General features: G+C 34.0%; 4 protein-coding genes across 4 annotated transcripts; 3 read left to right on the top strand and 1 right to left on the bottom strand.

Moving 5' to 3' along the window:
- The first annotated feature begins 8718 nt into the window (after nucleotides 1-8718).
- On the top strand, nucleotides 8719-11440 carry LOC145101762 (non-specific phospholipase C3-like). Its single transcript, XM_079039041.1, has 5 exons — nucleotides 8719-9241; nucleotides 9472-9630; nucleotides 10192-10601; nucleotides 10686-10856; nucleotides 10965-11440. The coding sequence occupies exons 1-5, from the start codon at nucleotides 8796-8798 to the stop codon at nucleotides 11309-11311; spliced, it is 1533 nt and encodes a 510-aa protein (XP_078895167.1). The 5' UTR covers nucleotides 8719-8795; the 3' UTR covers nucleotides 11312-11440.
- Nucleotides 11441-35197: 23757 nt separating this feature from the next.
- Nucleotides 35198-37553, top strand: LIS (WD-40 repeat family protein / small nuclear ribonucleoprotein Prp4p-like protein). Its single transcript, XM_079039042.1, has 5 exons — nucleotides 35198-36150; nucleotides 36331-36784; nucleotides 36845-37042; nucleotides 37137-37218; nucleotides 37332-37553. Exons 1-5 carry the CDS (start codon nucleotides 35291-35293, stop codon nucleotides 37424-37426), a joined length of 1689 nt encoding a protein of 562 aa, XP_078895168.1. The 5' UTR covers nucleotides 35198-35290; the 3' UTR covers nucleotides 37427-37553.
- Nucleotides 37554-55765: 18212 nt separating this feature from the next.
- LOC145098464 (uncharacterized) lies at nucleotides 55766-57246 on the bottom strand. The gene is made up of 4 exons (XM_079036097.1): nucleotides 56791-57246; nucleotides 56624-56699; nucleotides 56418-56503; nucleotides 55766-56257 (listed from the first exon to the last, which is right to left on the bottom strand). The coding sequence occupies exons 1-4, from the start codon at nucleotides 57244-57246 to the stop codon at nucleotides 55766-55768; spliced, it is 1110 nt and encodes a 369-aa protein (XP_078892223.1).
- A 5416-nt stretch (nucleotides 57247-62662) lies between these two features.
- Nucleotides 62663-66951, top strand: LOC145101764 (non-specific phospholipase C3-like). Its single transcript, XM_079039043.1, has 4 exons — nucleotides 62663-63416; nucleotides 63915-64324; nucleotides 66111-66281; nucleotides 66520-66951. Exons 1-4 carry the CDS (start codon nucleotides 62785-62787, stop codon nucleotides 66855-66857), a joined length of 1551 nt encoding a protein of 516 aa, XP_078895169.1. The 5' UTR covers nucleotides 62663-62784; the 3' UTR covers nucleotides 66858-66951.
- The last annotated feature ends 5138 nt before the right edge of the window (nucleotides 66952-72089 follow it).

Consider the following 72089-nt stretch of genomic DNA (forward strand, 5'->3'; position numbering starts at 1 on the left):
TTGTGAGGCTTCACGGTGTCCCGCTAATGATTGTGTCAGATCGTGACAGCCGTTTCACATCGCGATTTTGGAGAAGTCTACAAGAGGAATTGGGTACCAAGTTGTGTTTAAGTACAGCTTACCATCCACAGACTGATGGTCAGAGTGAAAGAACAATACAAACACTTGAAGATATGCTGAGAGCATGTACCCTGGAATTCCTAGGTAATTGGGATGAACATTTACCTTTGGTAGAATTTTCCTACAATAATAGTTTCCACTAGAGCATAAAGATGGCACCTTATCAAGCTATGTATGGACAAAAATGCCGTATGTCATCTTGTTGGCTTGAGGCTGGGGAAAAGTAGTTTATGGGACCGGAGATAGTCCATCAAACTGCTGAAAAGTTGAAAATAATTAGGGAGAGAATGTTAGCAGCTCAGGATCGTCAAAAGAGCTATGCTGACAACAAGTAAAGACCGATGACTTTTGAAGTTGGAGATTCGGTTTTGCTTAAAGTCTCGCCATGGAAGGGACTTATAAGATTTGGTAAAATAGGAAAGTTAAGTCCAAGATTTATTGGACCGTTTAAAGTTCTTCAGAGGGTTAGGAACCAAGCTTACAAGCTCGAATTACCCGAAGAACTGAATGGGATTCATAACACTTTCCATGTGTGTTATTTGAGGAAGTTCACGGGAGAAGTTCCCGATATAATTCCAATTTCTGAATTAAGATTTTATGAGAACAAAAGGTTGATTGAAGAACCAGAGGCAATCGTTGACCGAAAAACAAAGAAATTGCGACACAAGATGGTCGAGTTAGTGCTTGTCCGTTGGAAACATACTAATGGGCCAAATCTTACTTGGGAGACGGAGAGTGACATGATGAGTCGCTATCTGCATTTGTTTGTTGATGTGTGATTTCAGGGACGGAATCATTCTAAGGTGGAGAGAATTGTAACGCCCGTGTTTCCAAGCTAGGCATTAATGATGATATGATAGTCTAGGTTGACCTTTGTAACCCATTTTGAAATAATAATGTATTATTTGAGTATTATGTGTTTTATGCTTAATTGCTTAATTAGTGGTCGTGACAAGGTTTCCAAATATATAAAGAATGCCAAAATCCAAGTTATAACGAAGAAGTTATGATTTGTCGAAGTTTCGCGATAGAACCGGCACGACACTCTATGATGTAAAATACGAATTTAAGATAGATCGATATCTAGCCTTAGTAATCTAAACGAAAGTCGTATACTATGTTAAACCAAGAGCGTACATAAAAAGAACGTCTAAATCTGACTTCGTATGAGGAAGTTATGATTTTTCAAAGTTTCGACTTAGTAGTGTATAACCCGAAGTTCAAATATGGGATCGAGCGATATTTAGCCAAAACTTTCTAAATGAGAATAGAAGATCTCATCGATAGTAGTGCAACGACGGAAAGATAGACGAAAACGGACGTCGGATGAAGGAGTTATGAATTTCTAATGGAGTTTTCCTGTCCTGGCCTACTAAAAATAATATAACAATAATGTAATAAAAATAAATTCAAAATTAGCCGACGGAGTCTAAATGAAAGTTTTAGATCTTGTTTTTACCTACGCGTTGATATAAAGAACGTCAAAAACGGAGTTCGTATGCGAAAGTTATAAATTTCTGAAGTTCGAGGCGCGAAACCCCAAAACTGTCAGAGACCACGATGTGGAAATAGTGGTCACGACGTGGCATGGCTTCTGACGCCTTCTGGAGCCTGACAGAGCAAGTGGACGATGACGCATGCAATGACAATCAAGCCCACGACGTGGAAACACTGTCCACGACGTGGAAAATGAAAATTTTGCCCTATAAATAGATTTGAAGGGGCAGCCGGACAAGCTTGCTAATTCACCCTTCTCTCACCCATTTTACCTCGATTTACATGCAAAGAAGTACCCCTGAAGCCCTGGGATCATCCCGAGACCCGAAGCAAGTCCCGAAGCCCGAAGATCCCGAGAAGAAAAGAGTTTCTGAGCCGAAGCTCTGCCCGCGAGAAGCCCGATGTACGAAGTTATCCCGGTTTCACCGAAGAATACTACTTTTAAAGCCATAGTGTTGTCCAGTCATCTTTTGATCAAGTGAGTGTGTAGTTACTTTCTTCTAACACATAGATATGAAGTATCTCTATAAGAATACATGCTATGTGTTGCATATTATCTGTTATCTGGTTTGAATATTGAATGGAAATATTATACATGATTTAAAGTTATATATGTATGTTTATATATATTTTTATCTACTAAAATGTTTTGGTAAAGCATGGGTAGATAGTTGATGTGTGATAAAATGATGAGAGGCATCGTTGTTGTTGTTGTTAATCTAGTCATCTAGCGGAGTATGAATGACGACCACGGACTCTTTCTAGATTGTCATGTGGAATGCTGGCAGGTTCATAACCTGTAGGTGTTGTGGGCTTGATGTTCACTGGTGTACTCTATCCCCCTCATGGTTTCCTTTAGGACATCCATTTTTGAGTAAACCCCTTACAGTAATGTCCGTCCCGATGAAAAAAATCCTAGATTAGGTCCCTTGAGATAGATGTTGTTTTAGGGACACAAAGTGAGGATAACGGGAATGGGTAATCGGGTTATTGTTGGTTGGTGAAATTAAATATAATTATTTATTGTGGGTTGAAAACCCTATATGTCACCAGGCTCCCAAGCCTGACCCAGTCAGTTTTGTTTATATTACACGTAGTGGTGCGAGAGCATAAGTTGGATGACTTATCAAGATGTTTTGATTTTAGACCTGTTGTTATATGTAACTGTTGTAAGGTCTATCTTGTGTTGTTTAAGCTTTTGGTCTATTTATCGGAACATGACATCCCGAATATTGTTATATAATGAAAAGGCATCTCTCGATGAAATGCTTTGATAAATTCTATTTTATCATGTTTTGTTTTGGGAACAAATTCTGCAACCCTTTTTAATCAATGGATTACTCTGAAAATATTTTAAAAAGCATACATAAAATCGGTCTTTTCTGGCCGTGATTTTGGGGATGTCACATACCTACGTTTGGCTGAGTTTTCTTACAACAACAGCCACCATTCCAGTATCGGCATGCCTCCTTTTGAGCTTCTTTATGGGAGGAGGTGTCGGACCCCCATTTGTTGGGGAGAGGTAGGGCAGCGAGTGATGGGGGCACTGAGATAGTGCTCAAGACGACCGAGCAGATTCAGCAGGTCAGAAAGAGATTATTGACGGCTCAAAATCTCCATAAGAGTTATGCGGATAGGCGACAATCTGAGCTTGAGTTTCAGGTTGGGGATTTCGTTCTCCTGAGGGTATCCCCATGGAAAGGTGTGACACCCAATTTTTTTTGCAAAAATTTTAAACTTTTAAAACCCATCTTAAATTAAATTAAAACAACTGAAATAGTCATAACATAATCCATCAACTTAATAATCATATAAAATAAGTGCGGAAGTAATAATAATAATAAGGTCCCAACAAAATAACTAGTAGCGATGTCCCGATGCTCCATGTCAAGCCTTAGCCTCTTTAATCTTAACACCTGAAAAGTTATAAGGGAAAAATGTAAGCACGAAGCTTAGTGAATTTAAACAAAAACATTGTACTAACATTCATATTTACTAGCCCTAATCCATTTTCCAATTATAATGATAAAGGCAAAGAACGAATCAATGTCTATATTACGAGAAGGACTTGTAGGTTTGAACCGTACCGGGAAGATCCCGTATCATTTGTCCCTAATCACCGCATTTCACAAAGAGTATTACGTTGGTGATCTTACCTACCCACCGCACCGGTAAATCCGTATCCTTTGGTGGTGTCCCCATATCCATAATTAGTTACATACAGTGCACATGTACGAATTAAAACAATACTTATATAGCATGCTTTTATAATAAATTCAAATAATCACACACGAGCTAACTAGCAAACACAATCATCAATACAACGGTGTGAGAGAACTCACCTTGAGTGAGTATTAAGGATGGCTAAAAATCAAATAATGCTACCAAGATTGAGCAAACTTCAAAACCTCACCTAAGAAGGACTAAAGGTTAGAAAGGAGAAGTAATGAAGCTATGAGTTGAGAAAAGAGTAATCACAGCAAGGTCTCTAAAACAGACCTGCTGTTCAAAACGGATTTACTCCAAAATCTAAAACAGAAACATAGCTTTAACTAAATTTTATAGGAAACTATGATTGCTCAGGATTCCACAACTATAAAGAACTCATTCTAACTCCAAAAGATGAATTAAATATGAATTTTACAAAATGGTGTATCACTTCTGTCTCCAACAATACAGTCAAGTGATGTTGGCCAATTCTACCCAATTTGTGAGTAGAATTAGTCCAAAAGGAAATTAAGAGAAGTAAAGGACATACAAGTGAAAGTCTCAGAGTTGGAATTGAATGAAAAGCATCTCTCAAACTCCAGATGTAAAATTCACATTGTGGACAATCACAGCACTAGCAAAAGCTGGTGACTGCCCACTGACCTGGAGTGTGGATCCATTCTAACCAATTTATAATTGGAAATAACACCCCATATTCTCCAGATCTTAAATTCAGAATATAAGGAACATATAGAAACTTGGAATCACTCTGGATCCTTTTCCAAGCCTTAGAAATGATGAAAACAAAATGACATGTCAGAACAGACCCGGATCAGACCTAACAGCAAAGATGCCATTCTTTCACATAGATAAAGCCCTTATCAGTGAGGTTGGCCTTCTTAAGAAATTTAGCCAACTCAATTTGTGAACTTTTGGAACTGGTTTGGGGTCCGTTTGAGTTCTAGAACTCCAGATATGATTTTTACAAAATTACTACAGATCTGATGGAAAACAGAATCGTAGCCACCCGTGATTCCTTTTTGGCTTATCCATCCTTCTCCTTTTGAAACACATTTTAAGATGTGTTCATCATCCCAATTCAGTCCCCATGATAATGGTGGTACTAAAAAGGGTTAGGGATCATTAGGATTTCATTTAGCCACAAGGATGTAATAATAATCAACATGAAAATAAACATAAGCACATAAAATCATCATTCTCCCTTTTAGGGTTTCCATGATCTTTTGCCACATGTAATCCCCTAGATCCATCATCCACCATATATGGGGTGAAGATAGGATCTTGAGATAATGTATAAAATACAATTACAAATAAAATAAGAAGGAGAAGAGGTGAAGATGAAATCATAAAACTAGAACAAGGTTATGAATCAAGTTGTAAGAAAGGATAAGGAGGTTCATACCAATACAAATCAAGGCTGGAAATGAACAAGAATTAAGCTCCAAACAGCCCCTTGGCTGCTCTTGATCCCAAAGAGAGAGAGAGGGACGATTTGTGAGAGAGAGGGAGGGTTTAGAGTGTTTTCCTTGTGTGTGTTCCAAATGATTCAATTTACACATTAAGTACTATTAACTAGATGGACTTTGCAAATAGGCCCATAGCCCATGGACTTCAATAAAAGGAGTTTACAAGATGATCAAAAGAGTCCAATAACATAAGAAATCAGACATTGGTTAAATAAATTAACCCAAGGTTACAAGGATAATTAAATTAAAATAACCAAACGTACCAAGAAAACCCGGGGCGTTACAAAAGGGGTGATACGGTTCAGGAAGAGGGGCAAGTTGGGGCCCCGACACATCGGTCCCTTCAGGGTAACCGCTAGAGTGGGTAAGGTAGCATACCGTTTAGAGCTACCTGTGGAGTTGAGCCAAATCTATGATACTTTTCACATGTCCTAGTTAAGAAAGTGTGTAGTCGATGAGATGGCAGATGTACCGTTAGAGGACATTCAGGTGGATGCGAGTCTGAATTATATTGAGAGACCGATCACGATTATGGATCGAAAGGTGGAGGTTTTGAGGAACAAAGAGGTGCCCCTGATTCAGGTTCAGTGGAAACATCGGAAAGGGTCCGAGATGCGAGAGCAACATCCGGAGCTATTTGAGTAGCAACTTCAGGGGCGAAGTCTGATTCTAGTAGGGGAGAATTGTAACATCCGGATTTCCAGGTATAATATTTTAAATATTTATTTTGATATATGAGGAGTGACTCAACGAGTTGGTGCCTCAACTCGTCGAGTAGAGTCGCGACTGGTGACGCGGATTAATGAGGGGACTCGACTAGTCCGTGAGCTGACTCGCCGAGTCAGCGCTGTTGAGGGAAACCCTAATTTCTCGGGCTTGTGGCCTATTGAATGGCCCTTATGGCCTCCCTTTACAGCCACCTTCCCCAGATAGAAACCCTAACATGCCCTTTTCTTTGTAGAGAGAGAGAGAGTCCATCTTGAGCATTTTGGAGGAGTTTGGTGGATCCATCTAAGAGGAGGTTGTGGATCTTGCATTCTTCCTATTTGTTTCCATTTAGAGGTAAAAAGCTCTCATCTTGACCTCTTGTTCGATAAATCTCATTTTTGGGGGAGCTTTTAGGGTTTTCTCTCAAACATGTTGTGTTCTTGATCTTTTTAAGTATGGTTTGAGGTTAGAACCTCATATATGGACTAGAGGGTACCTTGAGGGTCCAAAGTTTTGAGCTTTATCGAGTTAGAGGTGGGTCCCCCTGCTTGTGACCTTTCTCGGTGCTTGTGATGACATTTTGGGGCATTGATGCCATGCATGGTCATCAAGATCGGACCTTTACGTGACTTTTGGGTATTAGGAGGCAAGATCTAGAGGTTTGAGTTGCAGATCTGACCTTAGACGTCCATATAAGACATCCAGATGAGTCAACTCGTTGAGTCTATAAGATGACTCGACGAGTCAAATTGGGTTGCCCCGCGATTCATGACCCAGTGATAACCCGTCGAGTTGGTAGGTTTACTCGACGAGACGTGTGAGACCCTTAGAAGAATTCAGAGGATACGAGTGGACTCAGTGAGTCACCCGAGTGCACTCGGCGAGTCGGGTCAACTTTGGCAGTAGACTCATATTGACTTTCGTGTCTTGAGAGTTAAGGAAGTTAGGAACATTGAGACCATGGAGGGGTGAAATGGTCTTTTACCCTTCTGTGAATATAGAATGGTTAATCTAGCTTCTTGAGGGCCAATATTAATTAGGGATAATTAATATCTGTTAGGCGGAGGCTAGACCGGTGGGCAGAGTTCGAGATTTCCGAGTATGAGGTTTTTACTTGCTAGCTTACGAGGTGAGTCTTCTCACTATACTTACCTTGAGTGGTAACTTATGTATGACCGGGAGGTCTTATGTGTACGTGTTGTGTTTAGAGATATCCTGTTATTTGTTTTGTGATATTCATATTGTGTATTATATTGAGTTGCTGAGTTGAGGGACTAGTAGGTTCAACTGAGTTGTGGGACCGGAGGGTCCCATTGAGACACATTGACCGGAGGGTCTTATTGAGTTATAGCCTCGAGTGGCTAATGTGATGTGTGTGGTATTTTGGGGAACTCACTAAGCTTTATGTTTATCATGTTATGTGTTATGTGTTTCAGGTAGTTCTGAGGATCGCGGCAAGGCACCAGCATAATTGTACACACCGGCGGGAGATGTTCTATGATTCTGGGACTGTGATTTACATTGTGAAATGATTGACAATTTAGACACTTGTGTTTTTTTGAGATTGTGGAATGAGAATTTAATGTGTTTGAAAATGAAAATTTTGTTTGAAAATTTATGTTGTTACATGCATAAGTTATATCATGAGAACCAAACTAACCATAAATTTCGAATAAGATGTAAAAATTTCACGAGTTACAAACCTGACCACTGTGTTGTGATCGACTACACGCCTCAAACCTCCAAACTCATTTTAAAGTTGTGTATTTAATATAAAATACGGTTTTTTATATAACTAATACATATTTATACATAAAATTATGTTTTAAAAAAACTTGTATTCATATAAAAATATGAGTTTTAAATGAAAAATATATATTTATACGGTTTAAAATGTATTAAAACATATTTATACTGTTTCAAATAGAAAGTGGTTAATATTGAACAAAATTGGAAAAAATGATGTTCGGTTTGGAAAAAAAAAACAGAATGCCAAAATTGAAAAAAAAAAAAAAAAAGTAAACTTAGTGTCAAAATCGAAAAAAAAAATAAACTTAGTGTCAAAATCGGAAAAAAAAAATGAAAATCTTAGTGTCTTTTGTAACAAAAAAATTGAATTTTAACACATAATCATGTCACGTCAGCAGGTAACCGAGTTGATCGATCAAATTGTCATAATTATAAAAAAATAGAAAATATAGTAACAAATTTGATAATTAAAAAATACATAATGTCAAATTAGAATTTTAATGTAAAGTAAGTGTTTTTATTTACCGACAATTAATCTACAAAATAAATTGTAATAGTTGAACTATGGTTCCTACCATTGGTACTTGAAGTTTAACAACTTATGTCTTGATGTGAATAAAACTAGGTCATTCACAATGGGAGTTGAGTGAGGGTTTAATAGAATAAATATGAATATAATAAAGAAGAGAGAGAATGTGGGGTTGAATGCGCATGCAACGGTTCAATAGATTTGTAATGAAAATTTATCAGTTTTTTAAGAATTTAAATGAATGTATACATTCTCTTTCCTACTTGGCATTTCATACAACTCTCCGGTTTAATCCATTGGAGATGGCCTACTATAGATAAAGAAAACGAGGGGTATGTTATATAAAATTTAATCCTAATATAATAGTTGAGATTAAAGTTATATATATTAAGCCGCCATCTTTGTTTAACGAAATAAAAAAGCCCGCTCCATCCTATAACAAGTGTTCCTCTCCACCACAGCACACCAAAGCCTACAACTCGTTAATTTCCCCTCAAATGGCATCCCCAATAAAAACAGTGGTTGTTCTTGTTCAAGAAAATCGATCTTTTGATCACATGCTTGGATGGATGAAATCCATGAACCCTGAAATTGATGGAGTCACCGGAAAAGAATCCAACCTTTTGTCCACCACCAACCACCATTCCCAACGCCTCTACCACACCAACAAGGCCGGGTTCATCCAACCTGACCCTGGTCACTCTTTCGAAGCTACATATGAACAAATCTTTGGTGTTGAATGGTCCGAATCATCAACTCCTGGTCTAACCCCGACAATGGATGGGTTCGCTCAACAAGCTGAAAAGGTCCAACCAGGCTTGTCCGAAGTGGTCATGACTGGGTTCGACCCGGATTCCTTACCTGTTTACAAAGAGTTGGTTTCAGAGTTCGCTGTTTGTGACAGATGGTTTTCATCGATTCCCACTTTGACACAACCTAACAGGTTTGTGCTATTATTTAATTTCTCTACAACTTTTTACTTAAAATGATAATTTACTTACTTAACGGATCAATATTTTAATTGCTTAATACAATTAAACTTTTGTTCTTACGTAAAGAATTAGAAATGAATATGTTCTATAAATGAGAAACAACTTTAAAACGTGACATGATAGCGACTTTCATTTTTTATTTTATTTGAACATATCAATATTTTGGCATGCGATGATACAGATTGTATGTTCATTCTGCAACGTCATATGGTGCGACTATAAATGACACCGAGATGATGATCAAAGGGTACCCACAAAAGACCATATTTGAGTCTGTGGAGGATGGTGGTCATTCTTTTGGAATTTACTATCAGTTACCCCCGTCAACTCTTTTTTACAGGTACTCCTTTTCGTAATTTCAAATTTAAATAAATTTGATTAGTGAGTAAATTATGATATAATCAAATCACGTAGATTAGTAAGCCTGTATACGTAAGACCATGTGTATCTTTTCATATTTGCAACCTGTCATAATTTTGACTCTAGTGGCTTTATTTTCTTTCTAAATAACATAAAATAATACTTATAACCTATTAAGATTCACATATGGCATAAAGACACATGGCCACGTTATCTTTTAAGTAAATATATAATATAAAATAAACAATGTAAATCAATAACAAAACTAAGAAATTTCTTTATAATAATTCCAAAATTTAGCAGTTTAGTCGATTACCTACTCCAGTAAATAACCATTGACATTTTTGATATCCCAACAACTCTATACCAACTCTATCTATTAAACAAAATAAATCTTGAAATGATTAACGTATTTAAATTTCCAATCAAGTTGCTTAATATATAATGCAACGTAACTTAGGGAATTCAAATTTAAATATTTGGTTTCACTAGCAGCTAGGTTCTCATTTTAACGTTAATTACCTTATGTACAATGCATCAGAAACTTAAGAAAACTGAAATACATAGACAACTTCCATCAATTTGATCTACACTTCAAGCGACATTGCAAGGAAGGAAAGCTACCAAATTATGTCGTTGTTGAACAAAGGTATTTTGGGATCAAAGGTTTGCCTGGAAACGATGATCACCCATCACATGACGTGTCCGATGGTCAAAAGTTTGTGAAAGAAGTCTACGAAGCTTTGAGATCAAGCCCACAATGGAACGAAATCTTATTTGTAATTGTGTACGATGAACATGGAGGTTTTTATGATCATGTTCCAACACCAAATGTAGGGATTCCAAATCCTGATGGTTTGATCGGCCCTTCGCCTTATAATTTCCAGTTTGATCGACTTGGTGTTAGGGTTCCAGCCATTCTTGTTTCTCCATGGATAGAACGTGGGACAGGTATATAAGTAAAGTTTTTGACAAGTATACTTAATTAATTATACTAATTTCATAATAAGATCTTAATCACTTTATATATTGCAGTGTTACATAAGCCAACAGGGCCATATCCTACGTCGGAGTTTGAACATTCATCTATTCCGGCAACTGTTAAAAAGATTTTTGGTCTGAAATCACATCTAACGAAAAGGGACGAGTGGGCGGGTACTTTTGAAGGTGTTGCACGCAGAACTACCCCAAGAACCGATTGTCCAGGTACATGCATTCATGTTTAAGTCAATATACTTAGTTTTCTCAAGTTAAAATCAAGTAAAATTGTTGTAAATATCAACCAAATTAAAGATGCATTTGTTTGTGTTAAAGTTACTTTGCCGGATCCCATGAAAATGCGAGAGTTTGAGCCAGATGAAAACGAAAAACTTAGCGAGTTTCAGCAAGAGTTGGTCCAACTAGGTGCTGTTTTAAATGGAGACCATAAACGAGACATATTTCCTAGCAAATTAGTCGAGAACATGACTGTAACAGAAGGTGCAAAGTATCTGGAAGATGCATACAAGAAGTTCTGCGAGGATTGTGAACAAGCCAAAAGAGATGGTAAAGATGAGTCTCACATCGTTTGTTTAGAGGAGGAACCAACTCCTGAGTCTCCAAAGAAATCATCGAGGTCATTTTCTCAAAAGTTGTTTTCTTGTTTAGTTTGTGAACATTAGTGATGTTAATAATGTATATTTTGCTTTGTTTCTTATTGTTTGAATATAATTTTTAATCATGTAAAGCATGTATTTGTTTATGTTTGTCTGCCATTAATAAAAACATATCTTTTGTTTTGTTTTTTTTTACTCGGTTGTTGTTTCTATAACATAAACCAAGATATTCGGGTGTTATATATACATATAGGATATTCGTTTTGATGGACCAGTTTGATTTGATCTGATCAAATGAATCTAAATTGATTTTGATTTTTAAAATATGAATCTAAATAGTTCAAATTAAATTTAAATCCGAACTAATCCAACCAAATTATAATTTTGTTGGAACGATTTTTACAATTTGGTTTTGAAAAGCAAAACATTAACTAAATTAAACTACTAATGTTGTTTATAACAAAGTTTTTAAAAATTTATAAATAATTACTATATCTCATAGCATATTTTATTATTATTGTTAACAAGACTTTATTCTTAATTTTAATTTGTAATTTGTTATTTTTTTTAATATATGTTTATTTGAACAACTTAATTATCTGATTTGTATATCAATTTTGATTTACTTCACTAATTGTGTTTGTTTTATTTTTATAATAAATTTATTATTTTATTGTATTATATTGTTATTTTTTTTTCTTTTGATTTACAAATAAAAACTGTTTAATATATGTTGAAAATTAATTTCACATTTTTATTTTAATCAACGATTATAATTTTACATAAATAAATAAAATATCTCTTAGTTAATAATTTATTTAAATTAATTGATTAATAATTATGAGTTTCTATTATGAAAGTGTAATTAATTTTGTAACCGTGATTCTTACGGTTTATAAACTAGTTTACTAAATATATAACTAGAGTATTAGTCCATTATATAAAAAAAACTAAAGAAAACTATTTATTTAGTTAAATAAAAATTTATAAACAATTGCTAAGAAAAATATATTTTAATTTAATATTTTATAGACAAATCATTTTTTGATAAGAGTACTTTATATGAAACTATGAAACTTTATAATCTGTTCAAAATATAATTTAGTAGATTTATAAATTTATAAATATATATTATAAATAAATAATAAATTATTATTCAGTTTTTTTTACTATTCTGTTTTTATTTTATAAATTGCAACCTCTAAAATCCAAAATAATAAATTGATTTTGCTGAAAATCAATACAAAAATCTAAATATTAGAATCAAATTATACAATTGAACAATTCGATTTTATCCAACTAATGAACCGTCTTTTATATATATATATATATATATATATATATATATATATATATATATATATATATATATATATATATATATATATATATGTTGCTTTTTATGTAATTGATGATTATAATCTAAGTTTTTAAAAATTAATACTCAAGTTTAAAAAAAACGCATATTAAAAATGGTTAATCGAAGGGCAACTGCTTATTTACAGTTAACTTATTATCAAAAATTATTTTTATAAGACAATTTGGATAAAATAAAAGTTTTAAAAACTTTTTTTAAATTTATTCATTGAAATGAAAATCAATGGAAGCCACATATGTTAAGATAAGACAAAACTGCAAGATTGGTCCTTATGGTATTCAAAAAACTTTGGATGGGGTCTAAAAACTTTATGGTTTGCATAGAAGGTCCAAAATCAAGGTTTTTCCGTGCTTTTTGGTCCAAAAAAACTTGAAAAGACGGTTATGCCCTTTTACTTTCTTTTTTGTATTTTTTATAATTTTTCAAATACTAATTTAATTTAAAAATAAAAAAGAAAAGAAAACAATTATCCCCCAACAACCCCCCTCTCCTCTCTCTCTCTCTCTCTCTCTCTCTCTCTCTCTCTCTCTCGTTTTAATTCCCAGAACACAATCCATCACCATCATCTTCTTCACAACCCAACTCCACCCTTCTTCCTTTCTTACGCATCGGTCCTCTCCATCATCTAGTCGAGCACCATGCTCACATATTAGATGGAAGAAAAGGAAACCCATCAATCAACACAACAACCATCATTGTCAAAAAAAAATCAATCCAAACACCTTTGTGGAGCTCCACCATCCACGAGAACAGAGCGCCGAAAAAAAATAGATCGGTGGTCTAACTACCACCAAGATCTTCATCCTTAGATACACTAAAAATCCAAGTTTTAAGCCCCGTTTTTGTGTTGTGGTTTTCATCTTAAAGGTTAATCTCCATATTCACATTGACTGGTGGTTTTTTATTTTGGGGGTTAGCAAAATCGACGTCATCGCCATCAAATTCTCGTACTCCTCCATTACAACCACCAGCGATCACCACCGATGTAACCAACAGCGACCACTATCGCTGCAATCTCATATGGGTTTTCTAACCTGCAATATAACCCATATATGATGGGTAGAAATCAGAAGTATAGAATTAATCCTCACCGATGACTTACCTAATAAAATTTGGGGGTTAAAGAGTCTTGAAGTGATTGACATTAAAGGGAATTTGGTTACTGGATGCTTATCCATGATCGATCTCTCCAATTTAAAGAAGTTACAGGTTCTTTGACTGGAACCCTAAGATTCTTTTGACAAACAGTTTTTGGATTTTGAATTGGGTAAGATAATAGAGTAGTGTGCTGTTGAAGGGGAAAGGGGGTTTCATTGTATGTTTATGTGACCGATGGTGGGGTTTGATCAGCAGCAGCCTGAACAAAGTGAGGGGTATGCCGATGGAGTTGTCGAAGATTCTTAACGATGAATATGAATGAATCTGGGTTAGGTTAGGAGAGAGAGAGAGAGAGAGAGGGAGAGAGAGAGGGAGAGAGAGAGAGAGAGAGAGAAAGAAAGAAAGAGAAAGAGAGAGAGAGAGAGAGAGAGAGAGAGAGAGAGAGAAGGAGGTGGGATGGACCCGTCCTTCTATTTTTCTTTTCTTTTGGTTTTTTTGTTAATTATAAAACAATTAAAACAGATAAAGAAAATGTGAAAAATAAATAATAAGGGCAAAATAGTCCTTTCAAATTTTCAAGGACCAAAACCAAAGAAAATTCTTGATTTTGGACCTTCCATGCAAGTTGAAAACTTTTTGGACCCCATCCAAAGTTTTTTGCAAACCACAAGGACCAATTTGGCAGTTTTGTCGTCAAGATAATCATCTACAGCTCAACTATATCGCAAAATTACTACTTATTTCGAAAAATGAGTTGATTCGTACACAACAATTAGTGTTCTCAAATGTTGTGTTGTATAACTCTATAAATCATAAATTGTTCTATATGGAGAAAAATTATTGTATACAGATCACTTCCCTTCGAAAAATAGACACATGATACTACTTTTTATGACAGAAGTGATTTTTCAAAACCCTGACGAATTTATTAATGTGAAATTAATTTATGCAAATTTTCAAAACCGGTAATCTCTAGGATTTCACAAAGTGCTTGTCAAATTTATTTAATTCACGAACATTAGTGAAATATGAGCCCTCAATTTTCTTATAACTCATTTCAAAAGTTGTATGCTCGATGTTTCCATTTTAGAAAGAAAAAAAATCACCATCCAATAGTGTCAACAAAGGTAAAAGAGTTGTAAGCTATTCCAATTTATCATACAATAAATTGCAAGTATGCTTACAGTAGCAAGTTTTAAGCCTAGCCAAACCATTTTCCTTTGGTTGGCTAGTTTTATGTTTGGCTTTTATTTAACTAATGTGTTGTCTTTCGCCCTTTAAACCACGTGTCTAGAAACACACTGATTTCCTACTCGAAGATGGTGTCCTCCACCGTTTCTATTTCCCAATAGCATTACTCCAGCATACCACCAACTTACAGACCTGATGAAGTGAACAACATACCTCAGTCACATCTCTTCTCCACTGCATTATCAAATCGACCAAGTACTCAACAAAGGAATTACACACATGCAATCGATTGTGTGTTTGTTTTGAGGCACTCGAGAAGAATGACCTACAAAGCCGATTTCGACAAGGAAGCAACAACAACCAACAACATATACATGCATTGATGCTGGTGGTTATATTTCATATTTCACACCTTTTACCAAATATTATTTTCACGACGACTCAGTTTGCGTCTTTTAGTTTGATTACATTCCCTAATCGTCACTCTATATCTCGATTTGGCATTGCGACTACTCAAATTTGCGTCTTCCAGATTGAATTCATGCCCTAATTCTCACTTTATATCTCGATTTCAATTTGCTTTGTGGCCAGTCGGTATGTATATAATATGCGATTCTTAATCAAGAAAATCGGATATGATTTCGATTATTAACTAATCTATTCTCTATGGTGATTTATTTCTTTGTTATAACAGTTCTATGTGTCGATAGCAGGTCTATTGTCAGGAGGACGAGATGCGGAAGCACCAATCGCATCAATTTCGTCTCTGAACCCTAAATTCCACGTTTGTTTATTCAATTTCCTTCCAAGTTTGTTGATTCAATAAGTTTGGAGGGAGTGGATCACTCTTAGCATGTTGTCACATAGAATTTTTTTTAGTTTTTTTGATGTCACATAAGCTTAGCATGTCTAGCACAAAAAAGGTAAAGAATGGACGTGTGAAAATTTAATTGATTTAATTTTGGAGAAAAAAAATTAAAATATATAAAGAAATACAAATCAACCAATCACAACACCCCTTCATACTTTCTCTTTCCTCTCTCCTCTCGTTACACCCATAGCAACTCCTTCTTAGCACCCTCCTTAGCAAAAGGTAGGGAGTGGCGTAGCATCCTTAACACCTTCCTTAACACCTCCCACTCCCTATAGCCTAATATTCGATGACACCTTCACTTTTTTTTGATTTATTTCAGATCATCGTCAACATTCCTCCCACCAGCCACGAGCTCTGTCTTTTAGAAGACAGGAGGCAAGTCTTACCTTTGCCCCATCGGGACAACTACTAGTGTGAAAGGCGTTAGCGGCATCCGCTAACCAACGCCTACTCATGATCGGGTCCTTTTCCTCATAGTAATCCAGAGCCCCACATTCCCGGAACTCCTTGAAGGTCAATGTGTGTGCCCCAATCAAAGCCACCATCTCAAAACGGAAAGAGCCTAAGCGCTCCTCCAACACCTCCATAATACCCTCATTCATCATACTAAAGATCACATGAGTCTGCTCAAGTATGTTGCGGGTAATCTCAGATGAAATGAACTCCCACATTTGATCATCCAACTGCCCGACTTTAGAACATGAGCCTGAGCCCTCACCAGCACCAGAACTACCAACCAGTCTGCCTCGAAAAGTCACCATACTGAAAATAGACCATATAAACCATCAGAATACACATCAATATATACATATCGAGAAGTCTCATACTCTATGAGCATCCTGGTTTCATCGCAGTTCTCCTTGACTCTAGTACGGATCCTCTGCTTCCAATAGTATGGGCCTATACTACCTTCCACATCTATCCGTACTTTCCTCAAGGATCGCTTTGAATCCTCCAATTCACTCCTTATCCAACAAATAATCCTCCACAAGATAAGGCTACCATCACTTAATCTCTTCGTAGTTTCTCCTAGGATAATCACTACACCACTCCCTGCTATCAGCTATATAAGCAACTCCTACCAGCACCCTCTAACTAGCTTACAAATACAATTACATATCACCGACACCAGATAATTTTTCGAATGAAAGGTCTCACACTACAACGGTTGGAATCAGACAAGAGTTACGCAATAGAGTTAAAACCTAACCTTCTAAAATTATTTAGTTTCCGTAATATGTAACTTAGCATATTTACTTTCTAGTTAGCTGAAGTTAGTGAGAACTCCTAAAAAGCACAAAGCAAGCAACATACGAGCATTGAGTAATCGGAATAGAGCAAAACCTAATCAGGTAATCCTATCACTAACTGATCAGTACTAGCATGCAAGTCTACAAGCTCATACAGTAGGCATATAAAGGCATCTCTCCTAGCATTCTATCATGCAAAATCTAAGAAGATCCTTAGCCCTAACTAGCATGCGATTCACATATTCATAAATCAAAGCATATCATAAATCATGTATAGGTATTTTGGGAAAACTTACTTGAGCTTGATCGATTGCATGCACCACACCCTTTTCTTTTATTAGAAACCCATTTTTATAAAACATTTCTTTTTGAAAAAATCTACCAAACCCTTATTTTGAGTTCAGACACACCCGAGAGTATGTCTGAATCCCTCAAACCAAGGCTCTGATACCAACTTGTAACGTCCCAAAATTACGAACAAAAATTTTCATTTTTAAATTAATAAAAATGTAACCTATAACATCATCAGAAAACCATGGTGGAACAAAGTGTATAAAATTCATCATAAAAAATCAGAGTAATCATAAAATGCGGAATGAGGTGGTGTGTGCACTGCAATCAACCCGGGTTCTTCCCTTTCAAACTAGAAGTAACTAAAACATAAACGGAAAACCATAAGCACAAAGCTTAGTGAGTTCCCCAAAATACCACATACCATACATAATAAACATATAGTAGGCCCCGCCCGTATACATATAATTATATAACGGATAAACACATAAGCATATGCAATAATCACAATGATAAATAGCATATAGGATGGTCATCGGGCCTCGCCCGGCATCGGGCCCTACCTGGTAAGCATACAAGTACATAACACATGCAAGAGTCATGAAAACATCTAGCATCCTAACATAACAATCCATGGGCCGGAATTGGTGCCTTTGACCCGCTAAACACAGTGAGGAAACTCACCTCTAGCTGCCAAATCACTCAAATGGATCTTTGTTTGTTGGTCCATAAAATCCTTTCTCTATCAACAACAAATAACATCCAATTAGTAATTGGATTTCGACCCATAACCAAGAATCTAAGCTACTTATCCCATAAACAAGGTAAAAGGCCATTTTACCCTTTATCTAACTTGGCCCAAAGCCAAGGCCCAACTCAACTACTCAAAAGGCCCAAATCCTAAATGGCACCCAAAGCCCAATTTATGGCCAAAGTATTCCAATTTGGGCCCAAAACCCATCATGGACCTAAACCCAAGGAAGCCCAACATACTAGTCCAAAGTCCAAAACAAAAGTCTAATGGCCCAATAAATACCAAACTTACCAACCCAAACTATAACCCAATACCGAAGATTGTCGAGCCCAAAAGCCCATCTGATGAGTACGTGGGGCGTACTCAGCTCGTACGCCCAGCATACTCCCCTGATCACTAGTCTTCTTCATTAAGCACTTAAACGGTTAAGACATTTTGCCAAACTCTCGGATCTGGTTCCTAAGGGTGACTTATCACGTAAAGTTGGCAACTTTACAGTCATGCATGGCTTAATGGGACTCAAAACTCCAAAAAGAGCTTAATAAAGGGCTTAATACTTGCATGAACCAAAAACATCCATAAAGTTTGCATTTTTATGAATATAGGGCCTAAATGGAGCATAGATCTAGCATCCATTACTTCTGGAGTATATCAAAAGCTCATCTTTACTTCAAAAGATTCAAAAATGCCCAAGAAACACTATAAAGTAGATCTAACACAAATGATCATCAAGGTGAGAGCTTTTTATCTCAAAAAGCTTGCAAATGAGAAGGTGATCCTATATCTACAAGCCCAAGCTACTCCTCCAAGTGTTCCTCTTCTTCTTTTTCACCACAAAACACCAAAAAATAATATTCAAGCTTAAAAACCCACCAAATGCTCTTAGGGCTTTGTTTTCAGGGTAAGGGAAGATGGAGGCTGATCAAAAGTGTCCAAAAGATGTAATAATGAGGTTTAAATAGGGTGCAAACCCTAAAAATTAGGGTTTTCCCAACAATATGTACGTTATGCGTGTTCCACGTACGCCCAACGTACGTGGGTGAAACCCGTGATCATCAAAAGGGCTAGTATGCTAAGCGTACTCATAGAGTACGCCCCGCGTACTAACCAGGGGACCAAAATGTTAATAATTTTTGCATTAGGGCTAAAAGAGAAACTTACCAAAAATTGAATGTTACAGTGTATTTCTAATGGTTATACTTAACAATTATTTATTTTGGCATGTAGTCATTATTGATGTGTTTTAGACAAAGATCATATGTCAAAATGATATTATATGTTGGTGAATTTTACAATGAGACTAATGTGTGTATAAAGGTTATCATATTATGTCTTATATTTGAACTTTTTTTGCTTTTCATCTTGTGGTATTGGCATAGTGTGCTTATTGTAGGTTGTTGTATTCCTATGGATGCAAAATTTCCATCATAAAAGAAGGTCACATGCAGACCATGTAATTCATGGAGCAAGAAAAGGAAAAGTAAACGTGTATTTAAACAAAACTTCACTTTTTTCACTTTTGACGTAAATGTTTTCATGTACAATTATGTTTATGATCATATTATACGTAGATAACAAAATTATCTTGCTATATTTTGCAATTGTTGATGAAACTTAAACTATAGGCAAGTCTATTGGTCACCGGTGTCGGACTGGCAGTTCAACGACAAAATTAGATATCCTTAGGGCACAAGTTTGAGAATTTACAGGGTCTTGCTATTATCAAATCAACTAATTCGGTTTTGAGGGTAATTTATGCCTTTGCAAATCGTTTGTTGTAGGTAAATTCCAAAATTTACACCTGGCCCTTTTGATCCCTATGGTTTTTCACATGCACATAATTATAATCTACAATGACAGGTTTCTTCACAGCAGCTACCTCAATATGCTTGTGCATGCATCTTTCTTCTTTATGAAATCCTTAAATCAAAGGTACCTTTTATGGTGAGGCTGCTTTTTTTTTATCACATCATGGTCTTTAGATAAAAAAAAACATGATAGTTTCTCATCTAATTGTATTTGTGTAGGGACATGGTACTTCAGAATGAGTTGGCTGATGAACAACTTAAACATTTTCAAGACACATATAAAGAGCAAGTTAAACCAGGTGGTTCTCGTGAAGTTGTTCTTAGCAGTAATGGTGTTCATGATGATAATGACTTGCCAGAGGATGAAGGTGGGTCTCATGTACCCATTTCTGATGATGATCTGGATAAAGATAATGACTTGCAAGCAAGTGCTTTTTTATGGAGCCGACAAATGAATTAAGACTACTGTCTAAAAAGCACATGGGAAAGGAAAGAAAAACAATTACAAAATGTTTAACGAGCAACAACACCAATTAGCGCAATTACAATTTCCAAATTTACCCCTAACATTCACCCAACTAAACATCAAAGTAACCACATTCTCAATCAACTTAGCAGGGGAGATGCAGATCCAATTAAACACCATGTCATTTCTCACCTTTCATAAGCAGCAAAGGAATCCGTACCAGATAGCAAGAACGAGCTTTCTCTTTTTGCGGCAGTGATCCTATGTGTAACGTCCCATTCTTAAAAGAATTTTTTTTATTTTTAAATAAGGTAAAATCATCATTTACAAAAAAAAATCCAAGTTATAAAAACACATTTGTTCCAAAATACAGTTGTTTGAAAATCAGAGTAATATAAATAATGTAGGATCTTCATTGATGTTGATGTGTGTGTACACTCACGCCTTCGCCTTTCCATGATCACCAATGGTACCTAAAAAACATTTAACCCGCAACTATAAGTCAAAGCTTAGTGGGACAATTTAAGCCACATTGTAAGGTTATCCACCAAAGTAGTCAACTTGTTATTGATAAACGCCCTGAAATCTTGCATGTGAAACCTGCTGTCTCCAGCAATTTTAGAATTCCATCGATTTGTGCCATCTGTTAAGGAAGTCTGAAAGAGTAAACTATTAGCCTCCTCCAACTCTGATACTTCCTGACTGCTGAAGGGAAGTCGTTTCCAATCCCACTTAATGCAATTAGGGCCAAACCTCTCAACCACATAAGCAGATTTTTTCTTGTCCGACTCAAAGATGGTGGGGAAGCAAGAGGCAAGCATATGTATCTCATCCAGTCTTCGATCCAGAAAAGGGTATTACTTGTGGAACTAATTTTAACCTCCAATAGTGAAGCCATTTCGATACCAATGGAGCGAAGAGAAGCGAATGATTTCATGATGAATTACCAGAGTTAATAAAAGAAACTAAAATGATGAAAAAAATACTACTGCCAATATGGACCATCTTGATATCTTCAAATCTTCTACCCTCTTGAAAAGTTATTCAAATTACATATAAATTTATTGATGTCGAAAAATCACTATATTTTTATCATTTCCAAAATTATGGAAATACAATTAGCTAGAGAAATATTAATTTTAGTTTTAGTTTTATTTTGTTTTTGTTAATTAACTAGGTGTGTGTAACAATTGGTAAGAATTAATCAGAGTTCGGTTGTCAAACCACAGTGAACCATTACGTATTAAGGACCAATTGTGTGTGATTTTATGGTTATAACATATATTAAAGATATTATATTCATAGTTACTCTCAGAACGTCTCAATCTGCTCAACAAACATTTTATCGTTGAGGATCGAATCAAAAATCACCAAAACATAATTCTATTTGTGACGCTAAAAATAATTTTATGAATTAAGTATACTTGAGAGCTATGGATAAGAAATTTGAATATATTATGTCTCTTGATTCCGTGGATATAAAGAACGTTCAAAGCGAAGATCATATGAGAAAGTTGTGCCTCTTTAAAGTTATAAAAAACAGTATTTATTTGATTTTCCTGAAACGAACTGTGCACTCCTTCGCTTGGAACAACTACCAATCTTCTAAATTGATTTTGAGCATGTTTTTGAACTCAAAATACGGTCTACCGTTTTATTTCATTTTTATCATATTTTTAATCTGGACCAAAATCAGATTCGTAAAATCTGTCGAATCTGATCCAATTAATTGCAAAATTTTAAACGCCATTTCACAGAGTTTCGTATATCCAAATAGAATTCTGTCTGTAGTATTGGAATCACTACGACCGGGAAAATGAGCATGCACTTTCAGAAAATTTTATAAGGCGATTTGATAGCACAAAAATTGAGAAAACAAGATTGGAAATTTATTCACTGAAGTTTGAAAGTATTTGTTAAGTGTGTTGTAACGACCCAAATTCTCAAATAAATTTTTCATTTTTGATTAACCAAATTACTTTCCACAAACCATGAAATCTCAAATATAGTTGTTTTCAAAATTCATGTTAAGTACAAGTTTTATTTAAAATCATCAGAGTGTCCCACAAAATGCCATAGAAAGAGTGCACGACGCACCATCAAGCCTTGCCCTTTCCCTTGGGTTCAAATGTACCTGAACAAATTATAGAGAGAGTGCACGTCCCCCAGAGCATACCCCACACATAATCCACATAACACATATCATATTAGCTATAAAGCTACATATACCACATAAGCAATGCATATAGACATATAGGGATGTCGTGGAAACCTTCCAAGGTCTTACACCAAGTGCCATGGGAAACCTCCACGTGGTCTTTACTAGCCGCCACTGGAACCCCCACGTGGGCTTGGCTAATTGCCGTGGGAACCCCCACACGGTCTACACAAGTAATGAAAATATCATACGAGCTAAACAAGTAAACATACTAAGAATCCATGGAAACCCTCCAAGGACTTATACTAGATGCCATGGGAACCTCCTCATGGTCTTAATATACTGATACGGGAACCTCCCAGGGTCTTTTATACAAATTTCCTAGTGACATATCACATAACCAACTATCAATCCATATAACATTAAATGGGTCGGCCTTGGTGCCTTAGACCCATTGATATGGTGAGAAGACTCACCTCTCGAATGTTGAACTGATAAGCAAAGATCAAATAAATCCCATGCACTTAACCAACTCAACCACCTATAATCATGATGTGATTAACTTGTCACGAACCCGAAATACCATAAATACCTTCAAGGTCAACGGTCAAGGTCAACAGCCCATGTTGACCTCAACTCATCGAGTGCATCCAGTAACTCTTCAACTCACCGAGTCACTTATGTTACTCATCGAGTTCCTCAATATCCAGAAGACCGAAACCCCATGCAGACCGAAAACTCTAATCATTCACCAAAATCACCTGAATCTCAAAAACGAGTAAACCCTACCCGACTCGTCGTGTCGACTCATGGACTTGACGAGTTCCTTCAGTCTTTTGTGTCCAGTCCTTTCTAGTGGTATCTAAGGTCCCAAACTTTAGATCCAACCTCTCCTAGTGCAAATACCACGTAAAGTTGAAAACTTTTCGTGCATACAAGGCCTCACGAGGCTATAACATCAAAACCAAGCTTCCTACAAGGTTTTGGTGCATGCAAAGGGGCTAAGCTGAATAAAGTGAGCAACTTTATGTCTTTTAAGACCAAGAGATGTCAAGATCTGGAACCATCTCCTTGTGACAAGTCCAAATCCGAGTATGACATCCTTTTTGACACCAAAAGTGACCATTTACTTCAAGGAAAAGGGATCTAAGCAACTTAGGATCAAGATAGTGACTTTATACCTCAAGATGGTTGCCAATACAGAGTAAATGTCAGATCTACTATTCATCTCCTTGCTCCTTCCACTTCAAGCTCTAAAATCCTTCACAAAGGCACAAGTTTCACTCTCTAAGGCTCATACACACTCATGGAGGCTCAACTATGCGGCCAGGGTTTCTTGTTGGGTTGCAAGGACGATGAGGGAAGCTACAAATGAACCAAAAGTCCTTTAAATAGGGTGAAAACCCCTGCAAATTAGGGTTTCTCTCTACAGCGCCTACTCATCGAGTCGGGGCCTTCTGACTCGTCGAGTAGCATCTAAATCACGCGTCCTCATAATAGTCTCTACTCGACGAATTGGACCACCGAACTCGCCGAGTCCATGCACAAAACCCCAAAAAAATAGATAATACATGGAACATGTGTTACATGTGTGAAGCCCAACAAATAAAGTGGTATAAAATGACTCCAAAAACACTGCTACTTTGCACTAAAAATGTAATACAAGGTAATCAGGGTCGATCCACAGAGACACGGGAAAAATGCTTATACATTTTTCGCAAGGTACACTAATGGTCATAGAAGCCGGGGGTAATATGCAATGATTTAAACAAGAGAATAAATCAATAAGTAAATGATCGATTAAATGAAACAATTCAAGATATATGAGAACTCCAACTCTATGTATGACAATTTAGCAATGTGATTCCAAGGGTGATATGAAATCTACTTAATTCTACCTAAGTTGGTACTTGAAAGTGTTAACAAGCTCTAATACTTCCCATTCACCAAGTTGTCAAATTCCAAACAAGCTCTTAGAAAATAACCTAGCCTTTTAATTTAAGTCTAAACAAGCTCCTAGATAGAAATCAAAGGGTTGCAATAAGATTTATGTGAATGTTCCCAACAACACCCAATACTCCTCACAAGCTTTGGAGCTTAAGAGAATATGAATAAGATTTACATTAAATTCATTCAGTGGAAATCAGTTTAGTGTTTGTTACTTAGTCCAATTTACAAAACAATTACAAATTTTGCAATTAGATAACTGGAATGACCTAATCCTAATTCAAATGGCCAACAAGAATCATAATTAGAATCAAACATTCAATTGAAACAAAATCAAATGTAGTAGATAGAAATTGGAAGCAAACATCAAGCCACATGATTGAAATCACAACTAAAAAGTCAAGACATGAAGTTGGAGAAACTAGGGCTCTAGCCACACATGACTAGAACAAGTTCACAAATCTAGAAAATGAAAATAAGTTCTTACAAAATGAAATCAAATGTTCCTAAGTGTTAATAAACTCCAAAATTCTCCATAAAACCACCTTCTCTTCTCTAAAAGTCGAGAGATGAAAAAATGAATTTGGTTGCCTCTTTTTAGGAAAGATGTGAAACTGCCACTAAACCCACGTCCATGTTTACACGACCTATGTAAGTTTACATTGACGTTTTACACAGCCTGTGTAAATGCAATAAGTAGACTGATCAAAATGGTTGGGCCTTCAAAGTGCGTTGTTGAAATGTGCTCGATTACACAGTCGGTGTAAACTCGTGGCTATAATTTACATGGCTGTGGAAGTCCCTGAATGGCTACATTCCTCAAAATTTCCATATCTTCCTTCCCGATGCTCCGAAAGTCATGAAATTTTATCTGCATCTTCTAGTCACATCCCTAAGCGAGATCCCACCTCCAAGAGTCCCTGAAATATCACAAAAGTGTGCGAGTGAAATAATATCATGGAATATCCCGAAAAACATGTAAATTGAACAGACTTAAGGCTAAATGCACTGCAATGATATTAAATAAAAGTGCAAAATGGGTGCATAAAATGCACCTAACAAATCTCCCTAAGATTAAACCTTTCTTGTCCCCAAGAAAGAACAAAAATAAAAGTACAATCTGGGGAAAGAAAAGAAGGAAGCAAAAAATCAAAATCAAAATTTTTGAAGGTTAATGCAATAACCAAGAAAAACATTAAAGAGATCCAACCTAATTAACCTTATTTATTTATTTACATCATAGTTGAAAATATACATGTCGTGCCTTGAGCTAACTTGGCATTAGTCCCACAAAGATATGTATAATAGTGAAAAAGAGAATTTTGGCCACTTCCTAATGCAACTCAACAGAATCAAAAGTCACAACACTTGTTTACTCTTACTTGTATTGGGTTAGCACATGTGTGACACCCAGTTTCATCAGGTAAAACCCCTTGCATTAAACTCCTTTTACCCTTAGACTAGACTGTAGTACGCTGGGCATACACAATGTACGCTCAACGTACTCCCATGCATGCACGAATTGGGGTGTCACATGCGTACGTTGGGCGTACCCATGCGTACGCGAGCCAAGGACAAACCCTAATTTTTAGGGTTTTCACCCTATTTAAACAGATTAATCCCTTCACCCTCTTTATCTTATCATCCCCCATTGCCTTTGTGTTAATCTCGAAACCCTATCCACCTTGAAGAGCATTCTTGAGCTTACTAAGAGTTTTGGGTGTTTTTTGTGACATTGAAGAAGATGGAGGCTTAAGGAGAAACAAATGACAAGAAGAAGCTTGTAGATCCAAAGGTTGTGCATCATTTCTAGCCCATTGGAGGTATAAAGTTTGAAACTTGCTCATTCTAATTCTAGATCTAGGTTTAGGGAAGAACTTATCATCTTTTCATAACTTGGTCTTTTGGAGTATGGGTTACTCCGGACCATTTGAGTTGTCCTTTTGGACTCTTGGGGGTGCATGAAGTCATAAAAATCGGATGTTGGAGGTTAGAACTCAACCATGCATGATTTGGTGACTACTTAAGGGAGATAAAAGGCTTAATCCATGGTTTGAGTCCCATTAAGTCATGCCAAAGCATAAAGTTTGAAACTTTATGGCTTAAGACACTTTTATGAGCTTGGATATGAATTTTGGACATTAAAGTTTAATGGTTTAAGATACTGTAACATTTTTGGGCTGACTAACCAGTACGTTGCACATACCGGGCCACTGCCCCGATTTCGGATCAACATCGTCGGGCGTAGGAGCCATGTACGTCGCACGTATGTAATCTATGGGCTTAAGGGATTTTGGGCTCGAGTTTTGTTGGAATTTTTGCCCATTTTAGGGTTGGGCCTCATGCCTTTATGTAGTAGCAATACATTTATAGGCTTTAGGCCATTTTGGAGCTATTGGGTCAATAATCCAATCCAACGCGTGAAATCCTCTCTCTTATCCTTTTCCTATAACTTCAAGATTTAGGGTTTGGACCCTCAGATTGGATTATTGACCTAATTCTAATTAGGGTTTTATACTTGTGATTAAGAGAGAGGATTTCATGCGTCAGCCGCTCGAGTGTGATTTGATACCTTCAGTTTGAGGTGAGTTTCCTTCACTGTACTCATGGGTCGAAGGCACCAAATTCGGCCCACTCGATTATGTTTGTAGTATGATGGTTGTCTTCGTGACAATTGTCCGTTATGCCTATATTTGCATGATGTCTTTGTGACTCTTTTGTTATGATATTATGTGGTAGGGGTAGGGGTGAAATAGACTCGATACCGGTTGAAAGAAACCAAAGGGGTTGAAATATACCCGGTACTGGTTGAAAGATACTGAAGGGGTTGAAATATACCCAATACCGATTGAAAGAGACCGAAGGGGTTGAAATATAGCCAGTACCGGTTGAAAGAGACCGAAGGGGTTGTGAGCACCCAGACATGCTTGACTGTTATGTATGTATGGTATGGGGTACTTTGGGGGAACTCACTAAGTTTTGTGCTTACGGTTTTCAGTTTATGTTTCAAGCACTTCCAGCTCGAAAGCGAAGGGCTCGGCCTGATTGCACCACATCCACCTATGATCCACATTACGTGATTTTGGGATTTTGTACTCTAATAATATGTTATTATGATAAACACTCAACCATTTTTAAGATTACCGTATGGTTAACATGAATTTAAAAGTGAAAATTTTATTTTAATTTTTGAGATGTTACAACATGGAACAAATTATGGTCTTACTTTCGTGAAAACATATGTGATGAAAAAAATATGCACAATCATCTTCATTTTACAAAAATGACAATGTCCGACTCAAGGTATTTGTTGATTAACAACAATTTTTTCTGAAAATTCCCTAATATTTACCCAGATTGGTAAAATGTTTCAAACCACTTACACTAATCAAAGTAGTTAATGCCCAGTCCAATGTCAGGAGTTCAAGTCCAAGTCCAAGGGGATCTTTTGGCAGCCAAGCATATTTCCTAACTTGAGTGCATACAGTGATACACATTATTCAATTAGACTATGAAGAATACAAACATAAATATATATATATATATATATATATATATATATATATATATATACATACCATCTAAATATATTTTTCCTATAAATAAAGCTCATGACTTTCTATGAAATCCATGTAATGGACTTCCGACCAACACATCCAGACCAGATGACCTTAGTGTACTAGATTTAGAAAAATCCATCGGGTTTACTTGTCTGAACTTCAAAAGCCACAGAGTAGCTTTATTTAAATACACACACACACACACACACACATATATATATATATATATATATATATATATATATATATATATATTGTTATTATTAAGTTCATGACTTTCGATGGAACCCGTGTAGCGAACTTTCAACCCAAACAAGTCGACTTAAGGCGATTAAGTGTAGAACACCCCTCGAGGTTTACTGATTCGAGTTCCAAAGGCCACAAAATTAACTTAATAATACTTTTTTTTTACATATAATAGCTAATATAATACATAAAACACTTTTTAATTTATTTGCTAACTTATTTATTTATATTTTCGTCCTTGACTTTTTTCTATTGTTGGGACGTCTCATGGTCTATAACCATGAGAGGCTTCTAAGACATTGTTCGATGGACCGATGTTAACACGCAAACCCGTAAGTATAGTTAGAAACAATGTCCCCAATCAGGGTACTTAGAAGAGAATAGACAAAAAATGACTTTTTAGAATGTTTGAAGGTTCGAGCCACTAAAATTTTATATTCATTTTATATTATTTCTTGAATTTGAGGTTTGGTTATGATTAAGCATTACAAACAGTAAGATTGGTCGTGCGTTCATAAGGCTATCATATACCTGTTATTATGCTTCAGTGTTGATAACCTTGTCATTTTTTGTTTTGCACAAGTAGCTTCGGCAGACGTGCTCGTATGTGATTGGACCGCTTTAAGATTTTCAATAAAAATTAACAAGTCTAATCTCAAGGAATACAACTTACCTACCAACTAAATTGATTTTAGAAGATTATGTTGCCTTGAATTGTATAAAAAACAAACATAGAATAAAATATTTTTTTTAATTTTCTAAGTTTGATGCAAATGAGAAAAAATTGTATAATTTTTGAATGCCATGTAGAAATGAGATGCAAAAAATTTAAAATTAGGATAGAAAGAAATTCTTTTTGGCTTTATAAATTCTAAAATGCAAAATGCAAGTGGAAAATGAAAATGAGAAAGTTTAAATCTTCTTGGGTTTTTTAAGTTTCTTAAAAGGAAAGATATGCAAAAGAAAATTCAAAAGAAGAAAATGAAAATATGCAACTAAACAAAACAACAACCTACATGCAATGGAGTCCATTTGCATGTATGGATGGATGCCCCTCCATGGGAACGACGCCAATTTGTTACGTCTGTAAAGCCCAACAAATAAAGGAGTACAAATGACTCCAAAAACACTGTTACTTTGCACTAAAGATGTAATACAAGGTAAGCAGGGTCGATCCACAGAGACACAAGATAAATGCTTATACCTTTTTGCGCAAGGTATAATAATGGTCATAGAAACCGGAGGGGGAGGGGGTTGATATGCAATGGTTTAAACAAGAGAATAAAGCAATAAGTAAATGATCAATTAAATGAAATAATTCAGGATTTGTGAGAACTCCAACTCTATGTATGGAAATTTAGCAATGTGATTCCAAGGGTGATATGATATCTACTCAATTCTACCTAAGTTGTTACTTGAAAGTGTTAACAAGCTCTAACACTTCCCATTCACCAAGTTGTCAAATTCAAAACAAGCTCTTTGAAAATAACATGACCTTCTAATTTAAGTCTAAACAAGCTCTTAGATAGAAATCAAAAGGTTGCAATAAGATTTATATGAATGTTCCCAACAACACCCAATACTCCTCACAAGTTCCGGAGCATAATAGTATGTGAATAAGATTTACACTAAATTTATTCAATGCAAATCAGTTTAGTGTTTGTTACTTATTCCAATTTACAAAACAATTACGAATTTTGCAATTAGATAACTGGAATAACCTAACCCTAATTCAAATGGCCAATAAGAATCACAATACGAATCAAACATTCAATTGAAACAAAACCAAATTCACTAGATAGAAATTGGAAGCAAACATCAAGTCACATGATTGAAATCACAACTAACAATCAAGACATGAAGTTGGAGAAACTAGGGTTCTAGCCACACATGACTAGAACAAGATCATGAATCTAGAAAATGAAGTTAAAGTGCATACAAAATGAAATCAAATGTTCCCAAGGGTTAATCAACTCCAAAATTCTCCAGAAAAGTGCTCCAAAAGTCGATAGAAGAAAAAATGAATTTGGTTGCCTTTTTTTAGGAAAGATGAGAAACTACCACTAAACCCACGTCCATGTTTACACGACTCGTGTAAATTTACATTGACATTTACACGCCCCATGTAAATGCAATAAGTCGACTTCTCAAAATGGTTGGGACTTCAAAGTGTGTTGTTGAAATGTGCTCGATTACATAGCCCGTCTAAACTCATGGCTATAATTTACACGGTTGTGGAAGTCCCTGAATGGCTGTGTTCCTCAAATTTTCCATATCTTCCTCCCTGATGCTCCAAAAGTCGTGAAATCTTGTCTGTATCTTCTAGTCACCTCCCTAAGAGAGATCACACCTCCAAGAGTCCCTGAAATATCACAAAAGTGTGTGAGTGAAATAATATCATGGAATATCCCAAAAAACATGTAAACTGAATAGGATTATGGTTAAATGCAATGCAATGATATGAAATACAAGTGCAAAATGGGTACATAAAATGCACCTAACAGTATTATATAAATGTTATAATTCCAAAAATATCTATAAAAAAAGAGTCAACACAGACTCAATGATACAACTTCAGATGGAAGCTACCCAATGGTTTCCCCAAAATCGATCACCCCTCCATTAGTCTAGTCTCCCTCTCGTCTAACTTTCTCACTCTCTCGTTCCTTGATTGCACCGAAAAAGAAAGTTGTCGGCGACCTTCCCACCAGTTGTGGCAGCCCCTCTTTGCCTCCTATAAATCGTGTAGCACCACCACTCCACCATCGATCTGCTTCATCCTTCCCCTCTCTTTGTGTATATGCTACCATAGCAGAAAAAAGAACCAATGAGGAGGTTGTCGGAGCAGCCCCTCGCCACCACTGTTGTTGACAACATCCACCACTAGCCACCATACTGTTTTTGTTTTCCTTCTTCCTTCTCCATCCAACTCAAGCACCGGTAGTACCCTCCATGGGACCGAAGATTGTTGTTGCGTTCGTTCATGCTTTCGTGTCTCGTTAGATAAAGATTGAACGGATGAGGGTCGCCGAAGATCGACGCCCTATGCCTCCCTCACCTTACGATTTTTCAACCACCATCGATCCACCACCATTGTTTCCTCCGATCATGTTCCTCTTCTTTGATCTGCCATTGATTCATTCCTTCTTCCCATTGAATTGTGACCATCGATGACGAGAAAGGAACCACGAAGGGTCGTCGGAGATAGGTAGCGACCCCTCCTTACAGCTTTCATTTCTTCACTTGCTTCCGTTCGATCATGAATTCTCGATCAGAAAATGAGGAAGACCTTTCCCCATCTTGTATCATGTTGACAAGACCAACCCCTTATTTTTATTAAACGATCAAATCATCCTCTGCTTTGATAATTTGTTACAAACCAGCTACACGGTTTGTATTTGGACCAAATATGTCCCTATGATTTTTAAAAATGGTACAACAGTCCCTTTGTGAGTTAAATTGTTACAAATATGGCCCCAGTAGTTTGTTTTAACTCAAAAGGGTGTTGATTTCGGTTTCTCACACGAAGCTTCACACGAATGAACCAACTCCAAACAAATCGGACTCACGCTTCAAGGGTGAGTTCCTATGGCCCCTATTTTACAGTTTTAATATTTGGAGGAGAATACATGAGTGTTAAAGTTTTGATGATTTTCAAGTTTTATACACAAAATAGCATCATACTTTATTACTGGTCAATTTTTTATGAAATAGCAATCTAAAATGTATAAATAGTCAATAAATCACATAAGTTATAGTAGGATGCTATAAATGATATAATTACACCTTATTGTGATATATTAATTAATATTAAATTCTCAAGATTTTAAGTAGATTGCTATAAAGATATAAGTATACTTGACGAATCATAAATTGAAAGCCTTGTCATATATATGCACAACTATGTTGAGAGAGCATGAAAAGACATTATACATATAACCAAATATGTTATTCAACATAATTATGTACAAAAGAAATGTACATTACCTTAAATGGTTGATAAATGAAGATTGAAGAAATATATAATAATTAATTGAAAATATACCAAAAATCAATTATTTATATTATACTATTGATCACCACGTTGAAATGAGTTTAAATAAACGATATATTTTACTCTTTGTAGTTATTATAAAAATAAAAATCATTTTTACTGTAATATGAAATATGTCATATATGATAACATAATTGATTAACGGATTTTAAGAAACATTAGTTATAGATCGATGACATTGATCTATACGTGTGAGATTCGTAAACATTGTAATGAGATTAACATTGTAGCAAATGTCTTGAGCTGAAAAGAGCGTACCAAACCCCACTGAGTACGAGTATTAACTAAGAATATCCATCAACAACCTACAACTCAAATTCGAGAAGTTTTACTTGAGACTCTGAGAGAGGAAAGCTTTGTGAGTGAAGCCCTATGAAGAATGGATAAACATGTCAAACTTAGGGATGAAAATATGTGATACCTTAGGAGAAAATTTCGTACACCTAAGTGTAGTGAACACGAGAACATAGTCATGGACAAAGCTCATAGATTAAAGTGTCCCATCCATGCAGTCTTTGACCAGATGTACTTAGATTTAAAGAAAATGGAAATGGTGAACATGCATGAAAGCAGAGATTATCATTTGAGTGAACATATAAGAAACTTGTACCAAAGGCAGAACATCAGAAAACACTCGGGATTAGGGTAAAGATAAGGATTAACCGAATAAAATTGGGAACCAACATCAATGGACTTCATACCAAAGCTACTCAAGAAACCTAGTGGTTTTGATTTTATTGAGGTAATGTTCCACATATTGACTAAATTTTCCACTTCTAGCTAATCAAAGAAACGGACGAAATAGAGAAGCTGATAAGGATGTATGCCAAGGAATTAGTCAGAATGCACATGGTGTCGATTTCTATCATCTTCCACTAAGATAGTATGTTCACCTTGCAATTTTGGCAATCATCATAATCCTTGATTGTGTGCCTGAGAATAGTACAACTTACCACTCTCAATGTCCGAGGTTGTCCAAACCCTAGGAGGAATGCTTCGAGTCTACGTAATAGACTCTAGATATTACAAGGAATACTTATTACCATTGATAGAGTTTTTCCTGCAACGATAGTTATCACACCAGCATCAAGGCCACACCGTTTTAGGCTTTATGTGGATGCAACTGTCAATACTCGATATGCCGAACAATGATTGGAGATGCAAAAGTGAACAAATAACATGTAAGTGATACGCTGCATTTTGATCCGAGAATCACTCATGAGATCACATAAATGATCATGTGAACCTGAGCACGATTACATACTCAAACCCTAAACTGTTTAGGGTTCTTCCGAAGGGGCACGTCATGTCAATGAAGCTGACGCGTCGTGTCGTCAAAGAAATCTGGGAGAAGAGATACTAAGAGCTGTGACGAATTTTTGGTTGCTTCTAGCAACCCCAAAAGTCAGCTATATACCCTTATACATAGCGATGAGATCAGGATTTCCTTAAAAAAGTTGCTTGGTCACTAAGCAACTATCTTTCACTTTAAACCCGTAAGGATTTACAAGTTTTTATTAATTTAATAATGACTAATAAGTTAACAAACTAAATCCTCATTAGTTCACTCTAGTTAAACATTACTTAAATATTTCTTACGTGTAACCCAAAAGGACATTATCATAAATAGTAATATTACTAACTTGTAGTGATTGTGAACACTATTTCCAACAGTAGACATGATAATATAGTATTTTTTTCTGTTGTTTTTAAGATTACCATTTACTAGAGATGAATTGTTTAAAGGATATTTTGATTCAATAGTTCAAGTAAACAACTAAGACAAGAAGTTGGTTAATCACAAGGGACATTCCTTCTATTTAACTTCGACTCTATTTGGGTTTCTTTATTTATGATTAAATTCACCAAAAAGTAATTGATTTAAAAAGAAATTATTTTTTTTACTAAAAATCAATACAAACCTTTGGTTTGGTAGTATTTGATTTGTTTTTAAGGTGTTTTCCCTAAATGGTTGACAGTTTAAATCATGTAATGGACAAAAACGTAATTAATCCTCAAAAAATCAAACTTAAACATGGCAACTCTAGTTTATTTTTTTAATAATTTTTTGGTTGTTATATATAAAAGACACCATCGATGTTTGCTGATGACTTTTTGAACTCAAAATATATTTTTAGATAAAAATGTTTATTAATTTACTAGCTGTAAAACCCATGTATTACATGGGTTCATTTAAAAGAAAAAAATTATATATGAAGTTCTAAACATTTAAAAGTTTGAATTTATAAGAAAATTAGAAAAATATTTAATTATTAAAATTAATGTGTTTTTTTTTAATTTAAACAAATAATTTAGATAAATAAACAAAGGAAACTAATTAGGTTTTAATTTATAAATTTAAAATTAAAAGGAAAGTCAATTAACGAAATTGATATGCATTTATTATTACATTTATTATAATTATTATTACATTTAAATATTATGTAGAATTTGATAAAATGAAAAAAAAAAAAAAAACCCACAAAATGGCATGTAGAAAAAATTTAATTGAAAATAACCATAAAATGACATGTGACCAAATCAATAAGAGTATGACATATGACAAAAAGATTTTTATTTATTAGAGTAGATAATAATAGTGATAACACCTAAAAAGAGTTCTTTCAAAAAAACATTTGAGTTGATTTTATAGTTATACAAACCAATGTCGTTAAATTAAAAATATCATTTTTATACTATCGTGGTTAAAAAACTACTATAAAAAGTTTCAAAAAATCAGATTTTATATGTTTTTATTTTTTTTTAAAACTATTTTAAAAACTATTTTAAATTTATTAATTTTTTGAATTTATTAAATTTTCAACAACCTAATAAATCAATAAATTAAAAAACAATCCCAAACACCCCTCATATTTCATACTCGTACTAAAAACCTTTTCTGAAACCCTGATTCACGCTAAAACCCAAATCGCAGGCTAATACCTTTGCCTGCAATAATCACCATCGACAATGGAGATCGACGACAAGGAAAACCCTAACCCTAATGCCACCAATTCACCTACGCAAACAACTGTTCAAATCGCACCGGTTGAATCTCCGATTCCATTAATCCCAACCGCAATCACACCTCCAATCGCTCCAATCCCTGTACTCCCTCCTCCGCCTTCCTCAATCCCACGTCCACTTGCCCCTCTTCCCTCTATTCGTCCACCAAATGGCGACGCTGCAAAGACTACAAACGAAAACGCCGATTCCGACGAAGAGGGTGACGAGTCAGGTCCCGAATACGAAATCTCCGAAGAGAGCAGATTGTTTAGAGAGAAACAGGAGAAAGCAAAACAAGATTTCTTAATGAAGCAACGTGCTGCAGCACTAGCAGTACCCACCAACGACAAAGCAGTAAGGTCTAGACTAAGGCGGTTAGGTGAACCAGTGACACTGTTTGGTGAAAGAGAGATGGAGAGGAGAGATAGGTTGAGAATGCTTATGGCGAAGTTAGATTCAGAAGGGCAGTCGGAAAGACTGATGAAGATTTTGGAGGAAGAAGAAGCAGCTATGAATGCAGCAGGAATGGATGATGGAGGGTATGAGGTTGAAGGAGAGGCTATTCAGTATCCGTTTTATACAGAAGGGTCCACGGCTTTGTTGAAGGCACGATATGAAATTGCAAAAGATTCAGTGGTGAAAGCTGCAATGAGGTTGAAGAGAGCTAGAAGGAAGAGGAATGATCCAGATGAAGATGAAGATGCAGAGATAAATTGGGCTTTGGAGAATGCCAAGACTTTTTCTTTGGATTGTAGTGAGATTGGAGATGACAGACCTCTTTCAGGGTGTTCCTTTTCTTCTGATGGGAAGTTTCTTGCCACCTGGTATGTCTCTTTTTTATCCAATGTTTATGCTCTTTATTGTGATTAAAATTAGGATTAATACTTGATTGAATTGATCTCTAGGTTTTATGAGTAAGTTTCCTCAAACATTATTGGAGTTTAATAGTTTATGCTGTTAATGTGATATGATTGTATTAATATGACTTTATAATTTTTCGTTAGCTCTATAACCGGAGTTGCTAAAATATGGAGCATGCCCGAGATAAAGCTGATGTCATCATTAAAGGGACATACAGAACGAGCAACTGATGTTACATTTTCTCCAACAAACAACCACATAGCAACTGCTTCTGCAGATCGCACTGCAAAACTATGGAACACAAAAGGAACACTTCTACACACCTTCAAGGGTCATCTGGATCGTTTAGCTCGTGTTGCATTTCATCCATTAGGAAAGTATTTAGGAACAACTAGTTTTGATAAAACATGGAGATTATGGGACACAGAAACCGGTGAAGAGTTGTTACTCCAAGAAGGTCACAGTAGAAGTGTGTATGGAATAGCTTTTCACCCTGATGGCTCTTTAGCAGCATCTTGTGGGCTCGATGCACTTACACGTGTGTGGGACCTACGAACAGGGAGAAGTATTCTTGCATTGGAAGGTCATGTCAAACCGGTAAGACCTTTTTTTTTGTTCTTTTTGAAAAAAATTATTATTTATGATTTTTGTTTGTAGGTATTGGGTGTTAGTTTTTCGCCAAATGGGTATCATTTGGCGACTGGAGGTGAGGATAATACTTGTAGGATTTGGGATTTGAGGAAGAAGAGATCGTTGTACACGATTCCTGCTCATTCGAATCTTATTTCTCAAATTAAATTTGAGCCTCAAGAAGGATATTTTTTGGTGACCTCTTCTTATGATATGACTGCTAAGGTAATTAATTCACAATCAATGTATTAGTCTTTTGTACTATTAATTTATGGCGAAATGTTTATTTTGTATTTTGATTATTGGATTTGTGTCTCAGGTGTGGTCAGCTAGAGACTTTAAGCCTGTGAAGGTTCTTTCAGGCCATGAAGCTAAAGTTACATCTGTTGATGTAGTTGGAGGTAAACTCTATTTTCTTAACTAATATCTTTATTTTGACTTGTGTTTTTTAATGATTCTATTATTGGTATGATATTTGATGTCTGATTTTGTGGTGCCATTGTTGGTTTTGCAGATGGACAGAGTATAGCGACTGTTTCACATGACAGGACAATAAAGTTATGGTCAAGCAAAAATGCTGAAAAAGAGAAGGCAATGGATCTTGATTAAATATTGAAAGGTGGGGAGAAAACGTTTTGTAATTCATTTGTATTACTTTGACAAAGAAATTTTGTAGATCAGTGTTGATGGTATTTGATTTGTTAGTGATATCAAAAGATATATTGTTTGGTGTAAATTTACGGGAAACTAGTTATCTATTTAAAAGGCTGAGGTGTTGTTTGTTCTTCTCAAAAAGCTCTTTTTGGGCTCTTTTGTTTGCGGGCAGGCGGGTAGCCATATAATTTGCTGACCGTTTGTTTTTTGGAAGACTTGAAAAGGTCTGTGTGTCTCATTTGCTGTGTTGTCAATTTCCACAATTGTCTCTTTTGTTGTCGTAATCTGGTTGAGTTAGCACTCATATGCAATGAAGGTCATGTTATCATTAGGGTTTAAGAAAGGAAAATCAAAGCATCAATATTGAAGTAGTAATGATGGTTGTGTATTCATCATTTTTGAAGTGGATATCAACCGTATGGTATGTATTTTGTGTCCTTCAACATTGTCTGTAATTAGATTTTCAACTATCAGTTTCAGTTGGTTGTTTTGAACAAATATGTGAATACCAAATGTTCAGTAAATCGTTAAATGAAATATCTTCAAGGTAACAAGTCCAAATGGAAGTGCAGCGATGTATGCAGCCGAGACATCCTAACAAACTGGCAGACTTGAACTGAATGAAATCCACAATGTGTATTTGAAGTACTAGGTTTAAATATATGGAAACCACAGTTAAGAAATATATATATATATATATATATATATATATATATATATATATATATATATATATATATATATATATATATATATATATATACACACACACACACACACACACACACACACACACACACACACACACACTAGTTGTTTACCCGCGCCAAGCGACGGGTACGAATTATTCTTTCAGAAATTGGTTTTTTGAGGCAATTAGTTTTTTTACGCAAAGCGACAGGCCATAGATAGTTACAAAGAATGGATAAGAAAATCAGCTTTTACAATATACACAAAAAATCTCAAATATACAATCTACCAACCAAAGGACTTCTAGTCTAGCGGTATCAAGTATTGTCTTCCTCTTTGAGGTTGAGGGTTCATATTCCATTGTGAACATAAGTGGAATCAAGTAGGAACAATATGTAGCATAGAATACCAAATAAAATGCTTAAATTAATCTTTTGCTAAATTACACAACACAAGCAATCAAGTAGAAACGTATGTAGCATACAATTCTGAAAAGAAAAAATAGCATAATTCTTCTCTCCTTGTTTTAAGAACCTTCGTCTTCTGATTCATGTTTCATACTCTGTGACTATGTTTCTACAAATATATGTTGGAAAAAAAAGTACGAATTTTATAACACTTAATAGATGAACCAATCAGCTTGACATTTGGCATAAGGATTTTATCATCAAAACATAAAATATCGGAATTATAATAAAAATCATTGAATTGATTCAAGTGCCTTTTAAGCCGTGACTATGTTTCTACAAATATATGTTGGAAAAAGAAAGTACGAATTTTATAACACTTAATAGATGAACCAATCAGCTTGACATTTGGCATAAGGATTTTATCATCAAAACATAAAATATCAGAATTATAATAAAAATCATTGAATTGATTCAAGTGCCTTTTAAGCCGTGACTATGTTTCTACAAATATATGTTGGAAAAAGAAAATACGAATTTTATAACACTTAATAGATGAACCAATCAGCTTGACATTTGGCATAAAGATTTTATCATCAAAACATAAAATATCGGAATTATAATAAAAATCATTGAATTGATTTAAGTGCCTTTTAAGCCTTATCAAGAAGAAGATATGACATACATGCGTGGTTATATATATATATATATATATATATATATATATATATATATATATATATATATATATATATATATATATATAGGTTCATTTGAGACCATTCTAATTTTATGAGACCGTGAAACCAAATCTAAAAATAATTTTAAAATGCAAAATAAATGGAAAAATCCAAAAATTCTTTTTTTAAATATTATTTTCGAAACTTGAATTAACTAAAAATAATAAAAAATAATAAAAAAAATAAAAATAAAATAAAAAAAATCTCGTTTTTTTTCAAAAATACGTGAAATATTCTAATAGAATATTACACTGACATATTCTAAAAAATAATTTTAAAATGCAAAATAAATGGAAAAATCTAAAAAAGAAAATTTAAATATTATTTTCGGAACTTGAATTAACTAAAAAAAAATAAAAATAATAAAAAAAAGTTCCATTTTTTTAAAAAATACGTGAAATATTCTAATAGAATATTACACTGTACATATATTCTAAAAAATAATTTTAAAATGCAAAATAAATGGAAAAATTCAAAAATTCTTTTTTTAAATATTATTTTCGGAACTTGAATTAACTAAAAAATATAAAAAATAAAAGAAATAAAAAAATGCGTCTCACGGTCTCAAAAAATTAGGCAGTCTCACATTAACCTAACCCTATATATATATATATATATATATATATATATATATATATATATATATATATATATATATATATATATATATATATATATATATATATATAACAATCAGGAAAATCTAATAGCAATACAGATGCCAAAAACAAAAAATTTAAGTTAATAAAAAACAAAGAAACTTATAGTAATTAATACACAAGAGTTAATTCAAAAAAATTGAAGTTATGAACGCATTGATAGAAGGTAACCTAGCATTGAAAATTAACTTCTAAATTTGATTAAACTTGAGTAGGTTGTGATTTAACACTAATTTGTATCACTTATTAGCTCGATAAACAATAATTTTGAAGCATGCAACATACTTGATGAAACTGGCCTAGCAATAGCACAACATGGATCGACTTTACACAAAAAAAAGTGTGTTTCAATTTCTATACTACATTATTATTCATTTTTAATGGTCTGCAACCATATAAGATAATCATAAATTAAAAATTACCAACATAAATCCACAATTTTGGAGCATATACATACATAGACATAAACAAAATAAAAATAATATGAAGACTTACTAATTGGGAACATTGTTTATTTTTTGTTTCCGAGTTAGCACTTGGAAAGATGGAATTGTATGAATCATCAAATCATGACCTGTATACGAATAGTTAAAAAACATCAAAAGTCAACATGATTATTAGAAAGTCAAAATATTTCTAAAAAAAAAAGAAACTTACACTCTGTTTTTTTAGCTTCTAGGGTGGATAGTGAAAGGTAAGAAGACCAACTTCCTCATGTGTACCAATAATTTTCCTTTCCCATGCTATAGATATTAAGGGAAAGAGGACCTTTTTTTTTTTTTTTTCAGTCAACAAAAAAATTACATATTACAAAATGAAGAAAATTAAAAAAAAATCATTTCTAATAAATGAAAGTTTTTTTACCACTTGTCAATCTCTCATGAGTTTTAATATTTGTCATTTTATGGTATTTTTGAAATAAATATTATACACTTGTCAAATTTTGGTTTGTTTCAGTTTTTAAAATTAAAATCATATATTTGTATATGTAAAGTATTAAATATAATATATATATAAAATTAAATTGCAATGAATATGTTTCTTCCTTTCTTTAATTAAAGTTTTACATTAAAAAATATTTATTGCTTACATTTTAATATATATATATATATATATATATATTAAATTAACCCGTATAATATACGAGTCTCACACCTAGTAAAATAATGTAAAGAAGATTTGGTCATGAGATATGAAGTGACATGTTTTTGAGTTTAAAAATTAAAGAATATTCATTGAATTAAAATAAGTTAAAGAGCATATCCGTATACACTGTCACAAACAATCATTTTTTTAAGATTATCTAATTTTCTAAGACTATTTGTGTATGTAAAGCGTAAACATATTAAAACAAAAAACATATGTTTCATACCTTTCTGTAACTACTGCTTCGTTTTTCTGCAATCAATTCCTTCTGTTATTACACCATCATTCATATTGAATAATAAGGATGGAATGAAAGGTAGATCCTCGCCATCTGAAATTAAAGCAGGCCAGATTTGCTGGTACGTGAATCAAGATGAAAAGCGGCTACAATTGGTGAAGGAATTAGATGATTGAAGGTGTTTTAGTATTAGGGAAAAGGAGAGAGTGAAGAACACAAACCCGACTGAGGAAACGATGGTCCTTTTTTCATTGATTGTTCTACTTTCTTGATCTTGTTAATAGAAAAAAACTAATATGTTATCTTCAATATTTGTGTAATCGGTTAGAGGTGTATGACATATGAAATATTACAGCTTTAAATGTAATGTGCAACTACTCAACATTTAAAAAGTTCTTTCCTACAATTTATGTACGATTTCCTAATCGAAATTTGCAGGTGAAGAATGCTCAAGCTCATCTCATGGCTCCACGACAATTATCCTCACCTAACACAACAAACTAGTTGTTTGACAGTGGTACAAGCTTCCATGCCACAAATGATCTAAATAACTTGTCCATTCATGTACCATACGACGGGACAGAAGAACTATTTATTGGTGATGGTTCGTGCTTACAAATCTCTCACATTGGATTTGTGAATATTCAAACACCTCACACACCTTTCATTCTAAAAAATGTTCTTTATGTTTCTTCTCTTTCTCGTAATATTATCTCTATCTCACACTTATGCACTGACAACAATTTTCTAATCGAATTTTATTCGTTTTTTTTTTCATAAAGGATCTGGCATCCAAAACACCTCTCTTCAAGGGAACAACCACCAAGGGAATGTATGAGCTCCGCCCTTCCTTAACACCTCAAGTCTTTGCCATGCATAGTATCCCATCGTCCACATGACATCACTGACTAGGACATCCCAAAAATAAAGTTTTCAAGCAACTGTCAACATCTCTTTCTTTTATTTCTAATTCTATTGATAGTTGTAATTCTTGTCAAATCAATAAAAGTCATCGCTTACCTTTTCATGAATCATCTCTCATCTCAAAAGCTCCATTAGAACTTTTATTCTCTGATGTCTGGTGTTCTCATTTAATCACTACAAATAGTATATAATCTTTGTTGACCACTTCACCAAATACATGTGGCTCTACCCAATGAAGAAGAAATCTGAATCCCTCGATATATTCAAACGTTTTCAACTGCTAGTTGAAATGTTTTTCAAAACCAAAATAAAACAACTATTTTCAGATAATGGTGGAGAATATACAAAACTTCAATCTCACTTATCTTCTTCTGGAATTTCTTATCTCACTTCACCACCTCACACAATGGATATGCTGAACGAAGGCATAAACACATTTTCGAAACGGGTCTCGCTTTACTTTCCCATGCAAAAATTCATGTTACTTATTGGCCTTTCGCATTTACCACAACAACCTACTTGATAAATCGATTACCTACATCCACCTTACAAAATTTATCTCCTTTTCAATGTCTTTTCCAAAAAGATCCAAACTATTCAAAACTAAAAAGTTTTGGGTGCCTCTGCTACCCTTGGCTCAGGCATTATTCTCCACATAAACTACATCCTAGATCATCCCCATGTATCTTCATGGGTTACTCCCCCACCCAAAGTGCTTACTATGCGTATGATCATGTTTCCTCTAAAACATACACCTCATGTCATTTCGTTTTCATTGTAACTGAGTTTCTATTCTCCAAACTCACCTCCAGCTCATCCTCTTCATCCACAGTCAACTCTGATGATTTATAACGCCCGTAGATCCGGGCTAGTCAATTTAGAGACGATAAGCATCAAAAATGACTTTTTGATGGAAGATTATTTAGAAGGATTAATCTTAACTAAATTGTAGTATATGTTACAAGGATTCCGTACATATAAAGAACGTCGAAATCCGAGTTATAACGAAGAAGTTATGACCTGTCGAAGTTTCGCGACAGAACCGACACGACACAGCGCGACGTAAATAGTGAATTTATGCTAGAGCGATATTTGGACTTAGCGATCTAACTGAAATTCATAGAATACGTTAAACCAAGAGCGTGCATAAAACGAACGTCCAAATCTGACTTCGTATGACGAAGTTATGATTTTTCTAAGTTTCAGCTTAGCAGTATGCAGTCCGAAGTTCGAATATGAGTTCGAGTGATTTCTAGTCGAAACAATCTAAACGAGAATCGAAGATCTCATCGATAGCAATCCAACGGTAAAAAGACAGACGAAAACAGACGTCAGATGAAGGAGTTGTGAATTCCTAACGGAGTTTTCCTATCCTGGCGTACTAAATAAATATAATAAAAGTTAAAGTCAAAATTAGCCAACGGAGTCTAAAAGAGAGTTGTAGAACATAATCTCACCTACCTGTGCATATAAAGAACGTCGAAAACAGAGCTTCTATGTGAAAGATATGAATTTCTGAAGTTCGGAACACAAATTTCGAGGTTGTGTTAGAACTAACGACGTGAGCACAGTGTTCACGACGTGATCACAGACTGGATACCCTCTAGAGTGTGACATCCCCAAAAATCACGGCCAGAAAAGACCGATTTTGTTTATGCTTTATAAAAATCAGAGTACTTCATTTTATAAAAATGTTGCGGAATTTGTTCCCAGAAAAACATGGTAAATACGTTATTAAAACATTTTCGAAGAAACGTATTTATTTCATTTTAAAACGTTTGGGATGTCATCGTTAATACAGAAACATAAGCATAAACAGAACTTACAATTATTTACACTAGTGATTTACATCTCTTTAAATCTCTTAGTGTAATGTCACTTCATATCGACACCTGTGATATAAATAAACTGAGTGGGTCAGGTTGGGAAACCTGGTGAGTACATAGGGTTTTCAACCCACAATAATATAATTATTATGTTTAAACAATCAAACAATCAACCCAATTATGCATCCCCATTATCTTCTTTATTCTTAAAGATCTACCCTAAGAATCAGCTATTTCTCATTCATTCATTCCTAAGGATCATCCTAAGGAAACAACATGAAGTTCATTGTTGCCAATGACACATTGGTCAAGCGCAGCTGCTAATCTTGTCACTTAGGCCCAGCTGCCAGAATTGGGACATTTTCTATGAGGCGCTTCTACCGGTATTGACCTTTAAATGCTACTGTCATGGTCATAAGGCTCCCTATTAGGCACATCTGTCGATACTGTCCTTAGAGCGCAGCTTCTAGGACGTTTACCGTAGATCTAAAACATCTACAGGTTGTGGCGTAGCTGCCAGTGCTCATCTATAGGGTATTAGGTCCACTGCTGCCAATGTATACCTATAGGGCACTAGGTCGATGCTACTAATGTTCCTCTATTTCAGCTTTTATCCCTCATCATTCATCTACCCATGTTTTACCCCAACATATTTTGTAGATATAAAATACTTTACACAGTTTACATCATTTAAAACATGTATAAAAATCTTTCACCAGTATAGACAGCAAGTATTCAGACAATATGCACACATAGCACACAATTTATAATAAAATACTTCATATCTATGTGTAAGATGAAAGGGACCATGCACTCACCTGAGTAGGTGGTGACTCAACACTCGAACAGCGCTTCGATACTCTCAAAACAATTTCCTTCGATAAACCTAGTATCAATACCACTACGGTTTAGTCTAACGATAACCGCGACAAACTAATAGTCTGACTATTATTATTATTATTATTATTATTATTATTATTATTATATAAGCGTTAAATAACACTCAATATAACTCATAATAATAGCCCAAATACTCATTATAAGTTCCTAATAATGTTACTATATTAAAACATAAGCTATGCTAAAGATAGGTTAGGCGTAGCTCACTTACAGCAGGTTTTCTCGAAAACCGGGCTTCGCTGGAGCAGCGTTCCCGAGCTGAAAGGCTCTTTTCTCGGGACTCCGGGAGCCTCGGGGCTTCCTTCGGGTGCTAGGGGGTTTACCTAGGCTTTTAGGGGGGTTAGGGGGCTAGAGAGAGAGAGTCTAGAGAGAGAAAGAATAGTTTAGGAAGGTGTGAAGAATGAGGGAACCCGACACCTCTATTTATAGGGGTTCCGACTGGCCTACTCGCCGAGTAGGGGGGCCTACTCGCCGAGTTGGTCCATGTGGTGGCCTTCTGGTGGTGCCACGTGTCCAATTCTGGTGGTGCCACGTCACCCCCTATCGCGTATCAGCCTTCGAACTTAGAAAAATCATAACTCTCGCATACGAGCTCCGTTTTCGACGTTCTTTATATCCACGCGTAGGTAAAATCAAGATCTACAACTTTCATTTAGACTCTGTCGGCTAATTCTCGACTGATCTCAAATTTAACAGTAGGAGGCGTTTAGACTGTTAAATGACCGCGAAGAATTTGTAACTCCTTCATACGAACTCCGTTTTTGTCCATCTTTTTACCGTTGAGTTCCTATTAATGAGATATCAACTCTAATTTAGGTCGCATAAGCCAAAAACTGCTCGAACTAAAATTCGAGTTTCGGGCCGTGCACTGCTAAGCCGAATCTTAGAAAAATCATAACTTCCTCATACGAAGTCAGATTTGGGCGTTCTTTTTATCGACGCTCTTAGTTTAACATATTCTACAACTTTCGTTTAGATTGCTAAGGCTAAATCTCGCTCTATCATAAATTCACTATTTACGCTTCCCGGTGTCGTGCCGGTTTTGCCGTAAAACTTCGACGGGCCATAACTTCTTCGTTATAACTTGGATTTCGGCGTTCTTTATATGTACGGAAACCTTGTGAAATATTATACAACTTGGTTAAGATTATTTATTCTAAATAATCTTTTGTCGAAAAGTCGTTTTCGACTCCTATTGCCTCTAATTTGACTAGCCCGGATCTACGGGCGTTACACAGAGCAAATGGAAGAGTGACGAACACAATGACCTACTAGGTCATGACATGAGCATTGGAAACTCATGACGTGAGTACATAATGTTGGCCCTATAAATAGAAATCGAGGGTCAGCCGAATTTGGTTGCTCCTTCTCTTCTCTCTCACTCTCGATACCCTCTATAGCCATCCCGAAGTACCCCCGAAGCCCCGGTATCATCCCGAGATGCGAAGAGAATCCCGCAGCCCGAAGATCCTGAGAAGAAAAGAGTTTCCGAGCTGAAGCTCTGCCCGCAAGAAGCCCGGTGTGTGAAGATATTCCAGTTTCACCAAATAATACTACTCTTAGAGTCGTAGTGCTGTCCGATTATCTTCTGATCATGTGATTGTGTAGTTACTTTCTTCTAACACATATATATGAAGTATTTGCTATGAAGTACGTGCTATGTGTTTATACATTGTTTGTTTACTTGAGATGGATGTTGAATTATTGTTTTATATAAGTTTTAAAAGTTTAAACTGTATATGCGTTTGCATATACAAATATGTTGGATAGAACATGGGTAGATGAAATAGTTGATGTGAGACGAAATAATAAGTGTTTTTGAACACAACGTGTTCATTACGTATTTTTGAACTCTATGTGTTCACTCGGTGTTTTTGAACTCTATGTGTTCGGTAGGTATTTTTGAACTCTATGTGTTGACTTGGTATTTGAACTCAACGTGTTCATTAAGTATTTTTGAACTCTATGTGTTCATTTGGTATTTTTGAACTCAATGTGTTCATTAAGTCTTTTTGAACTAGATGTGTTCACTTGGTGTTGTTGAATCGGGTGTGTTCACTAAGTGTTTTAGAACTAAGTATTCACCAGATGTTTTGAATTAAGTGTTCACTAGGAGTGTTAGAACTAGGTGATCGTTAAGTATGTTGAACTAAGTGTTTACCGGTTGTAATTTGAGGACCTTGGCAGTGGTGAACTTTGTGTTAATTCCTTAGGTCAATACTTAGGAATAAATGAATAAAGGATAGTTGATTCTTAGGGTAAATCCTTAAGAAATAAAGGAGATAATGAGGATGGGTAATTAGGATTAAATGATTGATTGATTGATGATTGAATATAATAATTATATTATTGTGGGTCGAAAACCCTAAATGCTCACCAGGCTCCCAAGCCTGATTCACTCAGTTTTCTTTGCATTACAGGTAATGGCACAAGAGTATAAGTTGGTGGACTTGACGAGATTTTGGATAATAGACCAGTAATTGTAAATAACTGCTGTAAGGTCGAATTGTATTTTTTATGCTTTTGGTCTGTATCGGAACATGACATCGCAAGGTTTTATTATTTAATGAAAATACATTCTCTTTGAGAAATGTTTTGATAAATTTTATCATATTTTGTTTTGGGAACGGATTCCGCAACTCTTTTAATCAAAAGATTACTCTGATTTTATAAAACAAAGCATAAACAAATCAGTCTTTTATGGCCGTGAATTTGGGATTATCACATTAGGCATAATATTATATCGCAATAAGAAACACACAAGAAGGATTGTAATCCTTGTAGTGAGATTAGTGGTCGACATTTAGAGACATAAGACATGCACCTTTCCTTTTTTTTTTTTTACTTCATGCATAGTCTATTCATAGTCTGGTACTTCATCTTGTTTTTTTAGAAAAATCCATATACTTATTTTCTTGAGAGAGAGAGAGAGAGACGTAATTTAGTCCTTCATCTTGTTTTTTTATGAAAATTCTAAATACTTATTTTCTTTTCTAGTTAGTTCATAAATTTATAAAGGAAATGTCACAAAATAGGCATGAAGGCCAACACTCAAACATTGTGTTCTTTAGCCCACTAAGGCCGATGACTCGATCTTATCATTAATTATAAATTTATAATCATTTCAACATATTTTTAGATTTTTACATGATTCATTAAAACTGAAGTCGTGAAATGATAGACCTGACAATTTGAGATACGAATACACGGATCTGTGAGGGACACAACACGACATGAATACATCATGAAAATTGATATAAAACTTATTTTTCATTGTGTAATCGTATCGTGTCAAATTCGTGGCTGACACGAATACACAAATTGCTAGGTCTATGAAATGATAATGAACTTAAAATTGTTGCATTAAGTTTGCAATTTTCTTGTCTCATGGCTGTGTTTATATGATTTATTTTCAAAACTGAAAGTTTTATTAGATGACTTTGCTAATATGATTATGTCTGTTGTTGAAATTATAGAATTTATTGAAATTTGATATCGTTATTGAAAATGTTTTCATTACATAAAGACTCTCGCATGGACTATTTTTGTCACCATGACATTTGCAGAGATATTTTGACAAGGTTGAAAGGATGATCCATTTTTGGATGTGGAGAATGATATCTTGGACATATTGATCTTTATACTATTATTATTGTTTAAGATCTGAAAAATATAAAGTTTGTTTTTCTTCATAAATTAGTGTACTTTATAAGGTTTATATCGTATTTAACTTATTCTTTAGATGCTTCTTATTGTATCTTGTCTCTATGGTTTGATAAAAATTGTGTGTTTGGTCCCTATATTTTATTTTGCATTCAGACCATCCCTACAATTTAATTTTGTTGTGTTATTTATTTCTGACTGAAAAAAAGAGTATAATACCCTTAAAGCTTTATTTTTCAATTGCTTTAATTATTTTAATATTATTTAAAAATTAAAAAATAAAAAAACATGGCATAACATTACTTCCCATTTCTCTATTTCTATCCCACATATCTATTCCTCTTCTCTCTGTCTCTTTTCTTTGTGTAAAACACAACCCTGAATCCCTAGATCACCCACAACACATCACATCCATTCACCTCTCTGTACCTCAGCTCATCACCATTAACCATCATCAGAACCACTAGAACCCACTAAAAAACTTCACCAGCTTCATCTTCTTCGGTTTTTCTCGATACATACCTCTACTTGGAACAACTAGACCTCAGTCCACCACCACTGCCATTGACCATCACTACTGTTGTCGACCACCACCATTTCCTTTGAACACATAGACCATGAACCACCTATTTACTCCACCTTTCTCTCCTCTAATACTGTAACTTTTTAAGTCGTTCATCAACATATCCAAAAAATCCCACAATGACGACATCGGTAGCAAGTAAGTTTGATGATGACATGTAATTATTCAAGAGCAAGCCTTCAGTTTATGCCACAACAAAGATTAGATATGGTCCTTTATGTAGAAACCATCCAGATTCCAACTTCCTTCCATCCAAAACCTGAGACACCCTCCATCTATAACTGTAAATGTTAAACATGAATCGAAGCCGCCACTAACATCCAGAAACTGATGTATTTTTTAAATCGGTTTGCATCTCTACTCCATCCTTTATCTGATACTAAATTGTTGCAAAAGAACACAAATTGCTCTCTTAGGGGATTTCTATGCTAAAGAAGGAGGTTAGCAAGAAAATAATGAGGGCTTGTTGTTGGTTGGAAATCAGAAGAAGATTGCTAAACAAAAAATTAGTAGTGGACGTGATGGGAATGTGGAGCCCCCAGATCTAGAATTTTTTGTGCAAGTTTAATTTTCAATAGGTGTGGATTGTTGGATGTGGTCGTCAATGGCAGAAGTGGGTGGTGGTGGTGTTTGGATTTGATTTCAGATTTCTAAGGTAGGTGTGTTGGTGCCTTCCAGGTTTCAATCAATTTTTTTGGAGTTCATTTTAGGTTTTTGGTGCCTGAAAGTGTCTAAGGCCTTCTGGTATCCATACGCATGGAAATAATTCCACATCATCATCATCATTTTCTTTCATATGCCACCTACTATACATGTGGGGTGGTGTTCACTAGTGACCAACTAGTGAAGAAGAGTGAGATAGAGAGAAACGGAAGAGAGAGAGATAGACACAAAGGTTGCATAGACGTCTATGGTGGTGACCACTTCACAACACACCTACTATGCTTGGGGGTGGTGCTCACTAGTGGACATCCCCTCCACATAGGATCCATGTAGGAAACCTATATGTGAAACAACTCCTATACCGGATGGCCTAATGGTGACTAGTGGTGGGGGTGAGAGTGGGTCCATGTGTCAATGAATCAATTAATTTATTTTTTAATTAATAAATAATAACCAAATAAAAAAGCTGAAAAGTAAAATATAAAGAGACGAACCAAGTACAAAATAAAAGTTAGAAACCAAACATGCAATTTTTATCAAATCACAAGAACAATTTAAATAATTTGTTCTGTAACATCCCGTGTTTCTAGGTATTTTTAAATCCTTCCTTCAATAAATTAATATGTCATCATTGGTCTTTGAAATTGCTTGAATTTAGCCCTAAGAGGCCCGAGGGGTAAATTGGTAATTTTGGTCGGAGGGGGAGTATGCTAGGTGTAGTAGGGCGCACCCTAGTACGTTGGGCGTACGCATATGTACCCAGGGCGTACGTATGCCCAAGTGTAACCCTAACTTTTAGGGTTTGTTAGGTATTTAAACCCCATTATGGACCCTTTACCCCCTTCCTTTCAGCCTCCAAGTCCTAAGATCCTTTCTTGGCAACCCTAGCTTCTCTTTTGTGTGTTTGTGAGTTAAGAGTGTGTTTCTTGTGTGGTTGAGGAAGGAGAAGTTGCATCAAGGTGTTTGGAGAGTGAAGCAAGCTTGTAGATTTGAGATCATCTTGTCATTTAGAAGCTCTAGAAGATAAAAAGCTTCTGCTATTGTGATTGTATTGTGTGGATCTTGTTTTGTTAGCTTTTTGGTACTCTTCTTGTCCAAAAGTCCCAATATTGTGCATGATACGTTTTGGACGTTTTAGGTTGTCCTTTCAGACCCTAGAAAGGGTCTTAAGTGATAAAAATGAAGTCCCAATGGCTAGAATTGTCCCATGCATTTGATAGAAAGGTCTTAATGGCAAAGATCTTGTATTAAGAACTTGTGAACGTCTAAAGTCATAAAGTTGGAAACTTTATGACTCTAAGGTGCATTTGGACCATGGATTCGAAGTTTGGGCTTAAGTGCTTAAGCCATAAAGCACTTATTGGAGTTTGAACTCTGCGAGGGTACCCCCGCGTACGTAATCAACGCCGCCGTTTGCAGTCAATGCAAGGCTCGTTTATGCCCCACGTAGTCTTGGAGTACGCCCAACGTACGCTCTCTGTTGGGCTTTTGCGAGTTGGGCTTCGGTTTTGGGCCATCTTTGGGCCAGTTTGGGGTTAGGACCTTAATGTACTTTCTGAGTAGAAGTATTCCGGGCCAGTTAAGGGAATTGGGCCTTAGGATGAGGACTATTAGGGAGTTGGGCCCAATTTGGAAAATTGGGCCAATTATGAGCCTTGTATATTTTAGACCTTTTTGGATCAAGTTTGTTTGGCCCATTTAAGGGAGAGTTAATGGACAATTATGGGTAAGATATTTGAAGTGATAATCCAATTATTAATTGGAGGTTTATTTAGTTCTAGGTTTTCGTGAGCTAGCGGCCGGGCGTTCTGTTTGATACGTCAGCGTGAGGTGAGTTTTCCTCACTATACTTATGGGTCGAAGGCACCAATGCCGGTCCATGTTGGATGGTTATGTTGGATTAGTGTCTAAGGCTGTAACTATATTTGGTAAGTACTTGACCCGGTTGTGCATGGTCCTTTTGGGTTACCTTCACCATAACAACTTGACAAGGTGATTTATATAGAGAGAAGAGATATTATTATTATTAATGTATTATAAGAATAATATGTTAAAGGAATAATAATATTATTTGATTGATATAAGTCATAAATTAATTAGGAATTAATTTGGCGACTTAAAGAGATTAATTGAATAAAGGGGCATAAACTGTCAAATGTGTGATAGTTGTGTTTTGGGCTATGAATCCTTACGGATATGGGAAGGGACGATTTTAAGGATATGTATATCTTAGAAATCGTCCAAGGCCTTATCTAGAAGGATCTTTGGATTGCTTTGAGGCTAAGTTATCCAATTAGGGTTTAAGGTGAAACCCTAGGAGCTCATAGTATAAATAGACCCTTAGGGTTGGAGAAATCGGCGAATCTATGATTGAGAAAACCCTAGAGCCGATTTCTCACCTCTCTCCCTCTCTCAAATCATCTTCTTGCTAGTAGGTGTTTGTAAGCCATTAGAGGAGTGACAATTGTGACTCTAAGCTCCAAGAAGAAGAACTTTTCAAGCAAGTAACTTAAGGTATTCTTCTAGATCTGATTTCATATGTTATGAATTGTCTGTTTACACTAGATCTATGATTGAAAGTCTTGGATACAAAGCATGTTCAATTAGAGAAACCTAGATCCAAGCATTAGGGTTTGCATGTGCACATAGGAAAGTTCTTATGGCTCAAACCCATCAGTGGTATCAAAGCCTTGATTGGTTTCAATTGAATGTGATACTTAACTGTTTTGATTGCTGAAAATCGTCTTTCTTGGCCTCTGCCCGACCCAACTCAGTGAGTCAGTGTCTGGACTCGGCAAGTCCAGAGCTGACTCGGCGAGTCCGAGCGTCAGGCAGAGGAGCTCATGTTAGGTAAATTCTTGAATCTTCGAAAAATCACATCTTTTGCAGACGAGCTCTATTTTTGATGTTCTTTATAAGGTTAACATTATAAAAGCCCTAAATTTTTAACGCGCAATTGGAAAAAGCCCTGATATATTTTAAAATCATAAATACAAATAAATTTACCAAAATACCCTTTACATATTATATCCAAATTAAATCTTATTTTTTTTTTCTAAATCATAAATCAGTCAAAACGATTCCCTCGATCATCCATCCCAGATCCACCTTTCTCCTACCCCCAAAATCGAGTTCGTCTCTCACTTCTTCCATCTTCCGGTCTCCCTCATAGCCTTATCTCCCCCGTCGCCGTCCCTACCATGAAAAGGGTTATACCCACCTCCTCCACCCACCTCCGACGTTTCTACTTCCTATCTCTTTTCTCATTAATCTTGTCTTTCTCTCTTTCTCTCCTCCTCCCTGTCATCACCTCCTTACCTCCTCCTTCGCCATCCCTTCCATGAAAAGGGTTATACCCACCTCCGACATCTCTACTTCCTATCTCTTATCTAATTAATCTTGTCCTTCTCTCTTTCTCTCCCTCTCCCTGTCCTCGCCGACATAGATCAAGAGCAGGTTGAAGACATTAGCGACACCTTGCCACTCTCATTTCCAACAATGCTTCTTCTACTATGGATAGAGACAAGACCTTCGCTGGTGTAATCGATCGTGCTATGGAGAAAGAGTTCACTGAGAATGATCAGAACGAAGGTTGGCTTATTTAATCTGATGCTTTTATTTAGGGTTTTACAATGTATGCTTTCAATTGCTTACTAGGATTCTAATTACTGCATTTTTTTATTTCTTCCTTCCATGATAAAAAGGGAATTCAACAGATCATCCATTATCATTGGTTACTTCAGGAATTGAATCTTTTCTTTTTAATTGAAAATGTTAGGGCTTCCATTTTATATGATTCTTTTGTAGCTATATTGTTACCTAACTTTAGAGAACTTTCATCTGGAAGTTCAAGTTTGACTTGTGATTAGAAAGAAAGAACAATATTCAAAATTTATATGGATCTCTTAATTAACATGGTTATCAAACTTAAGCTTTTGTGACATAATCATCTTAAAGGTAGAATTGATATAATACAAAAGTACCAATAACTAATCTTCCTAAATCCTAACTGAATTTGCAGAAGAGGATGCAGACAGCTTCAATAACAGTGTTTTTGGGCAACATGTTGTTCTTTCAATTTTAATTCTTCTGGTTCACTGAACCATATTACACACCAATGTTGTTGTTCTTTCAATTTTAATTCTTCTAGTTCACTGAACCATATTACACACTAATGTTCAATTTTTTTATTCTGAGTACAATAATTGTTTATATAATACTCAATTTGAAAATTATCTTCTACAATGGTTGTTTGTGTAGACACTAATATATTTTTTTTCTTATGTTTAGTGAGACTAAACGAATCATTATACAGTGTTAAGAGTTTTGGATAAATTTATTTGTCGACGAAAGAATGGTGGACACCTTTTATTGTTTTGGGTCTTGAGAACATCATCAAATATCCGAATGCAAATTGGAAATCAAGGAGCTCTAGTAACAAGGTGACAAATGAGGCTGAGTTATCACTAACATCACATCTACATGAAATTCTGGTAGAAAGAGAGCTAATGAGACCGACCTCGAAATAAAAGCAAAAAAATTAGTAGGGTGTTATTTCTTTAGGAATTTGGAAGCCGTCTCATAAGTAGAGTGTTATTTTAATGTTGTTACTATTGTTTTGTCAAAGTAGAGTGTTATTGTTTTAGAATTTTATTTTCTTTGTATTGTAACTTTCCCAGCATCATGTTGGTTTTAATTTTAGCAATTCATAAAAAAAAGTTTGATATTATTTCATTGTTTACCATGCACTAATGATAATTTTGTAACATGTTGGATATGTTCCTGTTGCATAAATACATTACATAAACAGTCCATGTAGCCGAAAATACATTACAAAAATAGTCCCTATAGCAGAAATACATTACAGAAATAGTCCCTATCGTAGAAATACATTACAGAAATAGTCTATGCGCATAAAAACATCACAAATATGGTCCCTGTTTCAAAAAAATATTACAGATATAGTCTATGTTTCAGAAAAACATTTAAAAATTGTCCATGTGCACAAAAATATTACAGATTTGGCCCATGTTTCAGAAAAAACATTACATATATGGTCCCTGTTTTAGAAAATATTACAGATATAGTCTATGTGTTAGAAAAACATTTAAAAATTGTTCATGTTTACAAAAATATTACAGATTTTGTCTATGTTTCAGAAAAAACATTACAAAGATGGTCCCTGTTTCAGAAAAATATTACAGATATAGTCTATGTGTCAGAAAAACATTTAAACATTGTTGATGGGCACAAAAATATTACAGATTTGGTCCATGTTTCAGAAAAAACATTACAAATATGGTCCTTGTTTCATAAAAATATTACAAATATAATCCATGTGTCAGAAAAAACATTTAAAAATGGTCCATGTGCACAAAAATATTATAGATTTGGTCCATGTTTCAGAAAAACATTACACATATGGTCCCTATTTCAGAAAAAAAAACATTACGGATATAGTCCCCGTTTCAGAAAAATTATAAAAATGGTCATTGTGACTAATAACAATTACAGATATGGTTCATGTGGTAGAAACTCATTACAGAATTAGTCCATATGGCAAAAAAACATTACAAAAACGGTCCATATGCAGACCCTATAGCAGAAAATGTTTATATAAATGGTCATTGTTAGAGAAATACATTACAGAAACAATCCCTATGGCATAAATTCATTAAAAAATGGTCCCAATATATATATATATATATATATATATATATATATATATATATATGTAATCAAATTTTAAATGGTTTTTCTCATGCAAATTCTACCGAACAACAAAATTAAAAAATTAAACAATCCATGCAGAAAGCATTAAAGTACTAAAATGTAATGAAACTCATAACAAAAACTCATGATGGTTTGTGTTCTTTCCTCTTGCTAGAGGATGCTTCATCAAAACCTTGAGACGCGAGATTTTTGCAAGTCCTTTGATGGTGTCCATATAAACCATAACGGGGACATCTGTGCCTTTTCTTAGGCTTATCATGTGGTATAATTCTATTCTTTTTCGGTCGTCCAGGCGGTCGTTTTATAATAGGTGGGTATATCTTATCGATTGTCTCTATATTCACCCATTGATCTTTTCCGGGCATTGGACCAATTTCTAAAGCATATGCTTCTTTAAACTTGTCGACTGTGAAATATGTATCAACATATTTTTCCCAGCTAGGCTCCCTTGTGAAAGCAATAAAAGCAGTTGCATGCACACATGGAAGGCCTGTAACTTGCCATTTTCGACAACTACATTTTTTCTCATCCAATACAACATCCCAACGATATCCTTTGAACTTCACTTCTGCTTTATTATCACTGCTTCTACAAACTTGATATTCACCCAAGTTCTACATGAGAAAATAAAACAAGAATAAACTAATATCAGGAAAAATATATATGTTTAATGCAAAAACAATTATGTATGTATATAGTTCATTAACTTGCCTTGGTGATTGTTTTGAGATACTTCTTTGCTTTTGGAACTAATGGTCATTTCCATTTTTTCACCTTACTCCTTTTATTGTCAAATCTTTCCATAAGCTTTTCTCTAATTGCATCAAGGAGATCAAACACCGGTTTATAATGTATGTCACCTACCCAAGAGTTAAAAGTTTCTGAAATATTGTTGGTAATGTAATCACACTTAACAAGTGTTCCAAACTTACTTCTACTTCATATCTTTTTATGGTTCTCATTCAAATATGAAATTGAACCTGCACATTTAGTACCAATTTCATTTAACAATTTATCATGCTTACCAACAGAGTAGGTATTTGCAGCCTCCCATAACTTGGTCATGAAAAAGTCACCTCGAAAATGTTTTTTTGAAGTTGCTATATAAATGTCTTATGCATTCTCGATGCTCAATATTAGGATAAACCTGTGTAATAGCTAATTCCAACCCCTTTTGCATGTCAGAGGAGATAACAAGACCATTTGGTATACCAATCGCTTTTTGTAGTGATGTGAGAAACCAAGTCCATGATTTTGTATTCTCTGCCTCAAGCACACGATAGGCTACTGGAAACATACCATTGTTACCGTCGATACTTGTGGCAGCAGCTAACACACCATTAAATTCCCCTTTCAAATGACAAGCATCAAGCCCAATGCATGGACGACAACCAGCAAGAAGCCCCTTAGAGCATGCTGTTAATGATATAAAAAAGTGTAAGAAATGTTTCTTTTCACCCACTATCTGCAAATCAATCTCCACCACACTTCCTGGGTTTCTCTTTTCGAGTTCTTGTTTGAAATTAAATATATTTACATACGAGTCATCCCACTTGCCATACATATCGGTATAAGCTTGCTCTCTTCCTCTAAAAACTCTCATATATGGTACTTCAACATTGTAGGTATGCATAAGCCACTTTTTTAGGTCGGCAGGAGAGACATCGCCTTCCGATTTCAACTTGTCGGTGACAACATCAGCAATCCATCCTTAAGTGGCATGTTTGTTACCGCTCTTGTTGCTTCAAGTACAAGAATGAGTTTCTATAAATTTCTTTACCTACAAAATTGCAAAAGACCATATAATTATGTTAACATAATAACAATGTTGATGAATTTAGTATTTCTCAAATTTTATACTTACTTCAAAAGTAACTCCATCTTGTGTAAGAGAAGCATGAATTCTTCACTTGCACTTTTTATCTCCACAACATGCTGTAAGTCTTGTCAAATCACTTTTCTCAATGATATACTCAAATTCATTTGTTAGTGCATAATGATTTAATGCTCTTCTAAAAGCAATTACACTTGGGAATTTAGAATTGACTTTCATAAATGGATTCATCTTACTATATGCATAAGTTTCACCATAATTTATAAGCTCATATTCGTTCTCAGAACTATGAAGACTATGATAGCTTTCTTGACTTGGACAAACTGAGTCTGACTCATTTTCATGATGAGACTCGTCAATAACTTTATCTTGACAACTTAACGGTTTAGGGTTATACCTTAATTTTTTGGTTGTGGCATAAATTGTTACTTCTTTATCCTCATTATACATGTTTAGCATCACCATGAAGCTCTTATCATTATCAAGTTCAATAAAGCATTGCTCTTTTGCATATTTATCAACAAATACTATTGACAAAACAATATCTCTTTGTGACGGATAATGTTTTTTCACCTCTTCAACTAGATGATTTAAATCGTATGAAAATGTGTCTATATAGAGACATTTTGTAGATCCAAAGCAATACACTTGCCTACATGAGTTCCTAGCTAACCGAAAGAAGCCTCCATATTTCAATTTAAACTTGAATTCCGATATTACTTGTCTGATAACCACAATGAAAAAACAGTTAATAAATCTGAAGGACACATAAAGTATCATCAAATGTTGATAAAAACTTACTCAATTATGGGTGAGTGAGCACTTATGTCCCATTTTGGTGCATCAACTTCATTATCCATCAAATAGGAGGATAATAAACTATCTATTGCAAACCACGAATATAGAACCAAAAATTAATCGAATGCAAAAAGTTAATCAAAACCAAAATTAATTGAATGAATGGGTTTAGAATGTGAAAATAACGTGATTTACTATTATGATTGTAGCAACGATATTGGAAGAAACGAAGATAGACAAGTGGAGATTTCACGTAATCGAAGAAACGATTGTCACGGCTTGAAGAAGAAAAAAACGTGATTGGAGATTTTATGTTTTTGGGTTTATGGGTTTAGAATTCACGTGTTCGAGGTTTTGGCATATTAATTAGGTTAGGTTTAATGCTAATAAATTCTATTTAGTTCTATTTATTAATAATTAGGAAAGGGTAATTTAGTACAATCACCTTTTATTTTGATTTTTTAATATATTTTTTGGTTTTAAATTGATTAATACCTCATTAAATTATAAGATTGGATATAAATGTAATCTTAATAGGTTAAGAATGATATATATGTAATTATAAACTTTGGAAGAATATAGATGTAATTCTTAATGTTTGGAAGGATATATATGAAATTTTCCCTTTTTTCTAAGGTTTTTTCATATTACAATTTTTTTTTTTCTATTTTAGTTATTTATGGTTTTTCTAATGTTTTTATTTACTTTGATTCAAGTAAACGAACTTGAATTCAATATAAATTACTATAACAAGTTTTTTTTATAAAGATCGACTATTATTATTATTATTTTGATTTTTTAGTCTATTATCAAATTGAAATATATTATCTTGAATTTAATCTATTGATATCACATATAGAAATATGATTTAATTTGCAAGTTATATAACACATTGAAACACTAATTCTTAGTAAACAAACTATTTTTTTTTAATTTTTATTTTTTCGTAACATAAATATAATAACACTAAAGCAAAAAAATAAGTTGGACCGAAATTACAAATATAAACATAACTACTTTATTTACTTGAATAAAAATAAAAAAACAATTACAAAAACTATAAATTATCAAAATTGTAATATACTCTAATATATTAATACATTTTATATTTTTTAAAAAATGACAATAAAAAGATAAAAATACAAAAAAACAAAAAAAAAAAAACAAATAATTAGAAAACAAATAAGAAAAAAAATAAAAAGAAGAAAAAAATAAAATATAATAAGAAAAGAAATATGAAAAAACCTAGAAAAAACTCTAATATACTCTATATATAAACTAAAAAATAGAAAACAAAAGGTAAAAAGGTTTTAAAAAATTGTTGAAAAACAAAGTTAAAAAATGAAAATAAATAAAGTATATATAAAAAAAAAGAAAATAAAAATGTATATATATTTATAAAAAAACCGAAAATAAATAAAGTATACAAAAAACGAAAAATAAAGTTAAAAAACCATGTAGTGTAATTTTTTTCAAACCTCAGGGACTAAATTTGAACTTTTTAGGACTAATTTTGCAAAAAAGTTAACCAATTTAACCATGAAACTCGTTAAGTGGGCTAGAGTGATAATTCTGCGAGAAAGTTGTGGCCACAACAATAATAAAAAAAAATATCAAGGCTTTTTCCAATTACGCGTTAAAAATTTTGGGCTTTTATAATATTAACCCTTCTTTATATCCCTAGTTTCGTATCAACAAGTACTACAACTTTTCTTTAGACTTATTCGACTAGTCTATAAGGATTACGCTGTAAAAACTACTTCATACCAGCTCTTTTAGACGTTCTCTATAAATGCGGATTTGTATTTACGTGTACTTCGATTCATGTTTACATTGCTTTGGCTAAAAAGAAAACGATCTCCATTCCACTTTTTATGGCATACATTGTTGTGTCAAGTTGAACGCGAAACTTCGCAAACTATAAACTTCTTATATGAAGTCAAAATTTTAATTATTTATTTAGCCTGATTTGTTAAGTTTTAGGATAAGTTGTTTTTTACAATTATATATATATATATATATATATATATATATATATATATATATATATATATATATATATATATATATATATATATATGAGAAAAGGGAATGTGTGGTTGTTGGGTAAGTAATATTAGGTGTGGAACCTATAAAAACGTCGCCGTTTCAGTGTAATATTTGTCAAATCTCGTCTTTCTCTTGTACGACTATTTTTTCCTCCGGTTAGCATTCTCATATTTAACAACTTCTTCCTTTCTATATCTTTGTAATGTCGTGGAGTATTGTACTCAATCTTCACACCGTTACTTTGCAAGTTGCATACCCAATACTAAATCGATTTACAAAGGTAGACTTACATTGCAAGAAACACATATTATGTTTGAATAATTATTTATTTCACAAGAAAAATTATATTGTCAACTAGCATAAATAATGATTACTCAAATAAATTCTTAGTGAGAAACGCGGACGTTACAATAGATATGTATATCTCTTCTAAATTCTCTTTCATTAAGAATTACAGATGCATCATTCGAGGGGAAGTAGACCACTCAAGAATTTCATATTTCCTTTATGTCATAATTGAATAAATAATTCATAAAATCTAAATAAAAATAATCAAGGAAGACGGAATCCATGAAATTTTGCTTGGTCTTTACTAGAAACTTGAGTAAGAAGTATATATTTTTGGAGTTTTCTAGAATTTAAAAGCGAGAAATCTTTTCTTTTTCTTTTTTCGGTGTACCTACTTAAGTTGGATGAGAGGAAACTATCACGTCCGATTTTAAGGGGGCGGGGGTGGGTGGGGGGGATATCGTATCCCAAATTTTTTTGCTAGGCCCATAGATAAAGAATGTACTCTTTTACGATTACGAGGTTTGTTGGAATATGAAATTCAACCTTGGAAACATAAGATCCCAATTTTTTTACTCCCCGGAGCTTCAATACATTTCGAAATCGAGAGATGTCTACCAGGGGGGTTCTATCATACAACAATTAGCCGATCTAGATTTACGAATTAATATTGACTATTCTTTGGTAGAATGGATAAAATTAGAGGAATAAGAACCCACATGAAATGAATGGGAAGATCGAAAAGTTGGAAGAATAAATGATTTTTTGCATAGACACATGGAATTGGCTATTACAAAACCGAAAAGGAGGTGACGAAATTGCATATGAAGTAGTCTAGTCTATGGTTTTAATGACTATTTTCTAAAAAATCTAAAATTTTGGCTAATTTTGGTAAAGTTACTTAGGCAAAATGGATAGATTTGTAAATGGCTCTAATTTTAAAAGTTTAATTAACAAAAGATATTTAAAACACAATACCCGTGAACTTCACATGCTACACAAGAAACATAATAAAAAGATGGTGGTTAAAGGTTCAAGTAGATACAATGAAAATAACATCATGTGGTCGTCGACCACATGTTGTAGATCAATGTTTTAAAAATCGGTTTGAACCAATTGATCGAAACGGTTGGATCGGGAGCCGGGTAACAGAGCGATTCAATTATCACCGGTTATATATCTATTTCTAAATCGGAATAAACTGGCTAATTTTTACAAAAAAACCCGATTAAATTGAATAAAAACATATTAAAAAGAAAACAATTTTGTATAATAAACTTTGATGGTGTTTTCATATCTATTTAGATTTCTTTAAATAAAAACATATGATAAATGTTATAAAGTTTTTTGATGCATTTGTATTCATCTAAAACTATATTTTGTTTCAGTATTATACTTTATTTTCTTTTTGATATATGTGGATTGATGTAAAACTTATAGTTATGTGTTCTTTTAATGTATTTAGATTAATCTACAATTCGCTTTTATGTGTATTTTTAATGTTTGAACTTGTAAACGTAAAATTCTTGATATATATATATATATATATATATATATATATATATATATATATATATATATATATATATATATATATATATTGCGTGTGTGTGTGTGAACGGCCGTTTTAAACATAATTTTGGCCCAAGACGAAAGAGGAAAAAAAGACGCTTAAAATACCCAAATTTCATGAACTTTTTTATAACTACTCAATAACTAAAAGAAAATTTATACTAGCTTCTAAAATATAGATACTGGTCACCATACCGCCACAACTAAAAAACCTTATAGGATAAACCATAACTGTCGAACAGAGTAACGGTTACTATATCGGTTCAACTAAAAAACCGATTTTTAAAACATTGAAAGTTAAATTTGGAAGAATCGATTTTTAAAACATTGAAAGTTAAATTTGGAAGAATGATGTTTATAGTTGACAACTTATATATTTCGTTGTAATATATTACTATGTGTAAGTAGTTTTTACATCACTAATTCGTACATTCTTTAAAATGATGAAATAATATGAACATGATCAATATTGCAAAAGGTTTCCAAGATAACATTTCATGTTAATTGGGGACCGAAAGTAAGTTCCTATAAAACTTAGAGAGTAACAACAAGAAGTTTCATAATTTTCCTTGATCATTCTTGCAATTTCTTCATGCAAAAATGGCAAATGAAGGTATTAACCAAGAAAACTATCCCATCAAAACTATAGTGATACTAGTTCAAGAAAATCATTCATTTGATCACATGCTAGGCTGGATGAAATCTCTCAACCCCGAAATCGACGGTGTTACCGGAAAAGAATCCAACCCACTATCCACCACCGATCCAGACTTGACCCGAATCTATTATAGCAATGACTCCGACTTCATCCAGCCTGACCCTGGCCACATGTACCAAGAGGTTTATGAACAAATCTTTGGTGTGCCATGGACAGAAGAATCATCATCATCTGGAATCCCTCCAACCATGGAGGGTTTTGCACAACAAGCTGAAAGCGTAGAGGTAGGGTTATCTAAGGTTGTAATGTCTGGTTTTAAGCCGGATGATGTTCCGGTTTATCAAGAACTGGTGATGGAGTTTGCGGTTTGTGACCGATGGTTTGCTTCAGTGCCAGGTGAGACGCAACCGAATAGGTTATATCTTCACTCAGCCACTTCGAATGGTGCGATAAGTAATGATACCTCGAGGCTGATCCAAGGGTTTCCTCAGAAGACCATATTTGAATCGTTGGAGGAAAGGGGTTTATCTTTTGGAATTTATTATCAATACCCTCCATCAACACTTTTCTACAGGTTTAAAGTTCTTCAACTCTTTCTGATGCCTTTCAATTTGATTCCGTGTTGTAGATATTCGGAAAAGACTGATCTTTTCCATCTTTAACCTGTTTATTCTTTCATAGTTTTGTTTCAAACAATCATTATATACATATTCATGTAGCGTTTATATAATATACATACAAAAAATAAGACACTAAGATTTGCAATTTCTCATGTTCACAAAAATTAACTAAATATGATGCTTTTATGTTAGCTTTTTGTATTGTATTCCAATGAGTAACATGCTAACTAAGTTAAACACTTTAATAAATTGGATTTTGGGGTATTTTTTATTGGATATTAAGTAGCTATGTATAGGACTCATGCCAAGATTCTGACTAATAACTTTTAGATTATATATCATGATAAATTTCTGAAATACATAAATGAAGCAAGCTCACCGTTTGAAAATTAATTGTAGTTTTGTAATTAACAAAGTAACTATGTTTTTAACCCTTGTTAAATAATTGGCAGGAATCTAAGACAACTGAAGTACATCGACAACTTTCATCAGTTTGATCTCAATTTTAAACAAGATTGCGAGGAAGGAACGTTACCGAATTATGTTGTTATAGAACAAAGATATTTTGACCTTCAAATATTGCCAGGAAACGATGATCACCCTTCTCACGACATCTCAGAAGGCCAAAAGTTTATAAAAGAAGTCTACGAAGCATTGAGATCGAGTCCCCAGTGGAATGAAATCTTGTTTCTAGTCACATATGATGAACATGGTGGTTTTTACGATCATGTCCCCACCCCTGTCTCTGATGTCCCGAGCCCTGATGGCATTGCGAGTCCTGCACCGTATAACTTTCAATTCGACCGTCTTGGAGTCAGGGTTCCGACTATTTTGATATCTCCTTGGATCGAAAGGGGAACCGGTATGTGATTTTTTTTTTTCAACACAAACAACACATTACTAACTATAACTACGTCTAATGCAACGTTTTGGTTCCGATATAAATGTGTTAGCTTAGCAAACATTCCTCCTATATGTTCTTAAATGTAAAAGACGTGTCGATTTACTTAACGAGTCAATATCTTAGAGATCAAATATCCTGAGTTGTAATGATCACAAAGATAAATTCCAATTTTATTATATATATATATATATATATATATATATATATATATATATATATATATATATATATATATATATATATATATATATATATATATATATAACTTTTTGTTATCAGAAAGTTATTAGCATCTTTTTCATCTAAAGAGGAAACTTTTCTACTTGATTAAGTTGTGTTATTCATTTATGATGATTCTTTTCTTTATTCTAACTTAACATATAAAGTATTCGTGTGAGAAATAACGGAAGTAAACAACATTGAAATTTTCAAGAAATCACAACGGAATTTTTTTTTTTTTTTTTTTTTTTTTTTTTTTTTTTTAAATTTGAAAATGTTTTAAAGGCTAATAAAAATTCTGAAGCTAAATTTGATAGGTATTACCAACTTTCAGAAAATTAAAATATAATCAATTTTGCTGAATAAATATCTATTTAATCATGTATCTTCTTACATTTAGGATGTGATTGACAATGAACTTTTGAGACCTTTAAAGAGTTTGGGCTTTCAGTTTTTTCTTTTTATATATATATTATATATATAACAAACTCCAATTAATGAAAAAGTTTGTTTTACTTAAAGTTATTTATATTAGAAGACAACTACTCGTAATCTAAAAAATATTTCAAGTATTGTTTAGAGAAAAATACTTGTCTATAATGAATGTTTCAAATTTGAGTTTTTATTTAGAGGTTTTTAATGTAAATCGGCATATTTCCTAACACTTCTATATAAAGGTAACCTACGCCTCTCTAGCTCCAAATAAAAGGTACAAACTACTAGCTATCAATTTTTGCCAAACATACCTTTAAATTAAAACCAAGTATTCAAAAATCGGAAATGGACCATAACTTGAGGAAACTCAAATTTAAGGGTTTAAAGTGGCCATTGAGCTGAATGCTTTCCTTCCATATAAAATGGGCCTAAAAACTTTTGAAGAATCAAAATTTATGTTTGTGTAAAGTTGAACTTCTTTCCAGTCTTTTTGTTATTCTTTCATGCATTTATCCACAAATGCTTTAGTTAGGTCCTCAATATGCTCTACATCAATAAAAATTAAAAACAAATTGGAATTTATTTTTGTAAATTATGCATAAAAATAACAAACCTATCAATTGCTACATAATTAGTAATAAATTTAATTTATTATTCCGATCATGCATGTATTATATGTATATGCTTTATAATAGAAGCCATCAAATAAACGAATATACTTTAAGATAATTATTTATTTTTAACCTCATTAATTTGATTTTTTTTAAATAATGGAAGGTGCACCGGTAGGTACCAAACCAAATTTCACAACCCAATCCCGAAACCAATACCGATGATTTTTGGAATGTTGGAACCAATTCCAAATCATGATCAAAATGATTTTTTGGATTTTGAACCGGTTATAAAATCAACCAGAGTTAATTCCAATAGCGATTACCTGTTTATAAATTTTAGAACTAATAATTAGTTAAACATTAGCTAGAAAGAAACCTAAGAAATAAGTATTTAGTAAAAAAAAATACAACATCATATATCTACGATTTCACAAGGTTAAAAACTAAACATAAATTTTGTTGTGAATGGTATGCAGTGTTGCATGGGCCTTCAGGACCTTACCCGAGCTCACAATTTGAACATTCTTCCATTCCAGCGACTGTAAAGAAGCTCTTCAACCTAAAAGATTTTTTGACAAAACGAGACGAGTGGGCAGGCACTTTTGAAGGCATTCTCACTAGAGCCACTCCTAGAACAGATTGTCCAGGTACACTTTCAAATAGTCTTGTGCTCAATGTGACATGATATTTTAGATTTATTTCACGAATTAAACCTACCAATTCCTTAGTGTCCTATCCATTAATTAACTACATGACTTAATATATTTCTGTTTTATGTACTGGATAGGGCTCTTAGCATAGATCATATTGGAGTAGTTAAGTTGGCCAAATATATCAAACACCTTATAGTTCATTGTATGTGTAAATTTATGTTTTTGATAACAGTTAGCTTACCTGAGCCTGAGAAAATGAGAGATGGTGAAGCAAACGAAGATGCCAAATTAACCGAATTTCAAGTGGAACTTGTACAGTTATGTGCAGTGTTAAAAGGGGACTATAAAGATGGCATTAGTCTTGAGAAGTTAGTAGAGAATATGAAGGTTAAGGATGCAACGGGATATATGGATGTTGCATTCAAACAATTCTGTGATGACTGCAGAAAAGCCAAGGAAGAGGGGAAAGATGACTCGTACATAGTATGTGATAAAGAGTTATCGTCTTGTCTAATAAGCACAAAACACTTTGTCGGGAAAATATGTTCATGTTTTCTTTGTGAGAATTGAATTATTTGCAATAGTTTACTTTTTCAAAGTGGATGTGTATTCTTAATATATACTCCATGATATTTGCAATTTAATCTGGTGGGCATTTATGTCATTTTCTCACATATGTGTGGGATGGTTTAAAATTCATTTACTCTTAAGAAATCATTTCAATACTTACTTTTATGATTAACTAGGCGAATGTCTACGCGTTACGCAGGAACATCTATATAGTTGAAGTCTTTACAACTATATGTTTTTTTTTTTAAATATAGCAATAAGGTTTTTGTTAAATTTGATATAATAATTCGTATACTAAATTGATATAATATATTGATTATTTTGAATTATATGATAATATATACATATATTATAACTGCATAATCTCAATCGTTTGAATGATTTCTACCCGCGAGTTACATATAAATAAAATTAAATATAATATATGGTTTAATGTTTTTATAGTTGTTGTTATTGTTAATTATTTTTTTTAAAAATTTATTTGCTTAATGTTTTAATTTCTATCATTATAATTATTTAAAACATCAAACATTGTTTTTTGATTTTAAAAGTAACAATATAATCATTTATATAGAGTTATTTTTGACTATTGTTCTTGTAAGTTATTTTAAACTACTTATTTGAAAACTTTTAAGGATTATAAAAATATTTTTAGGAAATATTTTTGTTAAATTGAGATTACAATTTAGTTTTTGCATATATCACTTTTAACTACTTACAAAATATTCTTTGGTTTTTAAGTGAAACTGAAATTTATATTTAAGCTGACATTGTAATGGTATATTTAAATTAACAATTTAAGTATTTTGTTCAATCTGATCAAAGTTATAGCTTTAAATTCATAATGGTTTATATACGGCAACATATTAAATCTAATAAATTAAATATAATATGTTAAAAGTTAAAGACATAACTTTATAAGTAGAAGTAAAAGTATGATTTTAAAATTGAAATTCAGTATATGTATGATTATACTCTATGTTTGATATTTTTTTAGTCTTATTAACCAACTGATAATCATTATAAGAAAGACATTACAATTAATCACTTTTAACTATTTACAAAATATTCTTTGATTTTTTAAGTTAAACTAAAATTTATATTTAAGTTAACCCTGTAATGTTATTACTTAAATTAATAATTTAAGTATTTATACAAATTGTTCCAAAATTGTATCTTTAAAATGAATGGTTTACATCCAACAATGTATTAAAACTAATAAATTAAGTATAATATGTGAAAAGTTAAAAAACATAACTTTATAAGTATAAGTAAATATATTATTTTAATATTGGAATTTAGTTTATATATGATTACACATTAGTTTTGATATTTATTTAACCTTATTAACCGACTTATAATTATTATTAGGAAGAATTGAAAAGTCATGGGAGTTTCAAATGAATGTGGTGAAAGAAAAATGCATGAGAGTTTCAAATAAATGTAGTGAAAGAAAAAATGATTCATTTATAATTTAGTATGATACTTTCCATTTTGGACATTTATTAATATACAAAAACGAAGGTTTCAAGGAGAAGAACATAAATACATAACCATTCTGTCAGAATAGGTATTTTTATATGATTCAAGAATATTTTATTTTTCAAAATACTCATTAATATATTCTTTCAAATGAACAAATTAAAAAAGTTATTATTATTTCATAAAATTATATATATATATATATATATATATATATATATATATATATATATATATATATATTAAATTAAAAGAATCATTTATCCCTGAAAATCCGAAATTTCTTTTTTTAAGTCTAACTTAATTGACTAAAATGCTCTTAGAGGGGTGTCACACCCCCGAACCAGACGGCGGAAACGTCCGGGGGCTGTTGTGACTCAATTGTATACCATAACATTGAATATATATGAAACATAACAACATTCGTCACCATTCATTAATATAGTACAACCAGTAGCGTTTACATGACATACACTGTTTAAATATTACATTCCCAAAAATAAATTGTTCGACTCGTACATAAACAAACTGCAAGCCATCACTGAATATGATTTCCTTTGATTCAAGGGTTTCCTGAGAATACAAGTATTTTGAAAAACGTCAACATATGGTATGTTGGTGAGTTCATAAGTTGTATTTCAAAAACAATGTTTCGTATCGTTTGAAAACCACCAGAAAATCCGATATTTTCTGAAAAGAGAAGCTTTTGAAAACGGTTGTGAAGATCCATAAGTATGCTTGTTTGTTTCTATACTTGTAGCAATTGTTCACTAAAATTGTATGCATTTCGAATCCGATATGTATTGAAAAACCTAGGAAAACCCGATGTTTTCCTAATCCTTTGAAATCCATTAAGTTGCGTTGAAACCATTACAAAAATAGTAGTCTCATTCCCAGGCGACGTTGGATTATTTTTGAGCATGATTAATTACTACAAACCCGCATTACACAAACGCCCAGTTTATAGCAATACTAACGATCCCGAAGGCGTCGTCCGTACTAATCACGTTATCCAACCGCCCTGACTACGTGTCGTCCCACATCCGAAGAGAAAGAGGACACGAAGGCCTCGATGACTCTATTAGCCGGTTGGGGATAATATGTGTACGAGGGGTCCCCGACCCGCCTCACAAAAATATGTAGACTTTACTAGCAATACCAAAGGACCCTTGGGGACCAGTGGTATACGAGCCATTGAAAGTCCCTCTACGTTGTGCCAAGTCGGTGAAACCCAACACTTCGTAGAAAAATATGTCTTCGGGCCTTAAGATCAGGTCATTGGGCTAGCTAGGCCCAACAAACAAGATTTTACACTTTTGGGGCCCAAAGATGGTGCGTAGACGTCTGTGCACACTCGTATGTAAGTTAAGTTCCCAAACGTTATTTGTATGCATCGTAGTGTCGCCATGTTAGTAGTTTCGGATTTTCATTGGTTCGAGACCGAACCAATTCGTTTTACAACGATTTTGGTATTGTAGTGTATTGTGTTTCGTCGATAGTCGCGGTACCATTATTTGGTCAAATTGCATGCATTGAATTAGTCTTGAAAATTTTCTGTTTTCAGCCCCTCCTTGTTTGTAAAATTTACTTCTTCAACCCTTTACTTAAATACTTTCCGGTTTGGTCCTTAAATCAATTTTCTTGACATTTTAACACCAAAAATTATTGAAATAAATATTTTTCAGCATATTTTTCATAGAAAACAGCTTAAGTCCCTGGAATTTCAGTTTTCTCGGTTGTAACCCTTCTTTTCGCAATTTTGACAATTTTGGCCCAAATTGTGAAATTTTTGCAACTTTGGTCCTTTTTAAATTTAAAAAGCATTTTAAACCTTTGAAAAGGACTTGGATCACTTATGGTCCACTGTTTTACAGAAAATCACAGTTTTGGCCCTCCAAAACAGAAAAATTCGCATAATGGGCCTCATTGGGCCGAAAATGTCATTTTTAGCCCATTAAGCTTGAAATTTATGTTTTTAATCCTCTAAATGAGTAAATTTCCAGAATTTGTTTTATTGAAACTGTTTTGGCACACCTCATCCATCAGAATTCGTGATATGTCAATTTGGATCCTTGATTTTGTATTTTTCACATTTTAGGCCCAAAATTTGTGTTTTTAGCCCAAAGAAGATTGTTACTAAACTACTTAGCCATTTTTCTTGCAACACTTTGTATGTAGAAACATATTTGATGCAAAAATCATTTGACATAAGATATATCTCGGTTTTGAGGGGTTTTATGGCTAGATCCAACATTTTAGCACACAAAAGCATACATGTAAGCATGGAAATCATACAAGGCATACAAAACACATATAGATCTACACCTTCACTTGTATTCCCCCCCCCCCCCCACAAAACTCATAAAAACAGAAAATAGGGGGTATGAAGCTCACCTTGGGTGTGGGGGCTCGGTTTTGCAAAGAAAATGGAAGGAAAATGAAGTGATTTTTGGCCTAAGCACCCTTTGGTGAAGATTTCGACCTCTAGGATGCAAGATCACAAAAATGAATGAATTTAGAAGAGATTTTAATGAAGTAGAGGGAGTTAGATCATAAGTTAAACATTAACTTACCTTAGATGGTGAATTTCTTTAGAATGATTCTTATGCTTCAAGCCAAATTTTCGAGACTTTTGAATGGAGTGGAAGGATGATTTCTTGAGTAATTTGGAGAGAGTTTGTGAAGTGTGTGTGTGTGGGTTACTCTCGGCCGAATCAAGAAGGAAGAGGGAGGGAGAGAAGAAAAGACCTTGAGGTGATGTTTGCATGGAAGAATGAGAATGCATGGATGTTTGAAGGGTAATGCTTAGATATCCTCCATACAAAGATGATGTGTCATGCAAGAAGTCAACTCCTCCCTTTTATTTGGGCTTGGGCCGAGAATGGTGGTGGAAAAGAGGATGTTTGGGCCATAAATGCTTAAGCCCAATTTTCATGGTTAAATTGAGTGATTTTTGGTCCAAATAAATATAAAGGTGATTTTTATGACTTGTTAGGGTCAAATTAGGTTAATTATGGTTCATAGTCATTAATTTATTTCATTCTAGGCCCAATATGGCCCAAAATGTTGAAATAATTTAGTGTGGGTCCAATTAGAGCCCAATTAGGGTTCTAAGCCCATGATAGTCTATTTGGAAGCTTATTGGCCCATTTGGATCCAATAAGGAAGTTCTAGTCCAAGGTGTACCTAAACAAGAACTTCTAGGGTTTCCAATTGTTTGATGACTATTTGTAGTACTTGTATGATGTATTTACTTGAAGTTTTTGAAGTTATAATCATAGGTGTTACACATGTTCTTAAGCTTTTGATTCACATTAGCTTGAGTGTATAGATTACATGACACAAAATTTCCAGTTGTGACAAGGGGTATTAGTGTTATACTGTTATTATATTCTATATGTCATTCTATTGTAATATTATAGGCATTCATATTATAGTCATTCATTTTTTTTCATCTATTGGTTCAGAATTGTCCTTACGACCACACAATAAATGTCATCCACATTATAAGAGACCGACCCAATACATCGCCATAGGTGTGGTGCCAAACACAAACGGTATTCAGTAAGCTTTATGCCATAAGAGACCCAATATGTCGCCATAGGCAAACCCTCTCCTACGTAGGGATGCTATTCGGACCGGAATCGAACCGAACCGACCCAAACCCGAATAACCCGAGAACCGAATAAAGGTAATTGTATGAACCGAAAACCGAATCAATAAGCAATACGGGTTCGGTTCGGTTCCGGC

Source organism: Lactuca serriola, chromosome 4 (assembly GCF_051521515.1).
Source record: "Lactuca serriola cultivar US96UC23 chromosome 4, Lser_US96UC23_V15, whole genome shotgun sequence".
NCBI lineage: Eukaryota > Viridiplantae > Streptophyta > Magnoliopsida > Asterales > Asteraceae > Lactuca > Lactuca serriola.

Bases quoted from the DNA above. Each gene is read 5' to 3' on its own strand.
- LOC145098464 (XM_079036097.1), bottom strand. From the start codon at position 57,246: ATGAGAGTTTTTAGAGGAAGAGAGCAAGCTTATACCGATATGTATGGC. The intron at 56,700-56,790 runs GTTTATCCTAAT...TTCATGACCAAG, and splicing joins TGGAATTAGCTATTACACAG to TTATGGGAGGCTGCAAATAC. The intron at 56,258-56,417 runs GTGAAAAAATGG...TTTCTCATGTAG, and splicing joins TTGACAATAAAAGGAGTAAG to AACTTGGGTGAATATCAAGT.
- LOC145101764 (XM_079039043.1), top strand. From the start codon at position 62,785: ATGGCAAATGAAGGTATTAACCAAGAAAACTATCCCATCAAAACTATA. The intron at 63,417-63,914 runs GTTTAAAGTTCT...AATAATTGGCAG, and splicing joins CCATCAACACTTTTCTACAG to GAATCTAAGACAACTGAAGT. The intron at 64,325-66,110 runs GTATGTGATTTT...AATGGTATGCAG, and splicing joins TTGGATCGAAAGGGGAACCG to TGTTGCATGGGCCTTCAGGA.
- LIS (XM_079039042.1), top strand. From the start codon at position 35,291: ATGGAGATCGACGACAAGGAAAACCCTAACCCTAATGCCACCAATTCA. The intron at 36,785-36,844 runs GTAAGACCTTTT...TTTTGTTTGTAG, and splicing joins TGGAAGGTCATGTCAAACCG to GTATTGGGTGTTAGTTTTTC. The intron at 37,043-37,136 runs GTAATTAATTCA...TTTGTGTCTCAG, and splicing joins CTTATGATATGACTGCTAAG to GTGTGGTCAGCTAGAGACTT.
- LOC145101762 (XM_079039041.1), top strand. From the start codon at position 8,796: ATGGCATCCCCAATAAAAACAGTGGTTGTTCTTGTTCAAGAAAATCGA. The intron at 9,631-10,191 runs GTACTCCTTTTC...ACAATGCATCAG, and splicing joins CCGTCAACTCTTTTTTACAG to AAACTTAAGAAAACTGAAAT. The intron at 10,602-10,685 runs GTATATAAGTAA...TATATATTGCAG, and splicing joins ATGGATAGAACGTGGGACAG to TGTTACATAAGCCAACAGGG.